General features: G+C 36.4%; 1 protein-coding gene across 2 annotated transcripts; it reads right to left on the bottom strand.

Annotated features, from left to right (window-relative positions):
• Positions 1 to 1670: 1670 nt before the first annotated feature.
• Positions 1671 to 59477, bottom strand: VIRMA (vir like m6A methyltransferase associated). 2 transcript variants are annotated; one of them, XM_032858694.1, is made up of 24 exons: positions 59233 to 59476; positions 49444 to 49559; positions 45243 to 45329; positions 44097 to 44145; positions 42388 to 42556; positions 39501 to 39623; positions 38448 to 38720; positions 35440 to 36580; positions 31355 to 31846; positions 30188 to 30342; positions 27491 to 27573; positions 24681 to 24774; positions 23999 to 24543; positions 23222 to 23457; positions 22493 to 22745; positions 19470 to 19687; positions 15822 to 15954; positions 8976 to 9128; positions 8347 to 8507; positions 7707 to 7803; positions 5498 to 5664; positions 4712 to 5043; positions 2929 to 3072; positions 1671 to 2018 (listed from the first exon to the last, which is right to left on the bottom strand). In XM_032858694.1, exons 1-24 carry the CDS (start codon positions 59293 to 59295, stop codon positions 1864 to 1866), a joined length of 5439 nt encoding a protein of 1812 aa, XP_032714585.1. In that variant the 5' UTR covers positions 59296 to 59476; the 3' UTR covers positions 1671 to 1863. The 2 variants fall into 2 exon arrangements, with proteins under 2 accessions (XP_032714585.1, XP_032714586.1); XM_032858695.1 differs by lacking the exon at positions 8976 to 9128 and having other exon boundaries at positions 59233 to 59477.
• Between the last annotated feature and the right edge of the window lie 1471 nt (positions 59478 to 60948).

Genomic DNA, 60948 nt, shown 5'->3' with positions numbered 1-60948 from the left:
ATTCAACTTAAAGCTAAAAAAACCAAGTTAATTATGCATCTATATTTATATATCCATGTTATTATTTAATGCAGTTACTTTATTTAAAAAATGCAATTACTTTTAAAAACAACTATTTTTCCATGTATTTATGTCAGACATTAGGAACGAACTTTGAATTTTATCTAATGTGGAAAATGCATCTTCAGAGAGAATGAACTCGTTAGGTTTCAGGATTGAAAGAGTTTTAGGTTATCTTAGATTTTTTTTTTTTTTAAAGATTTTATTTATTGGGACGCCTGGGTGGCTCAGTTGGTTAAGTGGCTGCCTTTGGCTCAGGTCATGATCCCAGCATCCTGGGATCGAGTCCCACATCGGGCTCCTTGCTCGGCAGGGAACCTGTTTCTCCCTCTGCTTCTGCCTGCCTCTTGGCCTACTTGTGATCTCTCTCTCTCTCTGACAAATAAATAAAATCTTAAAAAAAAAAAAAGATTTTATTTATTTATTTGACAGACACAGATCACAAGTAGGCAGAGAAGCAGGCAGAGAGAGAGAGAGAAGGAAGCAGGCTCCCTGCTGAGCAGAGAGCCGATGTGGGGCTCAATCCCAGGACCCTGGGACCATGACCTGAGCTGAAGGCAGAAGCTTTAACCCACTGAGCCACCCAGGCGCCCCTATCTTAGATTTTTTTGAGGCTATTAGTTATGAAAAGATTTCCAATACCTTTCGCTTAAATCTTTAGAGCTGAGCTTTCCTTTTTTTCCTGAGCTTTTATTTTCCAAACAAACATACTTTGTACTCTCACAAATAGTTTGGCAAACAGTGATAAAGGGATGGCATGAGATTCAAACACTCCTTTGTTGTTTCAGAACTCTATTTTTTTACCACTTATATAGGCTAAGTGTGTTAAGATAGCTCTTGGGGAAAATACGGCTATTTTCTCAAAGTTATAAACTTCATTTCTGTACATTAAGTCCAGATTTTATTAGATGTTTCTGATTCTCAAAAGACCATTATTAGACTATGTCTCACTTAGGCTTTATAAAATAGCATAATAAAATAGCATAAGTAGGTATAAAGCTGAAACACAAAGAACATACATCTTTCTTTCCCCCCTCATACATATTTCTTTCAAATGTCAAGAAGAGTGTCATGCATCTTTCGGTACAGCCAAAAGATTTCTAAAACTGTACACCAGGGCACCCTTGTAAACTTAATATAGATGCCACACGATATTTTAAGTTTTTAAGAGAAACATATCTGTTAGACATAACACAAACTACTAGCTCAAGATACTTTATATTTTCAATATTTTTCCATGACAGTGTATCTTTGCAAGACCAGGTTTTTAATAGTTGTGATAAAAAGTACTATGCAAATAGCATAGTGGAAGAGAAAATGATACTGATGGTGTCCAAGCTTATTCCAAGGTTTGAGAAGTTGGCAGTGTTCACAGCTACTCATGGTTATGACAGAAATTGTTATTAAGTTGTTTGACCCCAACTATTAATAAACTTGGCTGTGAAAAAGTTACTGAAACACTAAAGGGCACCATGAGCTGAGAAAGTTATCGGGGGCATGTGTGGCATAGGCAAAAATACACTAAAACTGAAGTCACTTCATTGTTCATTTTCTACCTAAAAAATTCTGTAAACAGTTATATATGAAAGGGGAAAAAATATATACAAACATACATACAAAGTTTGCATTTTTATTGAAATCTTGTGTTAGGTATCAAACAAAAACTGCTTTCTTCAGATAAAAATATTCTCTCAGATGTCTCCAGATAACTGCTAAGTCTAAGTTGGTCCTTTAATGTCTTATTTTACTTTTATCGTCCTCATGAAATGTTCATATACACTCAGGATGTTCCCAAAAGAAATTTTATCGTGTAAAGGATCGTACATGACGACCTCTACCACTGCCTCCACTAACAAACTTTCCTCTTGAGCCTCCACTGCCGCTATTTGCACTTGCCCAGGAAGGTCCAAGACCCCCACGACCTCTGGAAGCACGGTCACGAGGACTTGGGCGGTAGCCTATAAAAGAAAAAATATAATTTTTAGTTAACATCCTTTCCTTTCCCACTATAGAAATAGTAATCTATAAAACTGAACTCAAATTAAGACAGAAATTACTCATTGCCCCTTGAAAATCCGTGTGCTGGTTCTGTGAATGTGGTGAAGATTGTTGAACTGTCCACTTTAAATAGGTAAATTGTATGATATGTGAGAATTGTATCTCATATAAAGCTGTTATAAAAAAGAAGGTGCTTTGGAGCGAAAAGCTACTTCTGATCAGAAGAGTTCCGGACTTGATAGTGTTTTAGGAAAAACAGGTTACATGCTTATACACACAAGACAATATTGTAAATAAAAACAGAATATACTATATGAAGGTATCTCTATTATTAAAATACATTGGTCAAAAAAGTACCTTAAGGATTGGCTTTCACTATTGAAATATAAAAACAGAGCATGGGGTGCCTGGATGGTTCAGTCAGTGAAGTGTCCAACTCTTAATTTCAGCTCAAGTCATGATCTCACAGTTGTGAGATTGAGCCCCTGTGTTGGGCTCCGGGTTCAGTACAGAGTCAGCTTGAGATTCTCTCTCCCTTTCCCTCTGCCCATCCTGCTCATGCTCTCTCTCTCTTAAATAGATAGATAGATAGATAGATAGATACATAAATAAAATCTTTTAGATTACAAAGAACAGAGCACATAACTATGAAACTGCTCAGATTACACGTAGTTCAGAATCCAATGGTGATTATTCCTACAGGAAACACACGTTGGGCATTCATTTGCAGATACAAAATTAAATTCCCTTTAGAATAGTAAGTCTATATTCGAAAATATTTTCTCCCAAAATGAGAGTATATATGACATCCAACAATTTGAAAAGAAGGATTCACCTCTCTCAGCAATATCAACTAGGAAGGATGTATACCTGTAGAACTAAGTGGCCGTAATGGTGGAAGAGGGCCCCTGTTAAAGTTGCTCTGGCCACCTCGACTTTCATTGTAAGTTCCTCGAGGAGTATTCTGAGCACTCCAACTGGAGCCTCTTGTTCCCTCCCGACGACTGTAGTTTCCTAAACACAGATAACAGAGTCAAGATCTACTACTTCAGTTATTACAAAAAATTCAACACTTGGTGCACCTGGGTGACTTAACTGGTTAAGCATGTGCCTTTGGTTCAGGTCATGATCCTGGGGTCCTAGGAAGGAGTCCCATGTATAACTTAAAGTATAACTTCTACAAGTATACTCAGATAGTTTCTAAAAGTTTGAAGCATTTTTAAACAAGAATAATGTTTAACAGGGGCACCTGAGTGACTCAGTTGTTAATCGTCTGCCTTTGGCTCAGGTCATGATCCCAGGGTCCTGGGATCTAGCCATGTGTCGGGCTCCCTGCTCGGTGGGAAGCCTGCCTCTCCCTCTCCCACCACCCCCGCTTATGTTCCCTTTCTCACTGTGTCTCTCTCTGTCAAATAAATAAATAAAATCTTAAAAAAAAGTTTAATAAATCACAGAAGCAAGTCGCAATAACTAAAAGCAGCCACCTTTAACAATCCATAAAACAAGTTTTGTGGGTTTTTTTGTTAAATTCCATAACTGTAGCTTTAAAAAGAGGTAAGATTTGTGTTTAAAGCTCTGCTGTGCAGTGGTCTCCCTAGGTCCCATATGGAGGATGGCATTTTGAAATAAGTATGACACAGGTGTACAATGTTGGAAATGGAATTCAGTAACAGATAAAATCTTGAAGCAATTTAAATGAGATTAAATGGGGGTGCCTGGCTGGCTCAGTTAGTAAAGCGTGCAACTCTTGATCTTGAAGTAGTAGGTTTGAACCCCATGCTGGCTGTAGAGAGTACTTAAAAATAAAATTAAGTGGGCGCCTGGGTGGCTCAGTGGGTTAAACCTCTGCCTTCGGCTCAGGTCATGATCTCAGGGTCCTGGGATCGAGCCCCGCATCGGGCTCTCTGCTCAGCAGGGTGCCTGCTTCCTCCTCTCTCTCTCTCTCCCTGCCTCTCTGACTACTTGTGATCTCTGTCAAATAAATAAATAAAATCTTTTAAAAATAAATAAATAAATAAATAAATAAATAATAAAATTACGGGGGAAAAAGGATTAAATATAACATCAAGAAGCAAGTAGATAAGAGACTCAGTGGTGAATTACACAAAAGAATCCCAAGAGGGGTGCCTGAGTGGCTCAGTTGGTTAAGCGGCTGCCTGCAGCTCAGGTCATAATCCCAGAATCCTGGGATTGAGCCCACGTTGGGCCTCCTGTTCAGCAGGGAGCCTGCTTCTCCCTTTCCCCACTGCTCATGCTCCTGCTCTCGCTCTCTCTCTCAAGTGAATAAAGAAACTCTTTAAAAAAAAAATCCTAAAAAAATTGTTGGTAAGTGGAACTTACAGATACTATTCAGAATGTATAGATACTTCTCAAAAAGGATAAATACAATTCCCAATGTGAAAGAGAACATAATTAGCCAAGTGACTTCTTTTAAACTTATCACTAAACAGGCAATTAATTAAACATTAACTTAAAGATTTTTTCCTATCCAATAAAGTACTCTGCAAATAGTTAACCACTGGTATGAGGTAGTAGCTTAATTGTAATAACTGAAAAATACTTCATCGAAATCATTTACATCTAAATCACTTCTATTCAATACTCTAATATGCCAATACTCTAACCCATTAGAAAAGAGATGCTAAAAAGTCACCTTTTGAAGCAGGTGGTGTGAAAAACCTATTCTGACTGTGAAAAGCACCCCGTCCTCCTCGATTGCCTGAAAATCCACCACGAGAAGAAATCTTCTGTGATACTTTGAGTGGCCGTTTGGGTGGGGGTATTCCATCTTGAGGGACCACTTCTTTACTCTCAGCCGCAACAAAGTCATCCACGTGCATAGATGGTGGTCTGCTTGTGTTCTGTTTTCTCTGACGAAAAATATCATGGGGTCGTATACCCTGTCCAAATCCTCCCCTGCCCCTTCCTCTTGGTGGCGGCACAACATGGGCTCGTTTGGCAGGTTCAATGTATTCAGATTTCCCACTATTAAAACAAAAACACTCCATGAAAACTTTTTTTTTCATATTTCCAGTGAATATATAAGTTAAAGTTTGTAATACTGAAAACTCCATTTCAATTATTTCTTCATTCAGCTGTGTTAATGGTGCGAATATCTCTTACTCTCCAGGGATACACAACAAAACTAGCTAAGAATGGTACTCACATTCTATAGCTATGATTAACCATTATTTAAAATAATACAGCTCACTACTTGTTCAAACCTTCCAAAGTCTCATAAAGTAGAACAAGGTGACAAATGTACTGGGTATATCCTGGTCAAAGTATTATCTTTAAAAAAAAATTCCAAACAATATTCATGACTCATGTATTAAATCACCTTCCTTTTTTCTCTATAGTTATGTGGCTATCTTAAAGTACATAACAATAAATAAACTTCCATGACCACAATCAAGATCTTCAGTATAATAAATTTTACCTTGAAGTTATAAAGGTCTCATGCTTGTGCTTCCCAAGTTTGAATCCTTTAGTGGTCTTAGTTCTCCCTGGAGATGATGGCTCTGACAAGAATGAGCGCTCTAATTCTGAATGCAAGTCAAAGTCACTACAGCATTTTTCAGAGAGCTCAATTAAGTCAACCTTCACCTGCAGTAATAAAAATTAAACAAAATGAGAAATACATCATAAATTAATTACTAATATTACATTCTATTATAGAAATTCATATTTCCTATAGATCATATTTAACTCTCATAATAAATAAATTATAAGTCTGCTCCTTTCCCTCATCCTTTCTTTTTTTTTTTTTTTTTTTTAAGATTTTAAGTAATCTTTATATCCAACATGCATGCTCTGCCAACTAAGCCAGTCAGGCATCCTTTTCCTTCATCTTTTCAAAAAGCAACATCATTGGTAGTTAAAAAAAAAAAATCTTAGGAATTCAGATGCATTTTGGGGTGGGGTGGCATTTCTCCCCAAAGAAGGGATGTCTGCTGTCTGACAGGAACTCGGGATTTATCTATATAAATTAACAAAGGAGCATCTCCAAAACTCTTCCAAAACAATCTGAAAATAACATACTTTGTAAGCCTCGTATAGTCACAATATCTGTAATAAAAGGATTCTGTGCCACAGTTCTCCAAGTTCCCCGCATTAAGTGAGGGTCTAACCTAAGTTTACTTCCAAAGAAATAAAAATTGTGTTTACTTAAGTTTTATTTAAATTTAGCAAACCCAAGACCCCAAATTTTCCAAACCATGTAAAGTTATAATCTTCATCGCAAGATAGTTGTGTTTCAACATAAAAGTTATGAAACAACTTCTAACACAAATATTTTAGATCTATGATACTAAATATGGTAGCCACAACCACGTGCCTATTTAAATTTAAATTAATTAAAATTAAATCAAAAATAAAATTCAGTTTCTTAGTTATATCAGCAACATTTCATTACTCAACAGTCACTTAAGATTAATGGCTACTATACTGGATAGCGCAGGTTACTGAATATTTCTGTTACTGCATAAAGTTCTATTGGACAGAGCAGTTCTAAAAAAATCATTGAACAATTTACACTAAAAGAGAAATTAAGTTTTGTTTTTAAATTTTTAAGTAAGCTCTATACCCAACATGGGGTATGAACTCATGACCCCAAGATCAAGAGCCACATGCTGGAGGTGCCTGGGTGGCTCAGTTGGTTAAGAGTCTGACTCTTGATTTTAGCTCAGATTATGATCTCAGAGTCCTGGGATCGAGCCCTGTGTCAGGCTTCCCTGCTCAGTGGGGACTCTGCTTCTCCCTCTGCCACTCCCCCTGATTGTTTCTCTTGTTCACCCTCTCTCAAAAAAATAAATAAAATTTAAAAAAAAAGAAAAAAAAAGAGTCATTAGGTTCTACTGACTAAGCCATATGGGCACCCCAAGAGAAATTAATTCTTTAATGCAATTTAAATAAAATTTTATGCAATATTTTTTAAAAAGGGAAAGGAGCCTTCAATATATTAAATAGACCTTAAATGTAAAATAAACAATTCTTTTAGTCTCATATGCAATGAGACACGATAAATACTAATACTCTTTGGACCAGAGAATATCCAAATATATTTATTTTTTTGATCAAGAAAAAGAAATTCATGGTACAGCAATACGTAACAAATCATCCTCCCTAATACAGTCTGAGAAGCATAAATCAGAGCGCTTTAAATTTTAACTGTTTATTTATACTCTTACCTGTTCACAGCATTATGTTCAAGAATATGAATTCCCATTTGTACCTATATTATTTTAACAAGCAAGTTCTTTACATTTCCCCCAAATTAAGAGCCAACTGCCAAAATACTACTCCTCTCCTTAAACCCCAAAACAGTATGAACTGTAATTTTGTGGGATACCTTTCTCTATTTTATACCCTAAAAATACAAGAAAAATACTTCAGGGTACTTTAGCAAAAACATACTTTTTGCGTTAAAAAAATCTCATTCTTAAATATACAATCACTAACTAGAAAGAACTGAGTGTTCTGGATACCGTTAGTGGGTAATTGATACAAAAATAATGCAGTACTTGTCCTCACATGGGCTTTTAACAGCCATAAACTATCTAACTTGTTTTAGTGCTAACAATACACACAAAAAATGAAAAAATCAACAATAACTTTTTTCTAATATTTAATAATAAAATTACTTATACCAAATCCAGATCTGTATCAATCTCTTCAGCCTGAAATGGAGTGAACCACATGGATTTCAGCTGATCATCCATGACATCAGCTAGCACATATGCAGTCCTAGAATGAGAAAGTTATTTGGTAAAACATAGAATTCCAAAATCAAATATTTTAGCTTACCTTCTAAGCAAAATCTGTGGAAGGTACAATTAAAAATGGTACCCTCAAAACCATTAGTAAAATAAGTACTTAAAAACCAAGTTTATTATATTGTACCAACACATACAAAACTGTATTTAATTTTTCCAAATAATTCCATCAAACTGAATAGTCATTATGCTTCAAAAGTACAGTGCTCCCAAGATCAAGAGGCATATAACCTCTAGAACAGGGATCAGTAAACTATGGCCCCCATTCTGCAACCCTGCTTGTATATGGCTGATAAGCTAGAAATGCTCTATTTTTTAAAGTTTTTAAGTTTTTAAAAAAGCCATAAGAAACAAGATGCTACAGAAGAATATGCAACAGAGGCCAAACGTCACCTACAAAGCCTAGAATTTTTACTATCTGGTCCTTTACAGAAAAACAGTTTGCTCGCCCTCTTTAGACCCCAGTCATTAAATAGACATTATCTACTTAACCAGAAAACATTGTTTATTTTACCTATTGTTAAACAGATTCTGGAGAGATTCTGGAGCTGAAAGTACTGGTTCTACATCCTGGTCACCAAGGGGTAAAGGATCGCCAGATGACTCCAGCATCTGCTTAAGTCCAACTACATTGTCCAACAAAGAATCCAGATTGTCATCATCTTTTGAATGTTCCTAGATACAGACAAAACCAGAGTAAGATGACGCAGGTAAAACTTGAACATTTATGCCCATAATCTACTGATTCTTTAGTAGAAAATGTTATATTTTTTGATTACTAAGAAATTTGGAACACCATAAAAAACTTATCAACTTAATATTAAACATGTTCAAATAAAACATGAAAAACATTTGTTCTTTTATTTCTTAAGAAGGGTAGCAGGGGGCACCCTGCATTCAAACAATAGATAATTCAAAAACTATTGCCCTCTTCCTTAAGATTCATATTAGTATGGAGAATTTCACCCCAATTATTAATTCAAAGAGTATTTCAAACTTTTTAAGTACCAACTGAGGGTTCACTATTTAAAAAGGCCACTATGAAAAACTTGTATAGTCAAAAAGAGAAGATAAATTTATCTTGGGAATGAACTGTTTTTGTCTTGTTTCTATTTTTTTCCTTTTTTTTTTTTTTTTTTTTACCAAAACAAGCTTCTCTAGTTCAAGGAACAAATTTTCTGGACTTTCTTCTTTGCTTTGTAGAAGCTGTTTTAACTCTGCAGCATTAATACTCATTGTCCGTGATGGATGAGCTCCCTCTACTTCCATGAGACCACTATCATCTCCACAACATCCCTGTAAATGTCACACACAAGTTAAATTTGTGAGCAGAGAAATTTGCAAAGATGCTTCCAAACTTATTCAGATATTTAAGCCATTTGCTGCAATCTTCCCCTCAATATTTTGGGTTTTTACATTAATACAAATGGCTAGTTTTAAGAAAGTCAGCTCAAGGCTGAAATACGTCTCTTTGAATAAGACTCAAAAAATAAACAGGTAAACATACATACTCAATTTACTAGCAGCAGATTTCTCAACAAAAACATCCAATGCAAATACAATGGCACTTGCAGGACATGTAATATACTGACTGATACTCAATAAAATGCCTACTATAATAAAGAACTGATGGAACCTAAATTTATCTTTCTGGAGTTAAGGCAAACAACTAAAGAAAACGTAACTACCATATTTAAGGCTATATGCTGTCATGAAAAAAGTTAGTATTTCTTGCTTTAAAAAGTAAACAATATAATATAAATAGTTTTGGCATGACAATAATTTAATATTAGAAAATTCATCCAGCAAACCAAGTCTTGGTTCATGAAAATAAATCTATCCACATCGTCACATATGCTAGAACACTTAAGTAGTTCCAAATCCTTACAACACAATCTTATTTTATTATTTTTATTTAGGTCTAATTAACACACAGTATTATATTAGTTTGCGTATACAACAGTGAATCAGTATTTGTATACATTGAGAACTAATTACTACAATAAGTCTAGTTACCGTCTGTCACCATACAAAGTTAATACAACATTACTGAATATATTCCCCATCCACTGCCCATTTTATTTTTTTAATTTTTTAAGTTTATTTTTTAGTAAGTTCTACACGTACAGCTTGAATTCACGACCCCAAGATCAAGCGATGCATGCACTTCCAACTGAGCCAGCCAAGTGCCCCATATTAAATGGCTCAAAATGAATATGGTCTCTTAGAGGAGACTATATACACATATCTAGATGCAAGATTTAGTATTTTTAAATAGGCATTAACAATAAAAATTTTCTTTGTGGAGTTTCTAACATTTGCCTTATAACTGAACACATTTCAATCAAAATTACTCTTTTTTTTTTTAAGGATTTTATTTATAGATTCGAGAGACAGAGAGAGAACACAAGCGAGGGGCAGAGGCAGAGGAAGAGGTAGAAGCAGGCTCCCCACTGAGCAGGGAACCCAAGGAAAAGCTCAATCCCAGAACCCTGGGATCATGACCTGAGTTGAAGGCAGATACTTAACCAACTGAGCCACCCAAGCACCCCAAATGAAAAATTATTCTTGGGATTCCTGGGTGGTTCAGTCGGTTAAACATCTGCCTTTGGCTCAGGTCATGATCCTAGGGTCCTGGGATCGAGTACCACATCAGGCTCCTTGCTCAGCATCAGCAGGGAGCCCGCTTCTCCCTCTCCCTGCTGCTCTCCCTGCTTGTGTGCGCTCGCTCTCTCTCTCTCTCTGACAAATAAGTAAATAAAATCTTAAAAAAAAAAAATTCTTCTTAATAGATTCTCAGTCAAACTGACTATGTGCCAGAAGCACACCTGTACCTTTCATAAAACACTAGTCACTATTGTGTTAAGGAAGAGGGTATACAGTTTTAATGAGAAATTCAATAAAGTGTTATCTGTAAGAGTTTGATTTGCTTTGTTTGGAGGTAAGGGTAAAGGGTAGGTTGACAATGGTCTAGCCTGTTTTATTTTTTTAAAAATTAAGGTAAAGGAGTTAAAAATAATCAGAGTGCACTAACAGAAACAGACTATACAGGGTTCTCTTTGAAGGAACTATTTCATAAATGCTGATAAATGGACAAATTAACAGACTAAATATATTTTATAGAAAAAAGTATATTAAATAGATTACAAATTATCAAAGCATCTGCTTCTTTCCTCACTGTTATTCATATCACTTTCACCAAGAGAGTTTACCGTAGCTGAGTCAGAAAATATTACAATGGTCATTATTTTTAAAGGTCAGAGAAAATGAACTAAAATAATCTGTTAAAAGAAAGGAGGAGAACTTATGTCCACCCAAAAACGCACACATAGATGTTTACAGCAGTTTTATTCACAACCACCAAACCTTGGAAACCACCAGAATGCCCTTCACTAGGTGAATGGATAAATAAAATAAAAGATAACCACACAATGGAATATTAGCGCTAAAAAGAAAAGAGCTATTAAGCCATGAAAGATATGGAAGACTTGCTATATACTGTATGATTCCAATTACCTAACATTCTAGAAAAGGCAAAACTATGGAGAGAGTAAAAAGATCTGTGGTTGTCAAGGGTTAAGAGAGAAAAGATGAATAAGAGGAGCACGGAAAATTGAAGGCAGTATAATTATTCTGCAGGACACTACAATGGTGGATATATATCATTATACATTTGTCAAAAACCACAGAATGTTCAATGCCAAGTGAATCCTAATATAAACTATGGACTTTGATATGGATTATGATAATGTGTCAATGAGGATATTGGTATGGACTGTGATAATGTGTCAACGTAAGTCCATCAGTGTACCACTGTAATGCAGTAGGTTGGCAGGTTGATAGTAAGGGACATTAGGGGATAATAGGAGATAGTGGGAAAGACTGTGCAATAGTAGAGGAGCCTGTGCATGGGGGAGATGGGGGAACAAAGAGTATATGGAAACTTTCTGTACCTTCCACTCAATTTTGCTGTAAACCTAAACTGCTCTAAAAAAATCTAAAAAAAAAAAAAAAAAAGGCTAAAAAACGATGAATTAAAATATTCAGAACAATGCAAAATTTTCACCTCTCCATACTACCTCTTTTTCACTATTATGAGCAGAAATAGTTTTGAACAAAAAATGCATTTTATACTTTAATCCACTTACTTTATACTAAAAGCCATCTCACAAAATCTAGGGTCGAATTTAGCACAATTTGAAGTATTCTGTATACACAATACTATCAAAAATAGTAATAAAGAGTTTTTAAGAAGATTTTTAAAAACCAGACTATATAAAATTATTTCAGAAAAATGAAAACGAAAATTCTATCAAATTTGTGATACAGTTTCAAATCAAATTCTATTCATTTGTCAAGCACAGCTATTTGTATTAAACACATGCTTCATATTAAATACACTGCTTGTATATTAAGTATAATGTTAATTATAAATATATTTATATAGTATAATTATAAATAAATATTAAATATAAGGCTTGTATTAAATCATACAGGACATTGTATCAATACTCTGGGAAAAAGATGGAAAGACATGCTTTCTGACCTATTCAGAAAGAGGGGTGGGAAATGGTAAAACTGAACTGAAAACAACCCAAATTTAATGAAAAACATTAATCTATAATTCCAAAAGGATCAACAAACTATGAGAATAAACTCAAAGAAATTCATACTCAGATACATCATGATTAAACTATTAAGAACCAGACAGAGAATCTTTTTTTTTTTTTTTTAAAGATTTTACTTATTTGACAGACAGAGATCACAAGTAGGCAGAGAGGCAGGCAGAGAGAAAGAGGAGGAAGCAGGCTCCCCGCCTAGCAGAGAGCCTGACCCGGGGCTTGATCCCAAGACCCCAGGACCACAACCTGAGCCGAAGGCAGAGGCTTTAACCCACTGAGCCACCCAGGCCCCAAAGACAGAGAATCTTGAAAGCAGCAAAAGAGAAGTGACTCAGCTAATAAAAGGGATCCTCAATAAGATTAACTGATTTGTCATCAGAAACCAATGGAGGGGCCCCTGGGTGGCTCAGTGGGTTAAGCCCTGCCTTCAGCTCAGGTCATGATCTCAGGGTCCTGGGATCAAGCCCCGCATGGGGCTCTCTGCTCAGCAGGGAGCCTGCTTCTCCATCTCTCTCTGCCTGCCTCCCTGCCTACTTGTGATCTCTCTCTCTGCCAAATAAGTAAATAAAATCTTTTAAAAAAAGAAAAAAAAGAAAGAAAGAAACCAATGGAAGCCAGAATTTAGAAGGAAGACATATTCGAAATGCAGAAAGAAAAACGCTATCAACCAAGAGTTCTATAACTGACAAAACTATCCTTCAAAAAGAGGGAGAAATAAGGCATTCCTAGATTTTTTTTTTTTTTTTTAAAGAGAGAATTCACCACTAGCAAACTTATTCCACAAAAAATACTTCAGGGAGTCCTTCAAACAAATGACATGAAGGGACATTAAATAGCAACTTAAATCCATGTGAAAAAATAAAGAATGTCAGTAAAATATATATAGGTAAAAGGCAATACTAGCATATATTCTTTTTAAAGATTTATTTATTTATTTATTTATTTGACACAGAGAGAGAGAGAGAGAGAGAGAGAGACTGCGCGCGCGCGCGAGCGCAGAGTAGGTAGGCGGGGGGGAAGCAGGCTCCCTGCTGAGCAGAGAGCCTGATGCGGGACTCAATCCCAGCACCCCGAGATTATGACCTGAGCTGAAGTCAGAGGCTTAACCCACTAAGCCATCCAGGTGCCCGATACTAACACATTTTTATTTGTAACTCTTCTCTTCTCCTATCTGAATTGAAAGAAAACAAAGTAAAGCAATGATGCTAAAACTGTGTTGAGAGGCTCATAATGTATAAAAATGTAATTTGCATGATTATAGCACAAAGGAAGGGAATAAAGCTATACTGTAGCATTTTTTATATACTACTAAAATTATGTTATATTAATGTGAAGTAGACTGTATTCAATTAAGGAATTAAGGTGTTAAATGTAATACTCAGGAAAACCACTAATAACTAAAAAAAAAAAAAAGCAAAAGAAATAACAAAAAAAATTAAAATGAGGATGCCCAGGTGGCTTAGTTGGTTAAGCGTCTGCTTTCGGCTCTGGACATGATCCCAGGGTCCTGGGATTAAATCCCTATTGGGCTCAAGCCCGCTTCTACCTCTGCCTGCCATTCCCCCACTTGTGTGTGCACACACTCTCTCTGACAAATAAATAAATCTTAAAAAAAAAAAAAAAGTTAAAATGGCAAAGTAGTAAATATCTATTTAACATAAGATACAATAAAGAGGAAAAAAGGTTATAGAGGAAGTAAATAACAAAACACAGACATAAATCCTATCAGTAATTAGACATAAATAAATTGATTATAACAATCAAAAGAAATTGGCAGAATGTAAAACAAACACAACCCAACTATATGGTATCTACAAGAGACACATTTTTATGTATGTATGTGTGTAGGCTCCACACCTAACATGGGGCAGAATTCAAAATCCTGAGATAAATAGTTGCATGCTCCATCAACTAGGAAAGCCAGGTGCCCAAGAGACACACTTAAGATTAAAAGATACAAACAGACTGAAAGTAAAAGGGTAGAAAAAATATATACCACACAAATAATAAATAAAACAGAGCTAAAGTGGCTGTACCAGTAATTCAAAATAAAGGTTTAGACAAGTTATTACTACACATAAGTTATTACTAGAGATGAAGAAAGACATTTTATAATAGCAAAAGCATCAATCCATCAGGAAGACAAACATGGACATATATGCATTTGACAATAGAGCTCAAGATGCTGGAAGCAAAAACCTGACAGAAGTAAAGGGAGAAATAGACACTTCAACAGTAACAGTTGGAGACTTCACTCCCCTACTTTCAGTAGTGGGGAGAACAACTAGGCAGAAAATCAACAATGAAACAGAAGGCTTGAACAACTATAAACTAACTACTCCTAATGGGCATGTACAGAATGTGCCACCAAATAGTGGCAGAAGACACCTTCTTCTTAAGGGCACATGGAATATATTCCAGGAAAGCACATACCCTATACTGTAAAACAAGCCTCAACAAAGTATGATCTCTGACCACAATGGAATGAAGTTAGAAATCAATTACAGAAGGAAATTTGGAAAAGTCACACCTATATGCAAATTAGACACACCTCTAAATAATCAATGGACTAAAGAAAAAATTACAAGAGGGATTAGAAAATCCTTAGAGATAAACAAAACCAAAAACACGACATGGCACAGTGTACATAGGAAAATTTGTAGCTATAAATGCCTACATTTAAAAAGAAGAAAAACACATAAATAAACAGAAAATCTCAAATTAATATAACCTAAACTTCCAGCTGAAGAAATTAGAAACTGAAGAGTAAACTGACCTCAGAGCAAGTAGAAGGGAAAAAAAAAAACAGTAAGGATAAAAGCAGAAATAACCAAGTAGAGAACAGAAAAATAATAGGAAAAAATCAAAGAAGGGGGCGCCTGGGTGGCTCAGTCAGTTAAGCATCCAACTCTTGATTTTGGCTCAGGTCATGATCTTGGCATCCTGGGATCAAGCTCTGAGTCAGGCTCCAAGCTCAGAGGGAACTGTGTTTGAGGATTCTCTCTCTCCCTCTGCACCTCCCCCCATTCATGTGTGCACACTCTCTAAAAAATAAACAAATAAATCTTAAAAAAAAAAAAAATGAAGACACTATGGGTAGTAGTTCTCTATTTAAGCTGCCACATCAGAGTATTCAAAAATTAATCATGCTTAATAAATTTAGAAAGTTCAGTAATTTCTGCTCTTAAACACCTTTTTTATACATCAAAAACTTGCATTTATAGTGAGATAAGGGCACAGAAAAAAACCACTAAGTTCAAACTTCCAAAACACATCCTAAGATACTTTTGAACACAAGTGATTTTTTTAACTTACGATGAACTCTGTAAATTTAAAAATACATACATATACATATATGTACACTTACCATTGTGTCAGAGTTAAGAATCTGTCTCATAAATTCCAAAAATGAAGATGCAAGTTCACCTGTGTCCTTACTAAATGTGCTGACCACTCGTTTCAGTAAACTATGCAAAGCATTACTGTTTTTCCTTAAAGAACTGTAAATAAATAGAGAGGATATGTCTTGAAATTTTAAAGTATAAATCTCATATAAGAAATAAATTATCGCAGCGCCGCAGAGCCTCGGTTGGCCTTAGATAGCCAGTCCCCCGCCGTCCCCGCCGGCGGGCCCCTGCGCGCGCCCCGCGTGGTGTGGCGTGCCCTGCCGCCCAACGGGACCAGGGTCCGGTGCGGAGAGCCCCTCGTCCCGGGAAACGGGGCACATCCGGAAAGGGGGCCGCCCCCTCGCCCGTCACGCAACGCACGTTCGTGGGGAACCTGGTGCTAAACCATTCATAGACGACCTGCTTCTGGGTCGCGGTTTCGTACGTAGCAGAGCAGCTCCCTCGCTGCGATCTACTGAAAGTCAGCCCTCCACACAAGGGTTTGTAAAATTATTAAAAAAAAAAAAAAGAAAGAAAGAAAAGAAATAAATTATCTCCATTCAGTCCACTGTTCAAAAAATGTCTTGGTGTGGCTATGTACATAAACCATTTAACAAGGCAGTACCTAGAGATACAACCTTTTAAAATTAAGCTTCAAGTTCTTAAAGAAAACCAAAAGAAAATATTTAGCCCAAATATAAAGACATAAAACTTAGCACAAGAAAATTCAAGGTTCCTTATTTTTACACTTTTTATAGCCTGAGGATTTCTCTAATATAAGGTTATAGTGGTCTCAGAAACCTGACCAGAAAGACTGATTTACATAATAACTACAAAAAATAAGTATCTTTATGGCACTATAATCTGACAGAAGGAAATCAAGGGTATAGACTAGGGATCTACAAACTTTTTATGTAAAGAACCCAATGGTACATATTTTATGCTTTGCAGGCTATGTAACAACGCAGTCTGTTTCTCTCTATACACAACAGCAGTCTCAGTTACAACTATTCAACTGCTTATGTAGTGGGAAAGCGGTCATAAACAATACATAAATGCTGACTATGTTCCAATAAAACTGTATTTACAAACACTGGTGGTAGGCTGGATCTGGCCTGTGGCCTAACTCCTGATACTGCAAGATTTAAGCACAGCAATCAATCATGACAACATACAGTTCTGATAAAATTATTCTACATACTTACACAGCTCTTTGTTGATCAACAGAGAATTTCAAGGGCAAAGTATTGTAATATTCAATTGTGTTGTCCTTTAAGTTGTAATACTTCATAATTAGTCAAAATGAAAATAAGACTATATTAACACTAAACATGTAGTGTTTGTATTTGAAAAATGTGGTTGGATTCTGAGAGCCATCGTAGAAGACTTTGGTAAAGTAATATAAAAGAGAGAAAGATAAAGACTCCTGCTCTTGAAAACTTTATAAAATAATGAAATGGATAAGGCACAACAGGAGTGATATTAAATACAAAGACAGATAATATGATTAATGAAAAAAGCATGGGTTTAAAATTAGACTACAACAATTACTAGCTTCTACATACAACTTTAAAATGAGCCTTACAGGATCTATCAAAAACTGGAGTTCACTACATTACCTATTAGAATGTCTAAAATTTAAAGAACTAACAATACCAAAATCTGGCATTTTTGTTGCTCAACTTGTAAAGAAGTTGTCTATAAAAAAGTAATGCACTGAAATTTTAAGGTGATGGAACTGCTCTGTATGCAGTTGTGATGATAAACACATGACTCTATGCATTTGTCAAAATCCATAGAACTGTACAACATGAAATATGAATGAGGTTACAAGGAAAGGGAGAAAACTAGAAACATCTGATATTGGAGTCAAAATGTCAGTATACAATCATTTTAAAAAATACATACATATAAATAAATACATACAAAAATAAATGTTGACGTGTATATGAATAAGTTAGGACACATGCATATATTTCTTCACTCTATCCAATGAAAAGAACCTAAATCAGTGACACAAGTTGAACAACAAAATGAATAACAATAGCATTAGATTATCATATAAAGAAAAAATTAATGTCCATAAGTCTATATTGATATAAATCCTTAAATAAGTAAACAAATGAGGGAAAAGTGATAATTCTTCCTTACAAAAAGATAATTAATAAATTAAAAAGGAATAAGAGAAATAGGAAATTTGCATTAGGACACCACAGTAAAAACTGCCACATGCCAAGATTCACTGATGAGTACTAAACTTAGTGGACAAAAGGTTTAAGCAGAAATAAGATATTTGCATAGTCTCAAAATACATTCTCTAAAATATTTAGTAATTAAAAGTAGAAAGTTATTAGGTTTACAGAACAGAATCCTGACAGCACCTCAGTCAAGCGATCAAGGTGAGTATCACCAAGAAATACTTGAATGGATGGTGATAACATTTACTGGGATGAACAAGACAGAAACATGCTTGAAGCAAGAATATCAAGGACTCTGCTTTAGGCTATATAGTCTGAACTGTCCATTAAACAACCAAGAAGAGATGTCAAAAGATGGATGGATTATTTGGAGCTTAGCAGAAAAATTAGAGCCAGAGGGAGAAAAGGGAATAGATTAAGACAATTTAGGAAAAGATTACCAACAGGCAAAAGACCAGAAACATGAATCCAACAAAGCCAAAAACATCACATAAAATGCTATGTCAAATGTATGCAAAGGGTACTTGTAAGAGCCAGGAATAGAGGAATCAAGGAAAACTTTTTTTTTTTTTTTTTGCTTTCTTGGAGGTGAAGAATATGAGTTTTAAAGGATATACAGTAAATATCCAGGCAAAAGGAAAAAGGACATTCCAGAAGTAAAATGTAAAGACTATAGTGAGAGACTGGGGACAGGGCAGGAGGAGAAGGAAAATTTGGATTTTCAGCAGGTGCTACCCACTGAGAGAGAATATAAATGAGGAGACAGGTAGGACCCAGCACCACACAGTATTTGGAACGTAAGTTTTCAGCCAATGTTATAAGAATGAATGAGAGGCACAAACATATGTCTCTTCTTCCCTTCTATCTCATAATCCTACGTACTTCTACAAATTCCCAAGGAAATCTCCATAATATCCAGCTACCATCCTAGAGAAGAAAAAGATGAGGGCATGGACTGAGAGACTGGAGCAGAAATTATACTTGAAGTTTACATTATCCCAAATTAATTTTATCTTAGCCATTCCTCTACAGAATAAAAAAACACAGAATCAGTACTTTTAGCTTTAGGGTCCATAATATCATACCACCATCATTTCTGAAGGACTAAAGGTGAATGTATCAACAAAGCAAACAGAGTGTGAATTAACATCCTGGAACAGTAAGATTCCCTTCTTAAATACTAAATTTAGTTGGATGCTTAACCCACTGAGCCCACATTAATTTGTCCATCTACTCAGTTTATAATTTTAATCTTAAAGATTTTATTACTAGCACACTTCACTGCTAACAAATCTATTCCATAGATACAAATTTTTCTGTATGAAAGAAATCACATCTTCAATTTTCTATAATTATCTATGAATTAATCAATTTGGGGAGGGGTGATAAGAGTAAAAAATTAAACCCAAAAATGTATTAAATTAAGCATACCTTTTTAAATGAAATAATCCATAATCATGCTCTGCAAGAAACATCATTGTTCTGACACATGTCAGTAAACAGTTGTAACTGCTCTCAGAGTTAGCTAGCACAGCTAGTAAACAGTCACAAATTGAGGCCATCAGTTCTTTGTTCGGTAGAGAATTGGAGAGCTGCTCCAGTTCAGAAATAGAACCTTCAGAAGAGTTTGGCAAAATAAGAGCAATGTCCTGTGAGGGAGGAGAGGAGTAGAGGAAAAAATTTACTTTAATTATTATCAATTAACATTTTTATATTAGAAATACATACCAATTAAACCTTAGGAACTGCCTCATCAAAATACTGTTACCTTACCATCCTAAATAGAAACTCAAACACAAAAGAGTCATTTTGCTGTTCTATAACAGGTAATACAAAGATATACACCTAAAGAAATAAAAGCAAGTATTTTACTTTACAATATTTTTACTTTAAAAGAACATCTCATTCATTCATGGCTCAAATGTGGGGCCTGAACTCATGATAAGATCAAGAGCTACATCTTCTACCAACTGAGTCAGCCAGTGCTCCTGGAAGTTGTTCTTTCTGCATCATACTAAGTATAGTTCCTATTTTCAAATGGCTAAGTGAACTACTTTTGGTACTAAAATATTTTAAATCATTGTATTATTGATTCATTTGAGTGTTTTTTAATTTATAAAGAAAGTATTCAGTGAAATAAAATTTTATTTTATTATTTGAAAGAGAGAGTGAGCAAATGCACATGAGTGGGTGCGCAGGAGATTAAGAAGAAGAGAATCCCAAAAAATCTCCCTGCTGAGCACAGAGCTGGACTGGGGTGGGGGTGGGGGGTTGATCTCATGACCTGAGCCGAAACCAAGAGTTGGATGCTTAACCCACTGAGCCACCCAGGTGCCCCTCAGTGAAATAAATTTTAATAAGCATATCCATATTGGGGTGCCTGGGCCAGTCAGTCACTTCAGTGTCTGCTTTCAGTTCAGGTCACAATCACAGGGTCCTGGAATCAAGCACCACGTCAGGTTCCATGCTCAGCAAGGAGCCTACTTCTCCCTCTGCCTGCTGCTTCCCTTGCTTGTGGCTCTCTCTCTCCCTCAAATAAATAAATAAAATCTTAAAAATAAATAAATAAGTAAACATACCCATACTGCAATTTAAAACATCCCAGAAAGAAATGGAGCAAATAAACATTTAAACAGTTTTCCAACTAAGTATTTTCCTCTAGTTTTTATACACTTTCAAAATTCAATTTTTTAAAAATACTTTATTTATTTGAGAGAGAGAGAGAGAGATCACAAGTAGGCAGAAAGGCAGGCAGAGAAAAAGGGGAAAAGAGGCTCCCCGCTGAGCAGAGAACCTGATGCAGGGCTCAACCCCAGGACCCTGAGATCATGACCTGAGCCGAAGGCAGAGGTTTAACCCCCTGAGCTACCCAGGTGCCCCCAAAATTCAATTTTTTTAATGCTCAAGCAAGTTTAACCAACAATAAAAATTCCCACCACTCTTTTATAGAAGTAAATAAAGTAGATTTTACAGAAATATTTTGGGGTTTGTCTCATTACCTTTAATCACTTCAACATACTGCCCACTAAGATTCAACATGGGTTAAAACTATAAAACAAAGTTTGAATCAGAAGGAAAATTTGTAAGATGAGGCCAAGAATGAGGTTTATGTGAACAGGGTAGCTAGGGTGCTACAGTGTCATTAAGATTAGTCACAAAACCTGAGGTGGATTATATAACAAACACCAGTCAAATGGACATTTTAATGTATAAGGACTTCAAATATCCTTTCTACCAGGTCCCAAACTATTTTTAACCAGATTCTCTTTTTGTGAAAACAAATCACACCAAAAAAGCTCCTTCTTGACATAAGTGTTAAATGGAACCAAACTGGATTTTTGTCAGCTGAAAAAAGATAATCTTCCAACATGGGATCCTATTAAAAATATTCTGTCTCGGGTGGCTCAGGGGGTTAAGCCTCTGCCTTTGGCTCAGGTCATGACCTCAGGGTCGTGGGATCGAGCCCCGCATTGAGCTCTCTGCTCAGCAGGGAGCCTGCTTGCCCCCTCTCTCTCTGTCTACCTCTCTGCCTACATGTGATCTGTCAAATAAATAAATAAAATATTTTTAAAAAAATATTCTGTCTGAAAAAAATTACATCTGATGATTAGACAGCAGGAGCATTATGATAAGCGAAAGTACCAACATGTACAGAAGTCTTGATCTTGGGCACCTGGGTGTCTCAGTCAGTTAAGCAACTGACTTTGGTTTCGGTTCAGGTGGTGATCCTCGAGTTCTCGGATCAAGCCTCACGCTGAGCCGCATATTGGGCTCCACGCTTGGCCCAGAGTCTGCTTGAGGTTCTCTCCCTTTCCCTCTCCCTGCCCCATACCCCCTCTCTACTTGTGGGTGAGCTTTCTAAAATAAATAAAATCTTAAAAAAAAAAAAAAAGAAGAAAGAAATCTTCAAAGATCTCAATCACAATGGACTTTAAAAGTTAAAACAATTATCATTAACTCATGGAATTATAAACTGGAAGTCAATAACAGACAGGCAGAGATTACTCCTTTTAGTGAACATCTGTATGCAGAGTAGTCTGAAACACACCAAAATTGTAGTGATCTCTGATACCTTCAAAAGTTGTCCAAACAAGAGAACATGGTATTATTAATTCAACCAATCACAAAGCTATAGAATTCAAGAATGAAACTGTGTATAAGTGAAAGGAAAATGCAAATACCAGACATAACCAACCCCAAAGAATTCAGTAGCCAATAAGGATGCAATCTCATGAAGAAAAAGAGACCTCAGAGAAACCTGAGAAGTACAAACCCAAAGAAAGCTATGAAGCACCAAACTATTTTATGGTTGGTTCACTAGTCAAACTGATCTCCCTAAACAACAGGATTAGTAAAACAGATGAGATCTCTGTATTCACAGCCAAGACTTATTATCAAGAGAAGCTTTTAAACCACACACAAACACACAGAATTTATAAGATAACCATAAATACCTGATCACAGAGAGACTGCAAAATGGATGTGATATATTCAACACACTGTTGGCGAATAACACTGTCTCCAGGAGACCGCACCAAAGCTAACAGATCCTGGAATATCTCTGCATATCTTTCGTCACCTTTAATAGTTCCATTAATTAGATGCAAAATAGCTAATTTACAAGCTTTGTGTGAAGCCAGAGCATCAAGAAGAGCAAGCAACCTGGTGGTTTGGCTAGTATACTGTTTTTCTTTATCTTCTGAAGTGCTGAAATAAAATCAATACATTTAGTAAACAAAATTCTTAATTTTAGCGCATTATTTAACTAATATTTATTTTTCAACACATATCATGATACAAATCTTGTATAAAATCTTGTATAAAACATTTTATTCCTTGGATATAATGACTTCTCTGGAATTTCACAATTACTGTAAAGTTTTATAAATTCGGATTTCAGTATCTTTTTTTAAATCAGAGTATTTTATAGATCACCTTTCAAACACCCAAAATCAAGACTTTCAAGGTATCTTGCACATGAAATAGTTTTCTAATTAAAAATAATCTACATATATTAATACACATACACACATAAATATATATGTATATGTATATGTATATATTTATATGTAATATATATTATCTGAGCATTCTAAACCCTGGTTTCCAAATTCTAAGTGAAAAAGATGTATCTGTGTCAAGAAAAACTTGAGGAAAAAATTTTTAATGCAAAATGAAAATACCTTTGCAAGTCTTCTACAATCAAATCCAACACAGTTCTCATAATCAGAAGTGCAGTTGGTGAGGCAAGGTCACACAATTGAACACAAATACGCCGTAACATATGTTGAATGGGCTGGCAGGTTGTGCCAGAGAAAGAGCGAACTATTTCTTGGAGCAACTTTGCTTGAACATGAAGGTGCATGCTCCACAATTTTCGGGTGTTGAGTGCCACTGATATATCATGTGGCTCAATAACCTGTTAAAAAAGTATATTGTGTGTGTACGTAGATTTTTTTAATATTTATTTATAGTCACAAAAACTGTTCAGGAAGAACTGTTATGAAAAGAACATCTTTACTACATGCTTAAAACATTCTTCTATTATACAATTAAACATTTGCTTGAATTCAATGCATCTAGAAAATCTTATTGTTCTCAGGTTAGCAGTCAGTAGTGCAGAGTCCATTGGTGAACCAACTTAGTTAATGGCAAATTCTAACACATGATAAAGGGAAAAAAAGGATTTAAAAATAACAAAAGTACAAGTATACAGAACAGCATAATAAAATTCACATTAACAAAAATTTATTCAAAATGTTGCCCCCATATTTCTTTAATGACCAACTTGCTTCAGTTTTATCTCACCCTCATCCAGTTATTTTATGTCTTTTTTAGGGGAAGGGGATGAGGGTTGTGAGTTGTTGTTTTTTGTTTTTTTTTTTAATAACAAAATCATCGGCTTTTTTAAAAGTGTTACTGCAGTCATTTATAAGATGCATGTTATATGGAAGTGATACCTGAGTTGTTTGCATGGGCAATGGTAGAGGCAGCAGCTCTGAAAGTAGTATGAGTCCAGAAAAAAATCCTTCAGGAACCTTCAAGATTGAAGAAAGAACTTCTTTTAACATTAAAGACCAAGTATTATTGGCCAGAGTCTCTTCTGAGATTGTGAGTTTTTCATTAACTCCTTGTGTAAAAGTCAGTAAGATATCAATGATATCATTTTGAATTTTCTGTTCATCGCTATCCAAACGACCTGAGAGAGGGATAGAGCACAGGAGCATGTGTAAAGTCACAAGTGCTGAAGGAACACGCATGTCCTTAAACTCAAAGGATCCACCTCTCAGGAGCTCCGTTAACATAGTTTTAAGAAGAGTGAGCGTGCAGCGAGCCATTGAAATAGTAGTAACTCTGTGAAGGGTAGTCCCCATGTTGACATGGAGCCTCCAAGGCTGAGTCAGAATACTGTTCAATTTTTGTAGAACCCGAATAAAGGTGTCCATTCCTTCAGCAGAAAAAAGCTGAATAACGGCAAGATTCCATTTCAGGTCTTTCTGTTGACCTTTATATAGGATAAGGGGAGAAAAAACTAATTACTTACATGTTAATAATTAGTTAAGATTTTTGAATATTTTATTTAATAAACAGCAGTTACACTAAACTTTAAAAATAGTTTTTAAAGTATAATAGCCATATTACCTTCAACAGGAGGTGGCGGACATGCCACATTACAGAGAACACGCAAGGCAGTGGTAAGGCCAACTCCTTCCGGGGTCATCAAATTATCAATATTCTTTAAAAATAAAAATGAACAGAAAAGTTTAATTTCTTGATGCTTGGATATGAATCAAGAAAAAAATTCCCAAGAAGGCATTAACTAAAAATATGAGTTTCATGTTAAGCACTTACACCATTTTAAGTTTCCCAAATAAATTTAAAACATGAATAAAGCTAATGAAGTTTTTATAAAGGTTATTTTATAAAATTAATAATTGCAAAGTTCAAGTGTATTAAAAAGTACAGATTAAAATGAAAGTAACAAATGAAGGAGTACAAAAATGAATGAGACTCCCTGTATTAAGAATTTAAAATAGATGTTTATTTTAAAATTTAAAAATAAAAATTAAAAAAAAAAAGAATTTAAAATAGTTCTTTTTCATATACTTTCTAGATACCCTCCCCCCAAAAAATGAAGCAATGACTGATTTTACAAAGCCCTGTGGGTACAAAACCTCTTTAAAACTGAGGAGGCAACAGGGAATGTTTTAGCACTACGTACGTAACACGCACTCGAATGCAGATACCACAAGTACCGCCACAACAGGAATCTAGTTGTGATGACCAGTTAGGGCATGGTTAAAGGAAAAAGAAATACAGTTGCCTATGTCCTTAGCACCTGCCCATGCTACATTTCCTGACAAGAAATAGTTGTTTAAGTTTCTTTGTTTTTGTAGTTTCCACAGAGCGGTACAGATGGTTTTGAAAAAATTCTGAAGGAGTAACATTTTAGGGGTGCCTGGGTGGCCAGTTGGTTAAGCATCTGCCTTGGGCTCAGATCAGGGTCCCGGGATCAAGTCCCACATCAGGCTCTCTGCTCAGTGGGGAGTCTGCTTCTCCTTCTCACTCTTCCTCTATGTTCTCCCCCACCCTCTCTCTCTCTCAAATAAACAAATAAAATACTTAGGAAAAAAAAAAAAGAAATAAAGAACATTTTTAAATGTTACTATTACAGTTCCTAACCGCCAGAGGAGAAACTTAAAAAGAAAAATAAGAAAATTCCTTTCCCCTATACATTTTTTCTAATTTCTTCCTTGCTGTCTTTCCACAATTCCACAAGTTACATAAAGCAGCATGGAGCACAGTGAGAAGTTTCAATCTCAGATCAACTATTTTTGGTATATCTTAGAATGAGAATCACTTATTATTAACTATAATTAATGGATAAGCATTTACATAAAAATCAAAGTTCTTCAATTACAGCATGTAATTTAAATTTTGGGAGCTAAATTTTTTATTGGTTAAAAACTTTTACCCAAGCATATAATCTTTATTGGACACCTTACACATTCTTCTGACCATGCACAAGTACCCTGAACATATGACCATCTAAATTTACAGGATCTAGTGTACTTCTGCCAAATAAAAGATGAATATATGAGAAGCTCTAGATGACATCTGAGGCAACACAGCAACACAGAAGAATAATGGCACCACAGGAGGTAAAAGTACTCTTAGGAAAGATGAGTAAAAAGAGAAGATAAGGGCTGACAAGTCAGTAAAGAAAAATCTAAAGCACATAAACCCAAAAAGTACTTGGTCGCTATTTTAATAATACACATTTCAACTCCAAAACCAAGATGTGGTACACGCACGCACACACACACACACACACACACACACACAAATACACACAGCTCATCTGTTAAATTAAAGAGGAAATAATTCAAGGTCCAATTCTATCTCTCTAGCTTAAAATTTTTTATGCACCTATAACCACCTTTAGTCCTTCTTCCTATGCTACACTAACTTTTAAAACTAATTAACAATGCAACAGTTTTGATGAATTTTTAAATTACTAATTACTTGAATTGTATATGAATTTTTCAAATGTACTATTATGATACAGGGTTTTCAATTTTTATGACTATTTGTAGATGTGACCATCCCAAATTAACAAATTTAGAACTAGGGGGCATCTGGCTGGCTCAGTTGGTTAAGAGACTGTCTTCAGTTCAGGTCATGATCCCAGGTCCTGGGATCGAGCCCCACATCGGGCTCCCTGTTCTGCAGGGGAGCCTGCTTCTCCTTCTCCCTCTGCCTGCACTCCCCCGGCTTATGCTCTCTGTTAAATAAATAAAATCTTTTAAAAAAACAACAAAAAAATTTAGAACTGGCTCCCACTGTAATTATCTAAAATTGACTCTTGTTGATTTTCACCTAAATTCTGAAGGAAGTTCTTTTTCACTAGGGTTTAACTGATACAATTATACGTCAAATTATCAAAGCATTTAACTTTAAAAGGCTGTTGTAAAGATCATCAAAATGGCAGTTGTTATTACTCCAATTTGAGAAAAAAAATAGGACAGATCTGGTAGCGAAAGCAGTAGAGTACACAGGGTTGTATGCACGTGTATTCACACATACACTCCACCACACATACCAATCTGTACCACAAAGTCTAGCAAATCAATCAAGTATACTTAAAAATTACTGCATTATCTACATAAATGATTTAATGCAATATTACTGTATTTGGAGCCACACAGTTCCATAAAATGAAGGCACTTTTAGGGATGCCTGGGTGGCTCATTTGTTTAAGTATCTGACTTGGTTTCAGCACAGGTCATGACCTCAGGTTTGTGATATGGAGCCCTACACCACACTCCCCATGCAGTGGGGAGTCTGCTTCTCTCTCTCTCCTCTCCTCTTGCTCATGTGTGTAGGCTCTCTAAAATAAAAAAAATTGTCTTAAAAAAAAAAAAATCAAGGCACTTTTAGGTTTTACTTACCTGTTTAACATATTCAATTAGGTTTGGGATGCAGTTAATTTCAAATCTAAGGTTTTTCAGAGGTTCAAGCCACTTGCCAAGTTCTTAAAAACAAAAACGTCATTCATAATATAATATTTTAAAATAAAAAGTCTTTATAACAAAGGAAGTAAAGGTATTCTTTTCCAAAGAACATTATCAGATTCATATTGATTTCAATAACCTAAACTTCATACAGGGATAAACTTATGTCTAATTCTCTAAACAAGCCTTAACGTGAAATGTAAATGGGCTACCTTTCATTACAGGCTTAGAAATAAGAAGTGACCATTCTTAGTTACTTGGTTTCTAAAAACTTAAGTGTTTTCATGCTTAAACAGGACCATCAACTTAAACATTAAAAAAAGTGTATAAAACTGACTACTTATAAACTGACATACTAAAATAGTGTTTATTTACCTAATGCCGCCGCCACTTCCCACACCCTCAAAAAACCATGGACAAAATGTATTAATTTCTAACAGGATCAGTCCCATGAGAGGGAGGTTGGCTGAGTGATATTTCTCTTAGCAGGAATTTTAAATTTTGCCAATTTCCCAATTTACCTTTATAAAATTAAAAGTAATCACTATCATCCCAAAATAACAAACTTTGCTTAGAAAACAATCACAAATGAAATATACCATTTACCACAACTGAATTCAAAACTCTACTAGAAAAAAATGAACAATCAAAAAAAGCAGATTCATAAATATATAGAGAACTGGTGGTTGCCAGAGGGGAGGGGTATGGAAGGATGAGCAAAATGGGTGAAGGCGAGTAGGAGGTAAAGGTTTCCAGTTACGGAATGAGTAAGTCACGGGGATGAAAGGTACAGCATAGGGAATATAGTCAATGGTATAACAGCACTGTATGGTGACATGGTAGCTGTACGTAGGTGAGCACAGCATAACTATATATAATTGTGGAATCATTATGTCATTCAGAAAGAGCTGTGGAATCCCTATGCTGTACGACTGAAACTAATGTACATTGTGTGTCAACTATATTTTAAAAAAAGAAAACTGAGTGGAATAACATAGGAAAAAAAAACTCTCCTAGAAGCTATGGTATAACACCCATACTTTATTACCAAAACTATTTTAAGAAAAGCATTCTAATGTAAAAAAGTGATATGCTGGGCGCCTGGGTAGCTCAGTCGGTTAAGCCACTGCCTTCGGCTCAGATCATGATTTTGGAGTCCCAGGACTGAGTCCCACATCAGGCTCCCAGCTCTGCGGGGAATCTGCTTCTCCCTCTGACCTTCTCCTCTCTCATGCTTTCTCTCACTCTCAAATAAATAAATAAATAAAGTCTTAAAATAAAAAAAAATTTTTAAAAAGTGATATGCCTTGGGCACCTGGGTGCCTTCAGCTCAGGTCATGATCCCAGGGTCCTGGGATAGAGCCCCGCATCAGGCTCCCTGTTTGGCGGGAAGCCTGCTTCTTCCTCTCCCACTCTCCCTGCTTGTGTTCCCTCTCTCGCTGTGTCTCTAGCTGTCAAATAAATAAAATCTTAAAAAAAAAAAAAAAAGTGATATGCCAGTTCCTGACACTTTTCAGGAATAACTAAAGGAAACTGAAATATAATAGTCATGTCTCTCCTCGGTTCTACAGTTCTCCATGAGGATTATTACAACTATGTATATATGAGTATTTTTCAAGTGTGTTTTTAAATTAACTCTTTCATATATACAGCATATATTGCCCCACTGAAGGATACAAGAAAAATAATAAAACAATTATGTGTACCCATCACCCAGAATAAGTAGTAAAGAATTGATATCTTTGAAGATGCTGTGTGCCCTCCTTTTATAAAGGCACACTACAGGGAAAAAAACCTATTTCCTTCATGAGAGGTTGAGTTTAACTCATACTTTTACTGGTGGTATCATACATAAAATCTAAGATTAAAAAGAAAAAAGTCAGGGGCACCTGAGTGGCTTAGTTGGTTAAGCATTCAACTCTTGATCTTGGCTCAGTCAGGATCTCAGGGATATGAAATCGAGCCTCCCCCTCCAGCTCTGCACTTAGCGGGACTCTGCTCAAGATTCTTTCCCTTGGGGCGCCTGGGTGGCTCAGTGGGTTAAAGCCTCTCCCTTCGGCTCAGGTCATGATCCCAGGGTCCTTGGATCGAGCCCCACATCAGGCTCTCTGCTCAGTGGGGAGCCTGCTTCCCTTCCTCTCTCTCTGCCTGCCTCTCTGCCTACTTGTGATCTCTGTCAAATAAATAAATAAAAAATAAAAAAATAAAAAGATTCTCTCCCTCTTCTTCTGTCTCTCCCCCACCACCCCTCCCCACTTACAGGCTCTCCCAGAAAAATAAAAAAAAGAAAAGAAAAAAGTCCACACACTATTTACAATATTCACTCAATGTTATCAAATTTTTTACTTAGTAAGGTTAGAAAGAAACCAAAACAAAATTTAAAAAACTGTGATTAGATACCTTCAATTCTTCCTGACTACTAATATAGGGTTTGCCATAAAATTCATTCAACATAGATTTATATTTATACACTTTAGAAAATAATGTTCATATTCATTATCCTTCACTTTTGAGGACAGCATATATATGTTAATCAATGACAAATGGATTTCTAAATTGTATTCAGAATTTTTATGTTCAAAGGCTTTTTCCCTTCACATATCATAAATGCTTAAATAACTTCAAGTACCATACCTTGTAATTTAGCATTATTTTCATCTGCTTTACAAAGCTTCAAGAGAGATGCTGCATGCTGTTCTAGCATTTGGACATCACTGGAAGACTGAACCACCACCAAAATAAGTATGCATGCATAATTATAAGCTACTGACTTCTTAGACTTGGAATCACTGAAACAAAATAAGGTTTTAAAGTTTTTGGTATGAAACAATTTTTCCAGGAACAATTTTTAAACATTTTTTTCTATTCGGCTTTAAAGAGACCAAGGAATTTTACAATAAAACATGACTAACTCCCTGAAGACCAGAAACACTTCCAATTCACTTGAAAACACTACTTAATAGTATATAAATGAAGCATAGGCATCACAATGGAAAGTGAAATTCTTTTAAGATCAGAAGAAAAATGAAATATTAAACAGGTATACTTCATTAGCAATGAAAGATTCGGAAGTATACTTCAATGGTCTCCTTTAAAATTTTGTTCACTCTTGATAAATAGGAATAAGTGTCATGAATCAAACTACTGCCATCATCACTGTCTTCTACCTTAAAACTGCTGAGGTAGAGGTATGTATGGAAGCCACTGCCTTTCATAGTTTCCCCAAAAGACCTGTCACTCAAGGAGTCATATCAAGACCCTATTGTGAGGCCAGTTACCTGGATGTCACTGCTTTGTATGACATGAGCCAGGAAGAGCACGTTTATCTCCTCAGACACTAAACATCAACCCTCTGCACTACCGGGCAGCTATTAAAAACTAGGCATTCTAAATCCCCTGCCCCCATTTAGTCCAAGTACTTCTGAAACCAGAGCACCATAGTTTAAACATGAGGGAAAATTCAAGACAGCAAGATAGTCCTCATTACTCTGCAAATATATTATTATGGTGCCTTAGGATTCCTCTACACACAGATTAGCAAGGGTTCTACAGTTGTAATCTAGTCAACATCCAGGGGAAACTGCAAGAAGCTGCTAAAAGATCCATTTTGTTGCTTTACAGGCATATCATATATTTTACAAATTTCTATCATTCTAATCCTTAATTAACAAATTATGTATTATGTCAAAAAAATAATTGTAATAATTTTTACTTTCAAAGCAGCATCTTTTAAGAAACTAGCCCTTTACTGATACAGTTTTCCAGTATGAAAGAAAATTTAAGGAGTAAAAAGAAAATTACCCTAAGGCTTCTTTGGAATAGTACTCCATCAGAGTAATAAGACTTTGGAGATTTTTCTCAAGACTGAAAACATGGCCAACAGCTGATCTTCCCACAGGATTAAAAGTAATCAAATAAAGATTGTGAAGGGTTCCCAGGAGATCTGAATGGTCCGTTTCTTCACTGGCTGTGCAACGCTGAAAATGGCTGAACAGTTCTGTAATACACTGTAATGTCTGTGTTGAGTCCTGTAGCCACAAGGCAAATGCATCGTCAATAACACCATCAGATTGAAGACCCTCCTCTTCATCTTGATCATAAAGGTGACACAGAGCTCGGATCAACAAATTTGTGGCTTCATATTCCGACATAAAAAAAAGAAGACCCTTCTGTGACTGTGCAAGAAACTTTAAAACATCTTTTGTGGCCTGCAGTACACCAGGGTGGGCACTTGTCACTGGAATTGACAGAAGCAAGGTAACCAACTCCAAGAAGTGATGACTATGAAGATACCTGTAGAAAAATTAATTAATATGTGTGACATCAGTGAAAAACATTCTTCATTTACTCAGTATTCATTAGACAGGAGAGGTGTAAAAATTTTATTGGCCATAATCCTTACCCTTAGCAATATACTACTTTAACTAAAAACATAATGTGGCAACAAGTCTTCTTTCCACTGGGTTAAGTAAAAGTAAAAGTTATGTGAGGCTTTTTTCTAGCTAACATTCAACAGATATTTGACATATAACCGTTAACAAGTCTTCTCTTTCTAGAAGCAACCATGACTTCAAATTCTGGGTCTTCTTTCCAGATGACTTACCAAATGTTCCTTTTTCACTATGGTCCTACTCTACACATGTACACCAGTATATTTGAATTAGTGCACCTAGGAAAAATACAGTACATACTATAAAAAATAGTTTATTCTTATTTACTATAGGCAGTATATCTGAATTGGTACCTCTAGAGAAAACATATTCAAATTATCAATTTTTAGTATTTGAAGAATTAATACTCCCATACACAGCACTTTTATCAAACCCAAGAACCATTTTTTAGCATACATAGTCTTAGCAGAAAAAGTGTGAGCTTACTCAAGACCCCAAAACAGACACAAATACTACTGATATAAAGTATTTTCACTGTCCTAAAAATATCGTGCTCCACGCATTTGTTCCTCTCCCTCCCCCCAACCACAGCAATCACTGATCTTTTTACTGTCTTCCTATTTTGCCTTTTTCAGAATGTCTTATATAGGGGATCACAGAGTACGTAACTGCCTCTTATATTACTCCTTAAACTCAGGCTTCTATTTAAGAATAATAAACACCCCCCAGTAACTTCTTGCCTATGAAGGCAAACAGAACCCTCAAGAAGACAAAAACCCATGACTACTGTGCTCAAAGAGTATCTTTAACCACCTTGTGGAGTGTTCAGAAAATAATTAACACTGCAGGCCTCAGACTACTTATATTCTTAAGAACGCCTTCTTACAAGACAGGCCCTTGGTTAGTGTCTGGGAACTTGGATTTGAGGAGAATTCCCATCACCCAACAGATAAAAATGCTGACTATGCCTAAACTATTTATGCAAACAATATGGTTTATACTGAATACCTGCTTTCCTTCTGGGAGGCTGGAATTCTGTTACACAGTAGATATTGGGGGCCTATGTGGCTATCCTCCAATAATAAGCTTGGATTTGAGATTCTAATAAGCTTCCTCAGTATACAACATTTCACACACATTCTTTGCTGGGGGAATTAAGCAGGTCCTATGTGACTCCATTGGAAAAGGACTCTGGGAGTCTCTGACTGGTTTCCTCAGGTTTCTCCCCATGGACCCTTTTCCTTTGCTAATTGTGCCTTGTATCCTTTTGCTGTAAAAAACCACAGTTATGAGTACAGTACTGAGTCCTTTGAGTCCCACTGGCAAACCCTGAGAGTAATCTTGGAGACTTACACAAAGGGCATTAGAGCCTTATCATCACTTCAAACTAATCCTTCCAAAATCCAAAATTATTTCTCCTTTCAAAATTCACTGCCCCTCCTAATTTACCAGTTTGTCAATAAAACCTCAGTTCCAATAGTTACCCTAGCTAGAAACCTCAAAACATTTTTAGTTCCTTCTCACTCTCTCTTAGCTATTAGGTCCACTTGCCAAGTCCTAGTAACTGCTCTTTCACAAACTCTATTAGCACAATTCCCCATAAATGCTACTATATTAGGTAAGTACTTAACACAGTACAATCTAGGCTGGCTCATCGACTTAATAACTCCAACTTCTTTTCCACTGCAATACATCTTACAACATGTAACCTTAGAATACTACTTTGATACTATCAGATTTACTACTCCAAAATAGTCAAGATCTTCCCATATTCTAAAAACAAAATCCAGGGATGCATGGATGGCTCAATCAGTTAAGTGTCTGCCTTCGGCTCAGGTCATGATCTCAGGGTCCTGGGATAAAGTCCCCAATCAGGTTCCTTGCCTAGCAGGGAGTCTGCTTCTCCCTCTGCATGCCATTCCTCCTGCTTGTGCACTCTCTCTCTCTCTCTCTCTCTACGGAAATAAGTAAAATCTTTAAAAAAATAAAATAGGGGTGCCTGAGTGACTCAGTCGGTTGAGTGCCTTTGTCTCAGGTCATGATCCCGGTGTCCTGGGATCGAGCCCCACATCGGGCTCCCTGCTCAGCAGGAAGCCTGTATCTCCCTCTCCCTCTGCCTGACACTCACCCTGCCTGTGTTCTCCTCTCTTTCTGGCAAATAAATAAATAAATAAAATGTTTTTTAAAAAGATAAAAAATAAAATAAAAATAAATAAATAAAAACAAAATCCAAATTCCTTAGCACAGCATTCAAGGCCCTTTACTTCTTCAAGTCTGATACCTGAATGTACCTTCTCCAGTTACAGAGGAGAAAATAATACTTAATAAGCCTTTAATTACCAGTTACCCTTCAGAGACTGAAAGCATTACTCCCCTCCTTGGAGTCACTACCCTAATTTATCCTCAGTGTCTGGCCTTGCCTCTTACCTTACTTCAAATGAAGTGATCAGTGCAAAGTGCCTTGGCTCCTTTACTGTCTCCATATTACAAATGTATCTATATTTGTATACACAAAAGATTTCTTTTCTTCTGTTCAAAACCAAACCCCCACACCTGTACTCTTGATGTCATCTCCAACGAGACCTTTCTCTAGCATTATCATCTTTTGTTCTTGGAAGAACTCAAACTAAGGCAAGATCTAACAGTTCAGTTAAAAACAGGAATGGATAGATACACATTTTATGAACAAGCACTCTATTTTCTGTTAATGCAGTATGCTCCAAATCAAGGCAAAAATCAATCACAGAAATAAGGAATAACATATTAAAAATGCCATTTTTCCCATTAGCTAGGAAATTATTTTACAGGCAAAATGCAAAAAAAAAGTATCAAAAATTAAAACAAAATTTAAAAATCTACTGTGGGCACTGATCTTAATAATGGCAAAACTCTATCAACAAATAGAGTTAGACAGGGGCATTTGGCTGGCTCAGTTGGTAGAGCATACGACTCTTGATCTCATGGTTGTGAGTTCATGCCCCACAATGAGCATAGGGCCCACTTAAAACAACAACAACAGAGTTAGAGATCATAAATAAGTAGTAACTGAAACTTAAAGATATTTAACCAGGTCTGTAAAATTAAATTAGTAAAATATAAGTTTAACTTGCAATGTTAAGAGAGATAAAATACAAACAGGTTCACACAGAAAAGCTCTCTTTCCTGGGCCATCCTCTTGTACCACACCACCTTCCCAGAAACAACTCTACAGTTCCTCATTTATTCTTGCTCATAGACAAGCTTATCCAAGCAGTGTTGTTGACTTTGACGATCACTATCTTTAGCTTAAATTGCTTTTACTACTTTAAGTGCTAATAAAATATAGCTCTCCCACAGTAGTATACTTCTCATTTCACTACAATCTATTTTGAAATACAGAATATCCTTACACAGATATGCACTGCTTACAAATTAAAAAAAAAAAACAAAATCAACCATATAAAACTGCCTGCAGTGATCTGTGAAGTGTGTTTTCCCAAACCAAAAATGTCTTACCTAAAGAGAATAGGGTATGGATCATCCCTTTCTGGAGGTCCAGTAATACGTGCCATTGTTGGGAAAGATTTAACAGGTGGCTGGATCATTGTGTGAGGTGCAGTTTCCATTAAATGGAAAACTTCTTCTAGGAGATTAATAAGCTTTTCTATTTCCCCTTCACTTATATTTGAGGATTCCAAAAGATCCATATCCATTGAAGCCTCTACCTCATTTTCATATTCTGGGTTTGTTCTCTCAAGTCCAGTATCTGTGTCATGATCAGGTTCACTGTGGTTAGGAACAGATGAAGTCTTCTCTGCTAAATGGTCACCAAGTCTTTTAATCTCTGACAGGATTTCATAGAAATGGCACTTCTGAAGAATAGCCGAACCAGCAGTGACAACTCTCACAGTCTGATCTAAAAGTATGAGCTCCAGGAGTTTTTGATAGCCACTTTTTTCATTCTGCCTACCTCTTAAAAAAGCTTCCATTCCTTCCGTCATACTAATGACACTGTCCAAAGCTTTAAAAGCATTTAACTTAAGGGAAGATGAGACATGATCAGCAAACAGAAGCTCAAATAATCCATTGATTACTCCTGCTTGTAGCAATCCCACGACTCCTTGAGACCCACATTCTGCTAGTGAGGACACTAACTTGGTCCCAGCTTTGAGTTGTCGGACATTTAAGGCAATCGGCTGGCGAAGAGCTACCTGTAAATTTAAAGCTTGCATGGTCCAGTCGACCAACTGGCCAAGAGAGTCTTGTTTTGTGTTTTTCAACTGCAAATAACTTAATCCTTTTATTATTAAACTTGGAATTTCTTCTAAAGCTGTTACCCATTTTGCACCTCTATCTTCCTGATACAAATCTAATAGTTCAGTTAACTTCACTGAAGCTTCCACTGCCCCTGAATTTTCTTTATCTGGACCTTGATCTTTCATTCTACTGATTTCAATTTCAAAAGAAGTCTTGTAGGGACAGCTGAAGTATAAGAGTGGTACAAGCTCCCTATCATATGGATCATATGTCATAGGAGGAACTGAAGCTAAGTCTTCAGGAGTGTATTCAACATCAAAATTCGGATACTTAAAGGTTTCACGTTCCAAGTCAGCAATTCCATCTTCATCACTGGAAATTTGTTCATAACCATCATCCCCTGAAAATCAGTTCAAATGATATTTAAATATTACATCACTGTTGTATAACGCCAAAAATCTAATCAAAAAATGTTTTATTTAGTAATATGGCAAAAATATAAAAATTAATGATTTTCCAACAAAATTAATTTCTGCCCCAATACCTTATCAACAATTATCAACATCCTGTAATTTCTAATAAAATAATTAATGAGAAACTTCATAAGCAAAGTCTTCTATCTGTTAAACTTTACAACTGACTCTGCTGCAGATACCTTTTCCTCACAGAAATAAAATTAGAAATATCATAAAGTAACAAAAATACCTCTTCAAAAGGGAAGAAATTAACCTTGCCCTCATGAGACTATTTTTAAGCATTTAAAAATGCTTAAAGAAAAAAATTGATGGGAAAAAAAATTGATGGGAAAGACTATTAAATTTAACTAATAATGCCAAAACCAAACCAAATATTTTCAATGAAAACATTTTAAGTTTTTAATTTCATATTCCTGAATTTTTATTTCTCTTCGTTTACCTATCACACAGTTTCCTAGGTCTGTATTTTATTTTTATGGAAAAGTTGTTCACTTAAAATGCTTGGCTGGGCCAAAACAAAGCTTTCTTATCATTATACAGATGCAACCTTTTTCTCTAATTAAAAACAAAAATTAGATTAGAGAGAAAACCTGGTTTTACTTTTTAACATTGCTATTGCCTGGCTGTGGGGAAACTGGCATGAGTAATAACAGTCTATGTAAGAAAAGGAAATGTTTCTAGAGTATTCCTCCAGCATCGGCCATCTTTTGACTTCTTTTGCTCAAAACAAGTTAGCCTTAGCCATATACTCATCATATCTGAAAAGATAAGGGCTTACAGAGGCCTAACTCTGGTATAGGCCAAATATCTTCTATTAAAAACTAAATTAACTAGTCTCTTTGTCTCACATTTCTACAAAAATGATTAAGAAAACAGCCTGACTGAAATCTAGCTACTGTTTGCCAGTCAAATACAATAAATATAAAAAATGTTATTTGCTAATCTGGGAATGGGAGAAGCTAAAAAAGTATCACTAACCTAACTATTCCTATTCTGCAAAGGGCCCCTGTGATACCAAAATCTACTTTCATGCAGAATCACCCTCATCTTCACTATTTTAGAAAAAAACAAGGCAGTTTCTATTAAGCTTTTCAATGGGCAAGCACCCTACTGCTATATGGGGTATGTCATTTTACATAAATGCTTTAATATTACATGCTATTTATTAGAGAAAGTAAGAGTCAATTGGCTTGAATATCTCTCACTTTTTGCTTTAAAAGGAAAAATTAAGCCTAGTCAAAGGACTGCATCATGCTGTCATACAACCTGTATAGTTGAGATTCTTTTCCCCTGAACTTCTAAAAATGTAGCATTTTGCTACAATATCTAGGTGGCAGATATCTTTAGGAATTCCATCCAGCTTACAATACCACGCCCTACTCTGAAAACAGCCCACTAAATCTCTAATCATCAGGTATTTGCAATGTGATCTTGCTTCCCTGGCCAAAACTTATAGTACCAAGGGGCAACAGATATTTTAGCAAGTCAAACAATCTTTCTCCCAGGAAAATGCAAATAAGACTGAGCTACAGCCAGAAAGTTCAGGCTAGTTGGTTAAAAAGAGGAGATTAAACCTGTGGGGTGAACTGGGAAATGACAGTTAGCTGTCAGAGAGAAAATGAAGTGAAACATAAAACATAAATAGTCAAGTCTTGAGGCCCAGCTACATTCTATCCTTTGAGTTTCTTGAAAGCCATTTACCTTTGCTCTAAATTCTCTTGCATTGCTCAAAGCTACATCAAGTTAATTCCTTGTACCTAAAACCAAAAAGTCCTAATAAATATAACCCACCTTCACCTTCTTCATCCTCTTCACCGTCTTCCTCTTCATCATCTTCTTCTTCCTCGGGGATACTGTCTACCGTATGGCGATCATCCTCATCGTCATCCTCTTCTTCCTCTACATCCACATCATCTTCATCATCTTCTCCTTCTTCTTGCTGTTCTTCTTCTACCTCTCCTTCATCAGAATACTGCCCTTCCTGGGGAACAGAATTCCGATCAGGAGAAATGGGTTCAAAGTAATCTTCTCTATGAGAAGCATCCTCTTCCTTATCACCAGATACTGAAAAAATGAGATTTAAGAGACAGATTATTTTAACGGTTTAAATAATATGAGGTAGCAGACTGGATACTGCAGCCACTTAATGACATTTTAGATGATTTAGCTCATCTATATACCCTTTTTAAAAAAAATACCCTTTTTTAAAAAGTGGCAGAATTACCTCCTTCTAAAAATATTAGGAGTATGTATTGCTTAATTTTATACAGTGAGAATTAATAAAGTACACTATTTTATGTTCTAACACTAGAAACTAATCCTTTTCTTTTCAGCCATTAATTATACAGGTTATTAACTCTTCCAATACATACTGCTTATTTTTAACTGGTACTCTTCTGTATACATTACTACAGCACTTTATTTTCTTTTTATTTTTTTTAATATTTTTATTTATTTATTTGACAGAGATCACAAGTAGGCAGAGAGACAGGCAGAGAGAGAGGAGGAAACAGGCTCCCTGCTGAGCAGAGAGTCCGATGCGGGGCTCGATCCCAGGACCCTGGGATCATGACCTGAGCTGAAGGCAGAGGCCTCAACCCACTGAGACACCCAGGCACCCCTAGCACTTTATTTTCAAAGCAATGTTGGTACAGGTTCAAATAAATGAACCAATTTTTAAAATAAGTTCACCTGCCAAGAGAAAAACATAAGGAAATACTGCGCAGGAAAAGGGTTGGGGGCATTCATTACAATTTGATTACCTACATCTACTTTTTTCCTTTAATCAAAAAGCACTATAATACTAATCAAGGCTGGGGGGCGGGGCACTGATTTTATTCATACCTGGCAAAGGTATGGGATCATCTTCATCATCATCAGGTGGAGGTGGTCCTGGAGGAGTTCTTGGTCCCCTTGGCTGTGGTCTTGGGGGGCTTCCATTAAACTGATCTTCTTTCTCCCCATCAGCTAGTTTTAGTAGAGACAGAAAAAGAACTTTCAAATTATTAAAATAAAGTGAAATGAATGTATGACAAAAATGCTGTTAATCATTTGAATTTTTCATCTTCAGAATTTACTGATAAACTTTTCCTTCCCAACATCTAACAAATTTTACTAATTAATTTATATTACAAAAGTTAGAATTTCTGACTGCCCACATACTAAAATATACTCTTGGGCATTATTCCAGAGAAATGAAGACTTATTTTCCTCAGGAAGATGTACACAAAAAGCTGTTCATAACAGTTTCATTTGCAAAAGTCAAAAACTGGAAACTACTTAAGTGTTCTTCAGTGGTTAAACTTTGATATATCCATACTAATGTAATACTATTCAGCAACAAAAAAGAATGAACTATTGACACACACAACAAAGTGGATGAACTTCAAAGAAATTATGCAGATTGGAAAAAGCCAATCTCAAAAAGATACCTACTGCATGACTCCATTAATGTAATATCCATGAAATAATAAAATTACAGAGTTAGAGAATAGATTAGTGCCAAAGGTTAGGGATGGGTGGCATGCAGACAGCTATTAAAGAATAACACCAGAATAATTTGATGGTACAATCAAGTATCTTGATTGTAGTGGTGGTTATGAAAAGCTATACAAAACATAAAGCTGCATACAGCTACACACACACACACACACACACACACACACACAATTGGTGAAATCTGAATGAGCTATATAGAGAATTTTGTTTTGATATTGTTCTACACTTGTAAAAGATGTTATCTGTGGGGGAACCTGGGAAAAGACTGCATAGGACCTCCTCATGCAGTTCTTTGCAACCTCCTATGAATCTGTAATTATTTCAAAATAAAAAACTAAAAACACTTTTACATTCACATACAGAAAATATATGAGAACAAGTGTCAATTTTATTTTTTTAAAGATTTTATTTATTTATTTGACAGGCAGAAATCACAAGCAGGCAGAAAAGTAGGCAGAGAGAGAGGAAGAGAAAAGCAGGCTCCCTGCTGAGCAGAGAGCCCAATGTAGGGCTCGATCCCAGGACCCTGGGATCATGACCTGAGCCGAAGGCAGAGGCTTCAACCCACTGAGCCACCCAGGAGCCCCACAAGTGTCAATTTTAAAACAAGTCAGTAAATTAAACAAAAATTCTGAGTAGCCACTATATATGTTAGGCACTGTGATTAAGACAGATGTGAAAAGACTAGAAACACAAACTCAAGTAAAACATACTCTCAGTCCACAAGGAGCTCAAAGTCTGGTTAAAAAAAAAAAAAAAGACAAAGGAGCACAGAAAACTGAAGGCTTAAAAGAAAAAGTGATGGGGCATCTGGGTGGCTCAGTGGATTGAGCATCTGACTCTTGGGTTTCCACTCAGGTCATGTTCTTATGGGTCATGAGAACAAGCCCCATGTCGTAAGGAAGGCTCCATGCTCTCAGCAGGAGTTTGCTTGGTATTCTCTCTCTCCCTCTCCCTCTGCCCTTCTCCCTACCCCACCCTCTGCCCCATGCTCTTACTCTCTTTCTCTCTAAAATAAATGCTAAGTCTTTAAAAAAGAAAAGAGAAAGATTAACTTCACCGAATAGGTAAGATTTAAGAAAAGAGATGAAAGGGATGCCTGGGTGGTGAAGTCAGTTGAGCAACCAACTCTTAGTTTTGGCTCAGGTCCTGATCTCAGGGTCATAGAATGGAGCCCTCATGGGATTCTGTGCTCAGGAGAGTCTGCTTAAGATTCTTTCTCCCTCTGAGACAAACCATAAGAGACTCTTAATCATAGGAAACAAATTGAGGGTTGCTAGAGGACAGGAAGGTGGGAGGATGGGGTAACTAGGTGACAGGCATTAAAGAGGGCACGTAATGTAATGAACACTGGGTATTATATAAATACTAATGAATCACTGACCTCTACCTCAGACACCAATAATATATTAACTGAATTTAAATTTAAAGAAAATTCTTTCTCCCTCTCTCTGACCTCTCCCCTCTCTAAAATAAATAAATTTTTAAGAAAGAAAAGCAAGGAGAAGAAAATACAGTGTGTGACTATCAGAGACAAAGAGCTCATATCACACTATTAAATCATGCTTAAGAGGAGGTCATTTTATTGGCTCATAAAATGTTCATTGTAAAGCAAAAGACACCCCCCTAGTGACCTCAATTATAATTTCAAAATGTATTCTTGAATCTCCTTATTTCAACAGCGTACGGTGAATAATAGTGGAATAAGAAGAAAAGATGCAGGAGTCCAGCTGCCTGCTTTATAGAAGGAAAGCCACTGAAATTTAATAGAGTTATTTTTCTTGTCTCCAGTTAATGAGCAAAAGTTCTCAAAAATGGGGAAAAAAATCTGTATTTAGACATCTAACCAAACCTAAAATGCATGAATAGAAAAAAAAAAAAATCAAGACGAATATTCTAAGAATATATACCAAACTTACTCCCTATTCCTTAATTCCTTTGATGATAATTTCGATATTAAACCACAAGTAACCACTGGGTTACATTTACATGTCTTAAATTTTAAAAAACCTCAGGTTAATTCAAAAAGCATTCTAGGAAGCTAGAGGAAGAAAATAAAATGTAACCACTTCAACATAAAAAGAAACTCCTATAGGAAAGAACTGGGAGACCGACAATGCTATCTTCTCAAGTTTTAAGGAAGGTTCAAAGGGTGAAAGAGCTAGTTGAATTACCTTTTCCTACTATAAAGAAACATAAGTGTCACTGACAAAGACAAATTCAAAATTCTCACCATGTTTTGGATTCCTTTTCAAACTTGGCTGTGGCTGGGGAGGAGGCGGAGGTGGTGGTGGTGGAGGTGGAGAATCTCTGTCATGACTTATCACTCTATCCACTGATCCATATATTGCCAGTGTCAGACAATTATACCAGCCTCTTAACACCAAACCATCGGTATTCACCTAATTTGTTGGAGGAAAGTATCTTTCAAGTTAATGTTTTAATATGCCAAAAGTAAACTGATTTCAAACTACTTTGTGGTTAAACTGAAGTCTTTAAAAGTATGCTGAAACTGCAAAGATCAATACTGGTGGCAATTTACCCAGAGGCATAGCTTTGATATGGCCCTCCAGACTTGCTATACATAAACCTGTCTCAAGACTCATCTCCCCTGATACCATATGTCAACTCTGTTCAAAAAGCATAACCAGATTCTCAATCATGAGAATAGAAATGAGAACAAAATTAAGTGGGAGTTACTGCCAATTAATAAATTAAACCCCAAGAGTTAAAGAAGTCACGGAAGTGCACAGAAGCACAAATTGTGCCCAGTCTGAAGAATTATAAAGTCCATAAAATTCTATAGCATTCTTTTCACATGCCCAACTTAAACACGCAGGTGTATTTTATATACCTGCATTGTACTTAAAAATTACTTCTGGGTAACCAGAAGTATTAAACAAAGTGTTTTTGCAAAGAAACTTTCTCCTAAAAAGATCAAAGACTTTATCAATGCCATCAATCCTCAATATTTTCTTTTGTTTTTCAATACTTATCTACATTAAGTGCCATATTCTCACAATGACTATTACAGGTAGCCATAGTGAGTATTATCCACAGGTAAGAAGATCAGAATGTCAGTAGAAGAAACTGAACTAGAAACCAAAGTCCCTGTTCTGAGTTCTTTCCACTCTACCATGTGGAGTAAAGATGAAGTAATAAGTAGTACTGGGGCCCCTTCTAAAGGCATAATAAGGAAGAAAGAAATTATTATTTTCCTTGCTAACTCTAGCAAACTACAGGTAAAGGAAAGCTCGGGGCCAGAAGAAAGGCTCAAAGACAATGCCCAGGGATCAACAGATTCTAAACAGAAGCCCCACTGGGAGACAAATAAAGAGATAAGGAAGATAATTTTTAATATAAACAGACTGCACAGGATTAAATAACACCTCCCCACCCAAAAAAAAAAAAAAAAAAAAAAACAAAAAACAACCAAAAAGGCTGAGTAGTCCCCATATGAGATCACAATTATTTTACATATCTGATTGCCCATGATTTAGCTCTTCTAGATGCTTCCAGAATGGCATTTTGTATATCAAGAAATAAAGCATACTTCTGATATGAAAGCAAGAGATATAAAATATGTATTTGTTAAGAAACCTAAGGCACAATGGTGTCTAATAACAATTTACCTTCCTGTTATCCTCCTAACTTGCTCACCTAAAGGAAAGAAGGGAAATCACAAATGCTGGCCTCTTCCTGACCCACATTAGAATTAGAGGAAGAAAGATCTTTATGGGTAGACAATAACATTACATTGTCTTTGCTCCATTTTAAAATAGCTTCTAGACACAAGAAGAATCAGACAAGAAATGATGTTATCCCACAGCACTAGAACCAAATAGGCCAATATTCTGCATCACTGGTTCATTTAGACCAAAACTTTCAATGAAAGTGAAAACAAACAGTAGGAACAAGATGAAAACTGACTTCTGCAATTACCTTTGAGTTGGGTCTAAAGATGATAGAAGTATTCTCATCATATTCCAGGCTGCCAAAAGAGTAGGAATAAATATATAGGCTCAAACACTGAATATCACAGTTCATGAAGAAGTCTTTCTAAACCTTTATGTTTCAATAAAACCAAATGCTAGATTATTGTTTTAATAAACCACAAAGTATAGGTTTAATTTATACCCCCCAAAAGTTAATCTAGTATAAAACAAACTCCCCAGAGATTCCAACTTAACTGGTTTGTGACAGGCATAGGTATCCATACTTTTTTTTTTAAAGCATCCCAGGTTTAAAAGAAAAAAAAAAAAAAATGCACCCCAGGTAATTCCAATATATAGCCAAAGTAGCCTTATAGCCTTCCAAAATTGTATAATGGGACCAAATAGAGAAAAGTACCTATTTTTACCAAGTAGGTACTGACATAAGAAAAACATTCTATAATATTAAAAATTAGCTGCTTCAGATTATCTAGGTTCCCTTTGTTTTTTTTCTTTAAAAAGTTAAATTACCAATAGAAGTTAATAATAACTGAGTGAAGGATCAATTAAATAACAGGTAAAATCTAAAAAACTGTTAATCCCTGGAAAGGGATAGAAATTTTTCCATTTTTAAACCACCTTTAAATTTTTTATTTTATAAATGAGTTCTAAGTAAACTCATTTAATGGTCAATTATTTTGCAGATAGTAAAACAACTGGTTCTAATAATACCAAGCATGTAATCCAACATGGGGGTTTTCTGTTAACAACATTCTCCCACTTTACAAAATATGACTGGAATTTTAAATTATGTAGCCGTGTGATGTGAAAGACACAAATTATTAGCTTTCAATGTGTTTACACAATTCTTCTAAAGAAATTTAAATGCAATTATTTTCCAAATTAGAAGGTTATTATCAAATCATTTAGTATGTATAAGAAATGTATATACCAATAAAAAGCAAACAAAAGATGGCTAATGTTTCACACATTTAAAATTTTTATTTTGTAAAGAAACTCAGCATCTTCCTAGGAGGTTGACATTTCTTTAATAATGTCAACTGGTCAAATAAATCCTTCTCTTTTATCTAAAAAAATACAAAGGTTTGCCTACTAACTCCTGCGTTTCTGGTGAGATTACCTGGTAGGTACATACCTTCCCAACCTATCGAAAACTGGGGCACTTGGTTTGCTTACATTGTTAAAGAATAAGTCTAATTGAAATGTGTGCGGAGAGGTCTCCCTGTGAATGAAACAAAGTTGAAACATCAGCCTTTGCCAATAATAAGTTCCTATATTAAAACAAAAGACAAATTAAGTACAAATTTAAAAGCAATTCTAGAATTATATCTTACGATTTACATAAAAATATAGTTAATTATAATATTTTCTATAATTTTATTCATATCCAATTCTCAAGTAGACAACTTCACTTTGCATATTACTGAAAGTGAAGTTTTAATAATTAAGTATCTTTAGCCTGCTACTTGGACCATTCTAATACATGTAAATATTTTTAAATTTTAATGTATTATAAAGGTAAATGCTAATTAATTGTCACATACAATTTTATAATTCTTTATAGCATGACTCCCTTCCATTAGCAAAAATAATCAGGAGTTAACTAACTTCAAGTTATATAATTACAATTTGATTTCAACTTAACCCACATTAATACAAGATTATAATAATTTTAGCATCAGAGCCCTAAATTGTGATTTAAAGCATAAATTCCTATTTGTATAGCAAAAATTTACATAAATTTTTTTTATTCTTTTGCAGATTTATATAGTTAAGAGTAAACCCTATTTAATTTGTGTTAGAATGAAATCTTACTTGAGATATATTCCACCCTTGGCTGAAATTCCTTAGACTTAACTGAAAACCTTTATTTTTAAATACCACATACTTTGTTGTTTATTTATAAGAAATCCAAATGGTAAAAAGCATAGTGCCCAGAGTATATCAAACAGGTTCCCTCATGCACTGATAGAAGTAAAAACAGGTGCAATCGTTCTAAAAGGCAATATGGCAATAAAATTCAGGAGAATGAGAAAATGTTCACACCATCTGATCCAGAAATACTTTTTTCTAGGAAGTGTTTCTACGGAAACTGTTATACAAAGATTTTTTTCAAGAGGATGCTCATAACACTCTTACTTGTAATTTGAAAAGTAAAAAACACCTAGTGATCCCCACAAAGGAAACTGGCCAAATACAGTACAGTAGTACCCCATTATCCACAGGGAATATGTTCCAAGACCCACTGGATGCCTGAAACCATGGACAGTACTGAACCCTATATACACTATGTTTTTTCTCATATATATATATATATATATATATATATAATTTATAATTAGGCACAGTAACAGATTAACAACTAATAATAAAATAGAACAATTACAATAATATACTGTAATAAGTTACATGACTGTGGTCTCTCTTGAAGTATCTTATCGTACTGAACTCACTCTTCTTCTTATGATATGAGATGACAAAATGTCTATGTGATGAGATGAAGTGAGATGAGTGACATTGGCATTGTGACTTAGCATTAGTCTACTACCGACCTTCTGACATGTGTCAGAAGGAGAATCATCTGCTTCAGGACTGTGGTTGACCTCAGGTAACTGAAACCCGGAAAGTGAAATGGTGGATAAGGGGGCCTACTGTACAGTCATTCTTTAGATTATGCGATCATTAAAAACCATATTTTCAAATAATATTTAATGATGTGAAGTAGTCCTGATGTAATTAAGTAAAATAAAGAAATACACAAAATAATGTACAGGTGGGTCAGAGTAGCATAATTTTACCTTACCCAAATTCAACCATATATGTACTCAACATCTCTAGCCTTTCAGTCATATCCTTCTTCAAACTAGACCCTGAAATGCTACGGGCTCAAATGCAAATTCTTTACTTCTGAATCCCCAAAGACTCAGGTGCTAATGACTAAAAGGTGTTTTAAAGAATCAACGGTGGGACGCCTGGGTGGCTCAGTCGGTTAATTGTCTGCCTTTGGCTCAGGACATGATCCTAGGATCTTGGGATTGAGCTCCACATCAAGGAGCTTGCTTCTCCCTCTGCCTGCCTCTCTCCCTGCTTCTATGCATGTGCTTGTGCTCTCTCTCCCTCTAACAAATAAATAAATAAAAATCTTTTTTAAAAATAAAAATAAAATAAAATAGTCAATGGTAATTTGACTGCACTAGACTTTCATCTTAAAACTTGACTCTAAAACCTAACCTCACGTAAGATACCACATTTACAAAAAATAACAACAAAATAAACACACATATACATTAAATAACACAATGCATCAAATGTAATGATTTTCTCAGGACAGAAGAATTAAAGGGATTTTAATTTTACCCACACATTTCTGAGTTTTATAGTAAGAAAAAAGACTACTGTAAAGTATACTGCGCAAATATCACTTGATCTCTAACATTACTTCCTAACATCTTACATTTGCATGACTTTATTAGTACTTCATTTTATTGTTCTATAACACATTAATCATGTATAAAGTTGTTCCTGATAATTTCACATCTGGAATTATTAAAACATGAACTGCCATTCACCCCCAGCTAAGAAACAGAAGAGAGATAAGAGGATGGAATATGTAACAATACTCTTACCAACTGCAGCCAATGACAGAGATCCATTTTGCCTGCTATGCTAGTCAGTGTCCAAGATAGCCCCCCAAAACCCCTCATTTCTGGTATTCACACCTTTGTGTAGTTCCCTCCCACACTGTACCAGCAGAATATGTAATCAACAGAATATGGTAAAAATGACAGTATGCCATTTCTGATATTAAGTTAGAAGCATGCTCACTCTCTCTAGGATCACTGGCTCTGAAAGAATCCATGTTGTGACATGAGCAGCCCCAAGGAGAAAATCTCCTGACAAGGAAATGAAGCCTCTTGATAATAGCCACGAGTGAGCTTTTAAGCAAATTCTCCAGCCCCCGTCAAATCTTCTGAGACTGCAGCCCGGGCTATATCTTGACTATAAAACATCATCACAGAACCTGAGCCAACTAATCCAATTCTGGTTACCTGACCCTCAGAAATAGTGTGAAATAATAAATGTTTACTGTTTTATGCTGCTAATTTTGCTGTAATCTGTTATGTAGCAATAGATAACTAACAGAACTTCCTTGACCAGAGGCAGTACAGAGAAGACTATTAGATATACTATCATTCTTCCATCTTTCCCATTCCATGCACATCTCCTTTAAAGGAAAAAACAGGAAGAAATTATAGGAAAACGTAAGTTTTAATTTCCTTAACCATGGAAAAAAGATATAAAGTAAATGATGATTTCTCATTATAAACATTAAATATTCTTACTGTTTTGTGTTTGTTTACTTTTGAATGACCTGAAAACCTCTGCAGATTCTGTATCTATTTCTATAAAAGGCCAACTACATTTCATAACTATGAAGAAATGAGCCCTTATCTTTGAATCTGTACCATAACACTGACTACTAAGTAGCTGGTTTAACTCTTACAAGTTAGCAAAAATCAAGCTATCACAGCATGCACATAATGAAATATGGTATTGAGACTATAAGCTAAAAACTCACATAAATAAATGTATTATATATATTCATGCTTCCACAACCAAAATTTGGCTTATGCTTCCAATTCATGTAATTAAAATATGATAATGATTATTCATGTTACAACAAAGATCAAATTCCTGTTTTAGGTCAGCTGTTAAAGTTATCAACAACACATCAGGGACCATGTCTTACATTTTGCTTATTCCCACAGAGCCTAAGAAAGAGAAAGCATCAAACAACTACTTGCTAATTACAACTAAAGGATAATGTCAATCTAAAATTTATAGAAAGACACATATATCAGGCCAAGAAGATCACCACTAAGTCATGAAAACTGATATTATAAAATAATATAAAAGATATATTTCTAAATATTGAGACTAATTCTTATTTATCTTCAAGGAAAAAAAAAACCAGGTTAAAAATAATTCATCTTAAAAAAAAAACCTTCATCTACCAGATTGTGCCACCCTAGAATATTTTAGAAAATATAAACTTATTTTACCAATTAAAAAAATAAATGAAGATAAAAAATAAATGAAGAAAAAAATTTCACTAGTACTTAGACCAAAAAAATTGCTCTTTTCAAATTTATGATACATGGATTATACAGAAAGTCTATAGTCAATTACAATGCAACATAACATAACTGAATAAGGTTTTAGAGTTTTTTGGGTTTTTTTCTTACTTCCAAAAGATTACCTTAAATTTTTATATTCAAGAGTATGTCTAAGACAATCTTTAGTTACAAACACTTTTAAAAACAAAGTTGACTTACCCGTATGCTCTATTATCTGGCAGGCTGCTATGGGCTCTTACTCCTGGGGGTATGACTCGGACTTCATTGATATAAACCACACATGGAAAACGAACTACATCTATATGAGAACTTTGCTTTTAAAAAAAAGGGAAGAAGAAGGACATACTGTAAGCAAAACACTTTTGTCTATTCAAAATTTATTCGTCTTCAATTTGTTTCTTTCAGAATGTCACAAATATTCTTAAACTTCATATCATTAAAACAGTGCTATTACATTATTTATGATATTGTAGAAATCACTATTTTGAAAATAGCTGATGATAAAATTTACATAGTTAAATCCCTCCATGTGTTTATTAACATTTTCTGCAGCATATCTGCCTCTCTGCAGATGTTCTGCTTGGGCCAATACAGATCCACAATCCCTTACTGTGAAAGATGCCTTTCAGAATCCTGACTTACTGGGTTTTTAGAACGGTAATATAATACAAGTATGGCACAGTACTTAACACCTGCTGCTTCTGGGGTAACACCTGGTAATCAAAGCATTAATATTTCTTTAACTGCATGTATAAACATTCACACTAAAGACTATAACTTATGTCAATTCAAATCTGATTCCATGGCCAAATGAATTCAGGGTAGATTTTTCTGCCACTTTTGAATTTCTGAATTATAGAGAAGAGACTGTGAATATATGCTTAAATTAGCTTAATTTAAACTTACATACCCCTAATATCAAGAGATCAAAGGGAGTAATTTAGGCACTTAATAGTTGAGCTAAACCCTTCCTGAAATTTGAAAAAGAATCCACAAACTGTTTATCACAATAAAGAAATGGACAGCATAAATTGTATTTAGCATACATTTATTTCTATGTATTATTTGACACAGTATCAGACAAAGATAGCTTTTGTGACCAATAATTTTTTTTTAATTTTTTTCTTTTTTAAGATTTTTAAAATTTATTTTACAGAGAGAGATCACAAGTAGGCAGAGAGGCAGACAGACAGAGGGGGAAGCAGGCTTCCCGCCAAGCCTCTGAGAGCCCAATGTGGGGCTCGATCCCAGGACACTGAGATCATGACCTAAGCCAAAGGCAGAGGCTTAACCCACTGAGCCACCCAAGTGCCCCTGTGACCAATAATTTAAAAAGGAATTTGTCATGCTGATTTTGGACTTACATCAACTTTTCCTAGCAGTTCAGCTGACTATGATTACTTAGAGATCAAAATTCATGAGAAGAATGGTTCATGTTATTTGTAACCAGCAAGACTGAATCCTGAGTCTCTCTTAAAGCTGCACAGAATATTATGCATATCAACAGACCAAAAGACTAACCAAGTTAGTTTTCCCTAAAATGTGAGAGAAGACGACTTCCCAATTTTGCATTTTTAAACCCAGAGATCATAATTAAATATATAGGCATAGAAATCTTAAGTGTATTTAAAAACTCTCAAAGATATAAAACAAACAGGATGAATGCAAAATGAAGCTGACCGCTGTCTTCCAATACCCACTTCCCTCTTACATAAAGAAGCCCAGGGTCGCCTGGGTGGCTCAGTGGGTTAAAGCCTCTGCCTTCGGCTCAGGTCATGGTCCCAGTGTCCTGGGATCAAGCCCCACATCGGGCTCTCTGCTCGGCAGGGAACCTGCCTCCTCCTCTCTCTCTCTGCCCGCCTCTCTGCCTACTTGTGATCTCTATCTGTCAAATAAATAAATAAAATCTTTAAAAAAAAAAAAAAGAAGAAGAAGCCCAAACTGGGCACAAGTTAACTAAAGACCGGATTTCACAGACTCTAGAAGCCATTGTGAATTTGTGATCACTAAATTCTGATAAATGGAAAATGAAGAAACAAATAAATAAATTCTGACTGATGGGACAGAAATGGAAATGATACAGGCAATTCTGAATCATGTACTTAAAGGGAAGGTTCAGACTTCAAAAACTCCTACCTCTTGTTCCAAAATTCTGCTGCCTTTCTAGAACACTAATGGTATGGAAAAGCTACCTTAAACAATACAGGCAATACTCTAAGGATGGCAGAGGAACGGTATAGAAGGAACCTGTGGAGCTGTCACATTAGCCCTAAATACTTACAACTAACTAGCTTGAGAGAAAATCCCATTTTATCAAATCCACTGTTATTTTGACATTTGTGACAGCAGCTGAACTTGTATCCTAATTATTATAAATACACTGTAGATATTCCACAGATACTATAATAGATTTATATAAAAGAAATGAGCACTTTGTCTCAACCTTTGGTGCTATGATTCCTTCCTGTAAGCAGCTTCTTCTATTTTTTTTTTAAGATTTTATTTGCTTGAGGGAGAGGGACGTGTCCACAAGTGAGGGAAGGAGCAGAGGAGAGGGAGAGTCTCAGACTCCATGCTGAGCGCAGAGCTATCTATGCAAGGGATCGATCTCACGACACTGTGATCATGACCTGAGCTGAAACCAAGAGTTGGATGCTTAACCAACTGAGCCACCCAGGTGCCCCTGTAAGAAACTTCTCTACTTATAAACCGTACAATATAGAAGCTCCTTTGCTTACATGTTATAAATTCTCATTAATATGTACAAAGAAGGGGCGCCCGAGTGGCTCAGCTGGTTAAACGGTTGCCTTCCGCGCTCCGGTAATGATCTCAGGGTCCTGGGATCTAGTGCCACATCAGACTCTTTGCTCAGCAGAAAGCCTGCTTCTCCCTCAGCCTGCTGCTCCCCCTGCTTGAGCACTCTCTCGCTCACATTCTCTGACAAATAAATAAAATCTTTTAAAAATATATACATACAAAGGAAACTCAGAACAAATTTCATTAATTGTATCCTCCTCTACCCTGCCCTATACTGATTAATTAAAGGTATCAGTAGTTAAGGTGTAATTGCTGTGGACCTAAAAAAAAACAAACTTCAGGTTTTATGAACAGCTTTTCAAAATCTATTTTGTTTTTAAGTAGAAGAGTTTCTGCCTTAGTTGCTACCCCTTTTATTTAATATTTATTTCTAAACATTTATTAAATGTCTATTATTGGGGTGCCTGGGTGGCTCAGTGGGTTAGATCTCTGCCTTCAGCTCCGGTCATGATCTCAGGGTCCTGGGATCAAGTCCCGAGTCAGGCTCTCTGCTCAGCAGGGAGCCTGCTTCCTCCTCTCTCTCTCTGCCTGCCTCTTTGCCTACTTGTGATCTCTCTCTGTCAAATAAATAAATAAATACGTAAATACATAAATACATAAATAAATGTATGTCTATTATGTTCCAAGGAATACCAGGTCCCAAGGACACCAAGATAAAGACATAATTTGAGCCATTAAGGAAGAGACCATCTATTGTGGCAGACATATTATTGCTATGATATAGACTCTACACAGGATACTGTGCAAAGTCAAAGGGATACTTACCTAACTCAAGTTGTGGGGAAAATTTTGTGGGGAGGAAAAGAAAAGTATCAGGAAAGATTTCTCAAAAGAAGTAGCACCTGAGCTAAGTAAGTCTTAGAGGAAAACAAGAATGAGTGGAAAAGAAGGAGGGAACAACTTTCTAAGCAAGGGGAGATGCATGCAGGTAAGGAATGCAAACAAGAACTCGGAAGGTTTAAGAAACTGTAAGTTAAGTTCACCATGGCAAGAGGGCAAAATGGAGGGGAAAGAGAAGGAGGGCAGAGTAGCTAAAACAATCAATAAAATTACAAGAAATAAATTTTTTTTAAGTTTTTATTTATTTAGGGGCACCTGGGTGGCTCAGTGGGTTAAGTCTCTGCCTTCGGCTCAGGTCGTGGTCTCAGGGTCCAGGGATCGAGCCCCATATCAGGCTCTCTGTTCAGCGGGGAGCCTGCCTCCTCCTCTCTCTCTGCCTGACTGTCTGCCTACTTGTGATCTCTGTCTGTCAAATAAATAATTAAAAAAAAAAGATTTTATTTATTTATCTGACAAAGAGAAAGAACACCAGGGGGGGGGGGGGGGGGGGGGGGGGGAGCAGCAGGCACCTCCCCCTCCACTCATCCTCTCTCAAAAAAATGAGATCTTTTTTTAAAAATCTGTGTATTTCTCTCCATTACTGCTGTCACTTCTCGAGTTCTAGACACTATTTACACTAATCTTGATTACAGCAATAGGATCCTAACCAGTTTTGTGCTTCTTTCTTGCCCCCTTCCAACCCATTCTCCTCTTGCACTATGGTCCTTCTAGAAGGTGATTTTATCACTCCCCTGTTCTTTAATGTCCCCAGGCCAAATTCCTTGTCTAATATACAAGTACAGGGGCTCCTGGGTGGCTCAGTTGGTTGGGCAACTGCCTTCGGATCACGTCATGATCCCAGAGGCACAGATCGAGTCCCACAGTTCCCAGTTCCATGGGGAGTCTGCTTCTCCCTCTGACCTCCCCTCTCATGCTCTTTCTCTCGCTCTCAAATAAATTTTAAAAAATCTTTAAAATATATATATACACATATATATGTACATATATATACACACACATAAGTATATATTATACACACACACACACAAAGTACAGTCCCTTCTTATCACTCCAAATTTATAGCTCCAACATACCATGCTCTTTCTCACCTTCATGCCTCACTCTTGCTAACATCTCTGCTCCCACACTCCTCTGTCCCATCTCCTTTTAGAGATCAACTTTCTCTTGAAAGCTGTGCCTGAGCAAGTCTAAACAGGTGCCTCTCCTTGTGACTCAAAAGCCTCCTATCAAACTAAATTGTAATTGCTTCTTTTCTCTCCCCCAATAGAGTGGTATTTCAAGAAGGCAAGAATGAAGTCTCAGTTTACTATTATACTCATAGTGCCTAGCATCTTCATTTAATGCATAACTTTTTTAAAAAAATTTTATTTGACAGACAGAGATCACAAGTAGGCAGAGAGGCAGGCAGCGGGGACCGCGGGAAGCAGGCTCCCTGCTGAGCAGAGAGCCTGATGTGGGGCTCTATCCCAGGACCCTGTGATCATGACCTGAGCCGAAGGCAGAGGTTTAATCCACTGAGCCACCCAGGCACCCCTAATGCATGACTTTTAATAAGTGCTTAATAAAAGCTGATTGAATTGTATTTTCAGAAAGTCAAAAAATATTACAATGAAGTAGGGGCTTCAGGTTATCTTGAGGCATACAGGACGCCTGTGCGGTTTAGTCGGTTAAGTGTCTGACTTCAGCTCAGGTCATGATCTCAGGGCTCTGGGACTGAGAGCCACGTCAAGCCCCGCAGCAGGCTCTCCACTCAACAGAGAGTCTGCTTGTCCCTAATTGCCCCTCCCCCCGCTCCTGTGCACACTCTGTCTCAAATAAATAAAATCTTTGAAAAAAAAAAAAAGATCGGGACACCTGGGTGGCTCAGTCAATTAAGCGTCTGCCTTCGGCTCTGGTCAGGATCCCAGGGTCCTGGGATTGAGTTCCACATCAGGCTCCTTGCTCGGTGGGAAACATGCTTCCCCTCTGCCAGCCACTCCCCCTGTTTATGCTCTCTCTCTCTCTCTCTGACAAATAAAATCTTAAAAAAGTAAAAAAAAATTTTTTTTAAAGATATCTAGAGGAGTACATAAATCTAGGAACACAGGTTGGCAATGGGAAATCATAAGAGATTTACAATTATGGAGGTAATAGAAATTGTGAAGAATAAATTGGTCAAATTCCAGGACTCTGAACCACATTTACCTTCAGAAAGAGCTCCTGTGTCACAGTATAGCTGTATCCCCCTCCTCACTCTTCTATCCCTGAAAATATTTTCTATTTTCTTTTTACACTCTCCTTAAAGGTAAGCTAAGGCTATCTTATCCAATCCTATCACTTCCATTATCATTTTTATTCAGATGAGTTCCAAAGTGGTTTCTTTTTTTTTTTTTTTTTTATAATTTTATTTTTTATAAACATATATATATATTTTTTTTCCCCAGGGGCCAAAGTGGTTTCTTAAAGAAACTCTAAAAGTAGGACTGGGGTGACTGGGTGGCTCAGTGTGTTAAGTGTCTGACTCTTGGTATCAGCTCAGGTCATGAACTCAGAGTCATGGCAGCCTCTGCACTAACTTTGGAGCCTGCTTGAGAGTCTCTCCCTCCCTCTCTGTCTCAAAATAAATAAATAAATAAATACTCTCTTTACCTTTTTCCCTCTGCCCTCCACCACCCGCCAGTTCCCTCTCTAAAAAAAAATAAATAAAAGAAAGTGGGATTTTCTAGCATCAATCACTCCTGTAAGACTATTATTTTAATCCAGCAATTCCACTCTAGAAAGTAATAATTAATGATGCATTGGAGTGCCTGGGGTGGCTCAGCCAGTGAGGTGTACAACTCTTGACCTCAGCTCAGGTCTTGATCTCAGGATCATGAGTTCAGCCCCACACTGGGCTCCACACTGGGCATACAGCCTACTTAAAAAATAAAAATAGATATAGAAATAGAAATAAAAAAATAAAGACATCACTGTAAAAAGTTAGAAACCTAAATGTATGAGAATATATAAATAACAGTCTTGAAGAAATATTATGCAGCCAAAAAGTGGTATTATATAGAATATCTAGGGAAAGAAACAGGATTGCTAGAGGATAATAAGAAAAAGACATACTTTTTACTGTATAACCTTTCGTACCTTTTGAATCTGTGCCTCATACATGTGTTACCTTGTCATAATAAAAAGATAATGTTTTAAAATAAAGTATACTTTTAAAATGTTATATAAGCATAACTCTTGATCTATAAAGATGCATGACACATTGTTAGGTGAGAAAAGAACAGTAATACAGTATGGGTATGTTAATGTGGGTGATGGTTTATACATTTAAATATATATGTATCTACTAGAGGACCTGGAAAAAAATTTTTAAAAGCTGTTAATCATAGCTCGGACTAAGAAAGGTGGGATTATGAAAGCCTTTGCTTTTCTGTACTTCCTCATTTTTCTAGAATGAATTTAAAACTTACTAAAATAAGTTATTTAATTTTTAAAATTAATTAAAAAAATTTTTTTATTATAAAATAAAAACCACAAACACAATTTGAATTCATTTAGAACTACCAAAACCTGTTTCAGTGTTCCTCTTGGGAAAGTATCTTTTTCGCCAGATTACAAACTCCTTTGGAAGCAAGGGCAATGGATTTTGGGAGTTTTTGGTTTTCTTCTTTGTATTGCCACTCCCGGAGCTTAGCTCACCTTCAAAAGTATTTTTCATAAGTAATTGTTAAAACAGATTCCCAGCTTCCTATTGAGCAAAGCTCTCTGGTATACTACTAAACACACCAAAAACTAAAATTATCCTGTTCCCACCACACCCAATTCCAGACATTTCTATTTCTATCAATGATCCCACCAGTTCTCTAGTCTCTATAACTAGGTCTCTATCATTTTTAGCTACTTTTTATCCCTCACACAATCAGTTGCCATGCTGTCAATTCTATATTCAAAATTTATCTTGTGTCTATCCCCTCTACTTAGTCCCACTGAGACACAGTATGGCACTGCTTTAGAGCCAGGAAATATGCACTGAAATGCCTTAATCCAGCTACACCACTTTAGGGCAGTCACCTAACCTCTCACATGAAGTCTTCTTATCTATAAATAGAGGATAAGAATCTCTCAAAATTGTTGAAAGGTAATTAGAGAAAATATAACTAAATTACCAAAGCACTGTGTCTTGAACAAAATAAACATTCAGTAAATGCTGGCAATGATTACTGCCTACCTGCTAACCTAGAATTTTCACTACATCTCACTTTTTTCTTCTTGATTTGCTACCTCTAATTTTTCTGAAACATTTTAGGTATTACTGATCAATTAATCAATTTAATGTATTTACTAGTCAATTAATTTACCTGCTCAAAAACTACCTATTTCCTACAAAATAAAGTCCATACTCCTTTGCTGAGCATTCAAGGAATTCCATGATCTGGCTTCAAACTGCCCTTCAGCTATCACTTCATACTAGGACTTTTGGCATTCTCTAAAGAGGACCGACTACTCCAGGAGAATAAATGCCCTGCTTTCTTATCTACAATTGTGGAACATTTCCTCTTCCATCAAGGACCTAGTTCACAGCCTTGATGAAGTATTACCTGATATTCTCAAATCAAGAGTGATTTCTCCCTCCCCTGAAATCACATAGCCTTTATTGGTAGCACCTAAGGGAGCTAAAGAAATATTGACTCAGGTCCTAATACGTCAGACACAAATCGGCACTTTGGAATAGGGCACCTGGCTGGCTCAGCCGGTAGAGAATGCAACTCTTGATCTCAGCCCCACATTGGGTGTACAGCTAGCTTACTTTTAAAACGAAAGAGAGAGGGAGAGAAAGATGATAAAACCCAAGGAATTCCCACTGCTTCTTCATGTACTTAACGGATTCTAACTTGAATCATAATTTTGTGGACCTAACCTGGAATACTTAGTTATAAACTCCCTAGAACAAACAATTCAATGTTCCATATCCCCCACATACCCTTAGCCTTCCTTCAAGACTCAGTTCAAATGGGATCTCTACTAAGCCTCCCTCAAACACTGCCCACACTGGTCCTATCCTCTCCTGGATTCTCAATGTTTGTCTAAGAATGAATGAAGAAACACTAGATTCTTAATTTTATAAGTGAATGAATGCTGATTTTCCCAAACAAGAATGCCACTAACTTATCATATATTTCTTTCATTTTTAATAGTTCTCTTTTACTGTACACATGACAGGTCTGTTCTGATCCAACTACTAACTCCAAGAGTTTTCTAAAGCCTAGCTGGAAGTACAGTCAGACATGTATGGTCGTTGAACAAGCACAACTAACTGAACCACAAGAAATGAGACCACAAATGCATTCGCTGTTTGTAAGTTTCCCAAGTCTTGATTTTTATACACCTATAAACCATTCGCTGAAACAATTAGAAGACCAAAGTTGTCAACTTTTTATTTTTCCAAACAAAGCATGAAGATACAGCCACTACTCACTATCATCATTCTCTCCGAGGAAAGAAGAGTTCTCTAAGTTTACACTCAAAGAGAAAAGTGAGTTCTGGGTGGTTTTAGTCTCTCTATGGACTTCGTTAATGTTCATTGTTGTCAGCTTTCGGGAACCTTTAGTTAACCAGCTATACTCAATTTCATTATCACAGGGTCAGTCATACGTTCAAGGGAGCTCAAGTTATTACAGAACGATTACTCCGCAAGACCCCCCCCCCGCCGCTCACAAACGACAACGCAACTATGCTGTACAGTTTGACTACAATTCTCTCAGTTCTCTCTTCGCAAGTTCTCTCCACGCAAAGGACGTTCCATGTAAATAATCCATGCCTTACTGTGTGAAATCTTTCCAAGAGCTAAGTCTTAAAGTTTCAGGGCCAACTGGAGAACGCCGCAATCCTAAACCGAGTGAGTGTCACATCTGGGCAACACAACTCCTGCAAGGAAGGAGACCTAGGAGAAGGGATTTAGGAACCACAAAGCCTGCGTGACCTGTTCAGTCACCTGTACTGTCAAACTCAAGCTGTCCGAGACCCCTCCCAAACAGCACCTGAGGTAAACCTGAGAACCATGACCCTTCTCAACGCCCAAAGCTGACAGGAACAACAACACAACAAAGGAGCAAGGCAAGCTGAGCGGCCGACTCGACCACAGACAAGGGGAACTAACGGAAAGCAGGGAAACCAGGGGGCTACCACCGCCCTCCCTTCGACGTGGTTGCCCACACCCAAGCTGGGGGGAGGGGGCTAGCATGTGAGGAGTTAAAGCGGCAATCGGCAGGAGGAAAAGTCGAGGCACGCCTAATGACCTTTTGTAAGGGTCCTCAAGTCGAGAAGCAGGATCGGAATCAAGTCGCGAAGCCTTACCTCAGCGCTAGGGTGTTTAAAAGTATCTAAAAATAGCAGCTCCATCGCCGAGTCTACCGCCATGTTTGCCGCGGGCGGGGGACAGGGGGAGGACTTCCGGGGCAGCGCTCCAACCTCGGCGACAGCGGCTCAGGAGAGGGAGAGACCGCAGCACTTCCGGTGACCGGAGCTCTGGCGCCGCAAGCCTGGGCCTATCCGGAAGAGCGGTGCTGCTGGAAGTCTCCGTCCCCGCCTTCTCCAGCGCGGCGGAGGGCGCCCTCGGAGCACAGAGCGGGGCGGGGGAGAAAAAAGGAGGGGACTACGGCGTCGCCAGTGGTCCAAACCCTGTTCTACCGCGTTTCAGAGCCACGACGGCCTTGGGGTGGGGAGGTACCGAGCAGTCTTGGGGAGGGTGGAGGAGAGGTAGGGAACGCCGCCAACTCTGGACCGCCGGCCTAGTGCAATCTACTTTCCAAGCCAGCAGCCTTTCCAGAGCCGACAGGAAGAAGGATCGATACGCAAGGCTGAAGTTAGATTTTTTTTTTTTTTAAGAAAGAAAAGAAACTGTTGTCTCAAAATGGAGAGATTTTGTTTTTGTTTTCTCATCTGCAAATGGGAATAATAATGCCTAACCCACTGACTTATTGTGAGAACTAATTGAAATAAAATTGGAGAATTCGTATAACGTGAAATGCCATGAACACAGAAATATAGAGTGAAAAGTCTCTCACTGCCTCCGTGTTGATGAACACTGGAGCAACAGGAACTATTTTGTAGCCTAAACCGACACAAGTGCTTGGAAGAGCGATTAGGAATTATTTAGTAAAATTACATGTGCCTACCCCGCTTTTAGGATAAGTCTCCCAAATGGACCGCAAGAAATGTCTGCGCATACGATAATGCTAATGATAAAACTTAACAGTTGCAAAAAATCTGTTCATTGACGTTAACAAGAATAAGTAAATTGTGGTATATGTATGCGATGTAATAGAATATAGCAGGTAGAAAAGAATGTACTCCATATCTGCTAATGTGGATAATATGGATAAACATGGGAAAAACAGGGCTAAGCAAACAAGTTGAAGAATATGTAGTGTAAAATGCCATTTATATAGTTCAAAACATGCAAAATAATACAACTTTGGGGGGAAATGTATATAAATTATAAAATTACAAAATGCGTTGGAATGATAAACACTAAAATTTAAAGATAGTGGGAAACGAGCGAGATGAAATCAAGAAGTGTACAGGGCCTTCAAATGCTGTTTGATTATGTTTCATTCTTTAGGTTGGTGATGGTTTCACAGGCATGCCTCACATTATTGTTTGAGCCTTTTGGTATGCCTGAAATATTTAATAATAAATTATTTTTTTTTAATTTTTTAAAGTAAATCTTCATGCATCCCCTTCCTCAGCACATTTCCTTCATTAGCTAACGGTTCATATCTTTTACTATTCACTTTCTCAAAGAACTGGGGCGCCTGAGTGGCTCAGTGGGTTAAGCCACTTTCTCAAAGAACTAGTTCTTGCTTTCATATTTATTATTCTCAGCATTCTTCTATTTTCATTTTTTAAGATTTATTTATTTGGGGGGAGGAGGGGACAGAAGGAGAGAAAGAATCTGAAGCAGACTCCACACCCAGAGAAACTGGAGCCCAAGGTGGTACTCAATCTCACAATCCCAAGATTATGACCTGAGCCAAAATCAAGACTTGGAAGCTTAACAGACTGAGACAC

The sequence above is a fragment of the Lontra canadensis genome, unplaced genomic scaffold (assembly GCF_010015895.1).
Source record: "Lontra canadensis isolate GAN:19392208 unplaced genomic scaffold, GSC_riverotter_1.0 scaffold15, whole genome shotgun sequence".
Taxonomy (NCBI): Eukaryota; Metazoa; Chordata; class Mammalia; order Carnivora; family Mustelidae; genus Lontra; species Lontra canadensis.
Note: the sequence above shows the minus strand (reverse complement) of the source record. Positions and strands in the feature narration are given on the sequence as shown.

Coding starts and splice junctions, on each gene's coding strand:
- VIRMA (XM_032858694.1), bottom strand. CDS start 59,295: ATGGCGGTAGACTCGGCGATGGAGCTGCTATTTTTAGATACTTTTAAA. Junction 3,073..4,711: donor CACACCACCTGCTTCAAAAG/GTGACTTTTTAG, acceptor ATCTGTGTTTAG/GAAACTACAGTCGTCGGGAG. Junction 2,019..2,928: donor ACGGCCACTTAGTTCTACAG/GTATACATCCTT, acceptor TTTCTTTTATAG/GCTACCGCCCAAGTCCTCGT.